Raw genomic sequence first — 72,089 nt, forward strand, 5'->3', positions numbered from 1 at the left:
TTCAAGATATTACCTATAACATATAATGTTATATATAAAACAGACAATTACACAAAGGCTGTATGCCAAAAGCCAGGTATGTGCTAACCAATAATCTATCCATAAGACAGTCAGCATACCTTACAATGGCAGCCTTCTGCACTATGAGACATTCAAATCCAGCCAGTAAGCCTCAAAGTTGTTTGATTTAAGTTGGATCGCTTGGGGGGACCTGTGCACCTAGATCATTATCATTAGGGTGACAAAAACTGTAAAAAAAATGTTTTGGATGCCAGCTTATTCTTCTTTCACTGCTTAGGAGGGCTGCATAAAATTTTCCGTTTTCTAATTGTCCTAATATTATATTCAATAACTTTTCTATACTGTTTTGTCATGTAAACTCATTTGCATAAACTTGAATATGGGAAAGACATGCAAATTAGCAGAATCTGCCTTGTTTTTCAGCTGAGGGTACTTTCATACTAGCAATTTTGTTTTCCAGTATTGTGTTCTGTCACAGGGACTCGATACCGGAAAAAAACTGATCAGTTTTATCCTAATGCATTCTGAATGGAGAGCATCAGGATGCATCAGTTCAGTCCCTCTTACGTTTTTTGGCCGGAGAAAATACCGCAGCATGCTGCAGTTTTCTCTCCGGCCAAATATCCTGAACACTTGCCGGAATGCCGGATCCGGCATTATTTTCCATTTAAATTAATTAATGCCGGATCTGGCCCCAAGTGTTCTGGAAAAACGGATCCAGTTTTGCGGTCTGCGCATGCGCAGACCTTTAAAAATGTGAAAAAGATAAATACCGGTTCAGTTTTTCCAGATGACAACCGGAAAGACGGATCCGGTATTGCAATGCATTTGGTATATCAAACCCCTTAATCAATATTTGGTGGAAACAGGTATATAGAACCCCATAATGAGTATTTTCTGGAAGCTGGTATATCAAACCCCTTAATCAATATTTGGTGGAAGCTGGTGTATCGCAGGCCTCAATATATATTTGGTGGAAGCCGGTATATCAATCCCCTCTATCAGTATTTTGTGGAAAAAGATATATAGAACCCCTTAATGCGTATTTTCTGGAAGCCAGTATATCAAAGCCTTTAATCAATATTTGGTGGAAGCCGGTATATCAATCCCTTCTATCAGTATTTTGTGGAAATGGGTATATAGAACCCCTCAATTAGTATTTGCTGGAAGCTGGTATATCAAACCACTTAATCAATATTTGGTGGAAGCCGGTGTATCGCAGTCCTCAATCAATATTGTGTGGAAGCGGGTGTATCACACCCCTCAATCAATATTTTGTGGAGGCCAGTGTATCACACCCCTCAATCAGTATTTTGTGGAAGCAGGCATATCAAACCCCTTAATCAGTATTTTGTGGAAGCAGATATATCGCACCCCTTAATCATTTTTTTTTGGGGGGCAACAGGTATATCACACCAGTTGCAATTAGTTATTCCAATAGCGTTTGTCCCTCTATCTAGCTGCGGTATCTCAGCAGAACCGTACACAACTGCTGCACAATACAAATGCACTATAATATACTTTCTATGTTAGAAAGTATATTATAAGTATATCACACCCCTCAGTATGTCACACCTATCGATAGCACACCTATACCAGTCCTTAAAAGGACTTTTGTGGCCCTATTAACTAGCGTTTGGTGTCCCTAAGGCCCCTTTCACACGAGCGAGTATTCCGCGCGGATGCGATGCGGGAGGTGAACGCATTGCACCCGCACTGAATACTGACCCATTCATTTCTATGGGGCTGTGCACACGAGCGGTGATTTTCACGCATCACTTTTGCGTTGCGTGAAAATCGCAGCATGCTCCTCTTTGTGCGTTTTTCACGTAACGCAGGCCCCATAGAAATGAATGGGGTTGCGTGAAAATCGCAAGCATCCGCAAGCAAGTGCGGATGCGGTGCGATTTTCACGCACGGTTGCTAGGAGACGATCGGGATGGAGACCCGAACCTTATTATTTTCCCTTATAACATGGTTATAAGGGAAAATAATAGCATTCTGAATACAGAATGCTAAGTAAAACAGGGCTAGAGGGGGTTAAAAAAAATAAAAAATCATTTAACTCACCTTAATCCACTTGCTCGCGATGCGGGCATCTCCGTCTGACTCTTTTACTGTATAGGACCTGTGGAGAGCATTAACTATAGTTTAAGGACCTGGGATGACGTCACTCCGGTCATCACATGGTACGTCACATGATCTTTTACCATGGTGATTCACCATGGTAAAAGATCATGTGACGTACCATGTGATGACCAGAGTGACGTCATCCCAGGTCCTTAAACTATAGTTAATGCTCTCCACAGGTCCTATACAGTAAAAGAGTCAGACAGAGATGCCCGGCATCGCGAGCAAGTGGATTAAGGTGAGTTAAATGATTTTTTATTTTTTTTAACCCCCTCCAGCCCTGTTTTACTTAGCATTCTGTATTCAGAATGCTATTATTTTCCCTTATAACCATGTTATAAGGGAAAATAATACTATTTACAGAACACCGATCCCATGCCCGAACTTCTGTGAAGAAGTTCGGGTTTGGGTACCAAACACGCGCGATTTTTCTTACGCGAGTGCAAAACGCATTACAATGTTTTGCACTCGCGCGGAAAAATCGCGGGTGTTCCCGCAACGCACCCGCACATTTTTCCGCAACGCCCGTGTGAAAGAGGCCTAACAGTCTGTCCCTGCTCCACACAGCAACCTCTCCCTACACTGACAAAAAACAGAATGTAAAATGGCTGCCAGATCAGGTTTATTTATAGGGTAGCGGGTGTGTTCCTGTGGTGAAACATCTCAATTGGCTGTCTTGTCCCACCTGATGGATGTGACATGGGTCAAAGTTCGGCACAATACAAAAGAATATGGCGTCAGCGGTTATCGCCATTTGTTTGCATGTTCGGTGAACCGCGAATGAGCAAAGTTCACCGCGAAACGACCGATGGGCGAACCACAAGGACATCTCTACATATAACTGCGACCGTGAATGGCAAATAATATTTTTTTTTTGCCACTAATACACGCCAAAAGGGCTATAATTTTCTCACTTCACCACACAACGGCTAATAAGACCCTTTTTTCCCCCCACTAATACACACCAAAAAGGGCTTTTATTTTCTCACTTCACCACACAACGGCTAACAAGGCCTTTTTCTTTTTCCCCACTAATACACACCAAAAAAGGCTTTAGAACATATATCTGCAGCCGTGAATGGCAAATAATATATATATTTTTTGCCACTTATACACGCCAAAAAGGGCTGTAATTTTCTCACTTCACCACACAACAGCTAATAAGCTCCTTTTTTACCTCCACTAATACACGCCAAAAAGGGCTTTAATTTTCTCACTTTAACACACAACAGCTAATAAGTCCTTTTTCTTTTTCCCCACTAATACACACCAAAAAAAGGCTTTAGAACATATAATTGCGCCAAATAAAAAAGAAAATTGCCACTAAGGCCTCCTGCACACGAACGTATTTTTTTGCGGTCCGCAAAACGGGGTTCCGTTTTCCCGTGATCCGTGACCGTTTTTTCGTCCGTGGGTCTTCCTTGATTTTTGGAGGATCCACGGACATGAAAAAAAAGTCGTTTTGGTGTCCGCCTGGCCGTGCGGAGCCAAACGGATCCGTCCTGAATTACAATGCAAGTCAATGGGGACGGATCCGTTTGACGTTGACACAATATGGTGCCATTTCAAACGGATCCGTCCCCATTGACTTTCAATGTAAAGTCTGGAGTCCCTTTTATACCATCGGATCGGAGTTTTCTCCAATCCGATGGTATATTTTAACTTAAAGCGTCCCCATCACCATGGGAACGCCTCTATGTTAGAATATACTGTCGGATATGAGTTAGATCGTGAAACCTCATTTCCGACAGTATATTCTAACACAGAGGCGTTCCCATGGTGATGGGGACGCTTCTAGTTAGAATATACTACAAACTGTGTACATGACTGCCCCCTGCTGCCTAGCAGCATCCGATCTCTTACAGGGGGCCGTGATCAGCACAATTAACCCCTCAGGTGCCGCACCTGAAGGGGTTAATTGTACTATCATATCCCCCTGTAAGAGATCAGGGCTGCCAGGCAGCAGGGGGCAGACCCCCCCCCCTCCCCAGTTTGAATATCATTGGTGGCCAGTGCGGCCCCCCCCCCCTTCCTCCCTCTATTGTAATAATTCGTTGGTGGCACAGTGTGCGCCCCCCCCCTTCCTCCCTCTATTGTAATAAATCGTTGGTGGCACAGTGTGCGCCCCCCATCGGCCCCCCCTCCCTCTATAGCATTAACAACATTGGTGGCCAGTGTGCGGCCTCCCATCTCCCCCCCCCCGATCATTGGTGGCAGCGGGTTACTAGCAATAGTACAATAGTAAAAGATTCATACTTACCTGGGAGCTGCGATGTCTGTGTCTGGCCGGGAGCTCCTCCTACTGGTAAGTGACAGTTAATTTAGCAATGCGCCACACAGACCTGTCACTTACCAGTAGGTGGAGCTCCCGGCCGGACACGAACATCGCAGCAGCAGCCAGCAGCAGGTAAGTATGAATCTTCTACTATTGTACTATTGCTAAGTAACCATGGCAACCAGGACTGTAGTAGCGTCCTGGTTGCCATGGTTACCGATCGGAGCCCCAGCGATTAAACTGGGACTCCGATCGGAACTCCGCTGCCACCAATGATGGGGAAGGGGGGGGGAGATGGGAGGCCGCACACTGGCCACCAATGTTGTTAATGCTATAGAGGGAGGGGGGGCCGATGGGGGGCGCACACTGTGCCACCAACGAATTATTACAATAGAGGGAGGGAGGGGGGGCGCACACTGTGCCACCAACGAATTATTACAATAGAGGGAGGGGGGGCCGCACTGGCCACCAACCTATTATTACAATAGAGGGGGGGGGGCCGCACTGGCCACCAATGATATTCAAACTGGGGAGGGGGGGTCTGCCCCCTGCTGCCTGGCAGCCCTGATCTCTTACAGGGGGATATGATAGTACAATTAACCCTTTCAGGTGCCGCACCTGAAGGGGTTAATTGTGCTGATCACGGCCCCCTGTAAGAGATCGGGTGCTGCCAGGCAGCAGGGGGCAGTCTTGTACACAATTTGTATTGTATTCTAACTAGAAGCGTCCCCATCACCATGGGAACGCTTCTGTGTTAGAATATACTGTCGGATCTGAGTTTTCACGAAGTGAAAACTTAGATCTGAAAAAGCTTTTATGCAGACGGATCTTTGGATCCGTCTGTATGAAAGTAACCTACGGCCACGGATCACGGACACGGATGCCAATCTTGTGTGCATCCGTGTTCTTTCACGGACCCATTGACTTGAATGGGTCCGTGAACCGTTGTCCGTCAAAAAAATAGGACAGGTCATATTTTTTTGACGGACAGGATACACGGATCACGGTCTCGGCTGCAAAACGGTGCATTTTCCGATTTTTCCATGGACCCATTGAAAGTCAATGTGTCCGCGAAAAAAAACGGAGAACTGCACAACGGCCACGGATGCACACAACGGTCGTGTGCAGGAGGCCTAATACATGCCAAAAAGGGCTGCAGTTTTCTCACTTTACCACACAACGACTAATAGGCTCTTTTTCTTTTTCCCCACTAATACATGCCAAAAAAAGACTTTAGAACATATAACTGCGGCCGTGAACTGCAAATAATATTTTTTTTTAAACTAATACACGGCAAAAAGGGCTGTCATTATCTCACTTCAACACACGATGGCTAAGAAGCCCCTTCCCCCCCCCCCCACTAATACACACCAAAAAGGGCTTTAATTTTCTCACTTCACCACACAACGGCTAATAAGACCTTTTTTTGCCACTAATACACGCCAAAAAGGGCTGTAATTTTCTCACTTCACCACACAACGACTAATAAGGCCCTTTTCTTTTTCCCCGCTAATACATGCCAAAAAAAGGCTGTAGAACATATAACTGCGGCCGTGAACGACAAATAATATATTTTTTTTTTGCCACTAATGCATGGCAAAAAGGGCTGTCATTTTCTCAATTCAACACACAACAGCTAATAAGCCCTTTTTTCCCACTAATACAAGCCAAAAAATGCTTTAGAACATATATCTGCACCGCACAAGGGCAAATAAGACATAGAAATATTTCCTTGTAATAAACCCTGTTAATGGCTATATCAAACAGCACTTGCACCCCAATAACAAGAACGGTTTGCTAGAATTATAGAGCTGTATAATGGCAATTTGGATCCCCAGTCAGTGCAGCAAGGTGTAATAGGATTGTTCCTATTACCCAGGCTGTAAAAACCACTATTGAACCCTTCTAATGCTCTTTTACTGAACTTCTATTGAGCAGAATATAAGTTTTAAAGTCTTTCCTAGCACTGTGGCTAGCGCCTGCTAACATCTCTCCCTACACTAAGTACACTGGAAAATGACTGAATGCAAGATGGCTGAGGCTATTTACAGTTGCAATAAAAAGTATGTGAACCCTTTGGAATGATATGGATTTCTGCACAAATTGGTCATAAAATGTGATCTGATCTTCATCTAAGTCACAACAATAGACAATCACAGTCTGCTTAAACTAATAACACACAAATAATTAAATGTTACCATGTTTTGATTGAACACACCATGTAAACATTCACAGTGCAGGTGGAAAAAGTATGTGAACCCTTGGATTTAATAACTGGTTGAACCTGCTTTGGCAGCAATAACTTGAACCAAACGTTTCCTGTAGTTGCAGATCAGACGTGCACAACGGTCAGGAGTAATTCTTGACCATTCCTCTTTACATAACTGTTTCAGTTCAGCAATATTCTTGGGATGTATGGTGTGAATCGCTTTCTTGAGGTCATGCCACAGGATCTTAATCGGGTTGAGGTCAGGACTCTGACTGGGCCACTCCAGAAGGCGTATTTTCTTCTGTTTAAGCCATTCTGTTGTTGATTTATTTATATGCTTTGGGTCGTTGTCCTGTTGCAACATCCATCTTCTGTTGAGCTTCAGCTGGTGGACAGATGGCCTTAAGTTCTCCTGCAAAATTGTCTTGATAAACGTGGGAATTTATTTTTTCTTCGATGATAGCAATCCGTCCAGGCCCTGATGCAGCAAAGCAGCCCCAAACCATGATGCCCCCACCACCATACTTCACAGTTGGGATGAGGTTTTGATGTTGGTGTGCTGTGCCTCTTTTTCTCCACACATAGTGTTGGGTGTTTCTTCCAAACAACTCAACTTTGCTTTCATCGGTCCACAGAATATTTTGCCAGTACTGCTGTGGAACATCCAGGTGCTCTTGTGCAAACTGTAAACGTGCAGCAATGTTTTTTTTGGATAGCAGTGGCTTCCTCTGTGGTATCCTCCCATGAAATCCATTCTTGTTTAGTGTTTTACGTATCGTAGATTCGCTAACAGGGATGCTAGCATATGCCAGAGACTTTTGTAAGTCTTTAGCTGACACTCTAGGATTCTTCTTCATCTAATTGAGCAGTCTGCGCTGTGCTCTTGCAGTCATCTTTACAGGACGGCCACTCCTAGGGAGAGTAGCAGCAGTGCTGAACTTTCTCCATTTATAGACAATTTGTCTTACCATGGACTGATGAACAGCAAGGCTTTTGGAGATACTTTTATAACGCTTTCCAGCTTTACGCAAGTCAACAATTCTTAATCGTCGGTCTTCTGAGAGCTCTTTTGTGCGAGGCATCATTAACATCAGGCAATGCTTCTTGTGAAAAGCAAAACCAGAACTGGTGTGTGTTTTTTATAGGGCAGGGCAGCTGTAACCAACACCTCCAATCTCATCTCATTGATTGGACTCCAGTTGACTGACACCTCACTCCAATTAGCTCTTGGAGATGTCATTAGCCTAGGGGTTCACATACTTTTTCCACCTGCACTGTGAATATTTACATGGTGTGTTCAATAAAAACATGGTAACATTAAATTCTTTGTGTGTTATTAGTTTAAGCAGACTGTGATTGTCTATTGTTTTGACTTAGATGAAGATCAGATCACATTTTATGACCAATTTGTGCAGAAATCCATATCATTCCAAAGGGTTCACATACTTTTTATTACAACTGTATAGGGCTGTGACATCACAGGACTGGCTGGCTGCTGATTGGCTACATGTATGGCATTGTGAGTGATCCCTCGTTTCCAGAGTTCTTTGCTCCATATCCTAACATGTGCAGCAGCCATTTTAGGAAAAACTTCTATTCGTTACCACAAAGCGTGAGGAAATTCGGAGCGAATCGAATAATTCCTGAAATATGGATCGAATTCCACTTCGTCAGCTTCGATTCGCTCATCTCTACTCTTTCTAAATACCTTGTCCTGTAAATTCTTGTAAAATCTTGACATAGGGGCCCCTAATATGGTAGATCTGTTGATCTCTGTAATGGGGACACCCCTTTGCTCGGTTTTCCTTACTTTGAGGGATATCTGGCTTTCACTGTGTTGAAGACCCATAACTGAGGTTCCACAGTTATTTTGCATATTACTGTTTCCCAGGGATCTTGGCAATTTGGATTGCTGTGATGAGACTCTTAAATAAGATCTCCACATTGTTTTTTTTAGCTGGTCTCCCTAAGATCAGCCATTGTATTGTTTGTCCAGTAGATTGCTACTGATTTGTGATGCAGAGTCCACACCACAAATTTGCACCGTGTGAATTCACCCTTTTGTTTTAGCTTCTTTTATCCACCCTGCATACAATATAACAGTGATATTTTATAAAGGCTTGTGCTGTATTTTTTTCTGTTTCTTTGTAAAAAGAAAATGACATATTTTAATTTCAGTTTTTTCTCTCCAAAAAATGGCCCAAAATGCGAGAAGATAGAAACAGCTATATGTCACAAAGTGGAATTCATCATGAGGGGAATTTTTAAGTCAGTTTTGCTTGAGTCTGCATTACCATTATTTGCACCAAGTTATTTGTTTGCTAAGTTTGGTGCAGCTTTAAATATGTCTACAGATGTTACTCCAATTTTTACTCCACCCTTCTGATGCAATAAACTTGCAATGTTTGATCGGGACTTTTTGATTTCTTAAATGTTTCCTATGCCTCATTAACATAGCTAACCATTTTTCAAAACAGGATAGAGTGGTGTAAAATCACAGAGTCTCAAATTTTCGCCCAAGTAAGACCAAAAAGTCGGAAAATTCCTCTTTTGAAGCCAGAATTCTAAAGTGCAGAGCTTTATACATCCTCCCCTTTATTTTTTATATCAACATGGCTATGTGAGATCTTGTTTTTTGTGAGACAAACTACAGTTATGTTAGGTGTTATTTTGCCATACACATTAAATTAGAATCAGAGCTGCTTATCCTGCCTCCTGATTAGAGATGAGCATATCAATTCTAAATTAACCAGATTTGTTCTTAATTTTACAAAAATTCTACTTGAAAACAAATTCATAGTTTAGGCAAAGTTTTAGACACAGAAGAAGACATCCATTTTAGTATCTTACAGGGACAGTGTTAGAGATAGGGAATAGTGTTGAGCTCGAATATTCGAAAAGCAAAGTTCGGCACTTCTAGAATTCGCGAATATTTAGAATATAGTGCTAAATATTCGTAATGCCGAATATATATATATTTTTTTTACACAGTACACATTAGGTGATCATCCCTCCCTTCTTCTAGCTTGTGGGCCAATGAGAAGGTTTTGTCACAGCTTAGCAACATCCCTAGCAACCAATAGAAAAGTTGCCTGCCCCTTACTATCCAAGTTGCACGTATTGTGAAAAAATATGTACATCATTAATTGCCGAAAATTCGCAAGCGCAAATATATTGGAGCACTCTATCTGCATATAAAGCTATTCTAATGTCCTGCCATGTCAACCATTTTCTCCAGTCTCAGGAAACTTATACCAGGTTGAAAAATGTAGCATAAGTGACCCACGCTGGTATTTTGCACGCATTACGCGAATAATACATTCCCGATTTTCTTAATTTAAGAATATAATCCCAAATTCTCAAATTCACGAATATAAGGGTGATTGTGTAATAAGTGCTTTTTTTAGCTTGCCAACAACAGCATATATTGTGACGCAGACACAGAGGTTGCGCAATTTAGCTGTTTTTTTTTTACACCTGATATAAATTTTCTAAAGTTACTAAGTGTGATTGCGGATTTTAATGCATCAAAAACATCAGCATATATCTTACCACAGACACAGAGGTTATACAATTGCACTTTTAAGTTTTGCAAATTTTCTTAATTTCATCAGCATTTCAAACCTGTGACTTCTGATTGCTTACCTCTTTCCGGACCTCTGCCATACATGTACAGCGGAAGTCTGGTCTTTAAAGATGGTGCCTGCTCATAAGTAACATAGTAACATAGTACATAAGGCCGAAAAAAGACATTTGTCCATCAAGTTCGGCCTGTCATCCTACAAGTTGATCCAGAGGAAGGCAAAAAAAACTGAGGTAAATGCCAATTTTCACCACTTTAGGGGAATAAAAAATTCCTTCCCGACTCTAATCAGGCAATCAGAATAACTCCCTGGATCAACGACCTCTCTCTAGTAGCTATAGCTTGTAACATTATTACACTCCAGAAATACATCCAGGCCCCTCTTGAATTCCTTTTTTTTACTCACTATCACCACTTCCTTAGGCAGAGTTCCATAGTCTCACTGCTCTTACCGTAAAGAATCCTCTTCTATGTTTGTGTACAAACCTTCTTTCCTCCAGACGCTGTCCCCTCATCACAGTCCTGGAGATAAATAAATGATGGGAGGGATCTCTGTACTGACCCCTGATATATTTATACATAGTAATTAGATCTCCCCTCAGTCGTCTTTTTTCTAAAGTGAATAACCCTAATTTTGATAATCTTTCAAAGTACTGTAGTTGCCCCATTCCAGTTATTGCATTATTCCTTCCCATATGCATAACTTTACATTTGTCAGTGTTAAACCTCATCTGCCACTTATCTGCCCAAGCCTCCAATCTATCCAGATCCTTTTGTAGTAGTATACTGTCCTCTTCAGTGTTAATTACTTTACACAGTTTAGTGTCATCTGCGAAAATTTATATTTTACTATGCAAGCCTTCTACAAGATCATTAATAAATATATTGAAGAGAATAGGGCCCAATACTGACCCCTGAGGTACCCCACTAGTGACAGTGACCCAATCTGAATGTGTACCGTTAATAACCAACCTCTGTTTTCTATCACTCAGCCAGTTACTTACCCACATACAGACATTTTCTCCCAGTCTGAGCATTCTCATTTTATATACTAACCTTTTATGTGGTACAGTGTCAAATGCTTTGGAGAAGTCCAGATATACGACATCTATCGATTCGCCGCTGTCAAGTCTAGAACTTACCTCCTAATAGAAACTGATTAAATTAGTTTGTCATGACCGATCCCTCATAAAGCCATGCTGATATGGCGTTATTTGTTTATTTCCGTTGAGATGCTCTAAGATAGCATCTCTTAGAAAACCTTCAAACAGTTTACCTATGACAGATGTTAAACTTACCGTCCTATAGTTTCCAGGCTCTGTTTTTGGACCCTTTTTGAATATTGGCACCACATTTGCTATGCGCCAATCCTGTGGGACATTCCCTATCAGTATAGAGTCCGCAAATATCAGAAATAAGGGTCTGGCTATGACATTACTTAATTCCTTTAGGATATGGGGGTGTATGCCATCTGGTCCTAGCGATTTGTCTATTTTAATCTTTTAAGTCGCTGTTGTACTTCTTCCTGGGTCAGACAGGACACTTTTAATGGAGAATTTATTTTTACATTCAGCATTTCATCTGAAAGTTTATTTTCCTCAGTGAATACATTGGAGAATTTTTTTTTAACAGCTTTGCTTTCTCCTCATCGCTCTCTGCGACTCCCCCCTCATTACTCTTTCAAGAGCCGACACCTTCAGATTTATACTTTTTAACATTTATATAATTGAAGAACATTTTAGGGTTAGTTTTACTCTCTTTGACAATTCATCTCTCGGTCTTTAGTTTGGCCGCTTTATTCGTTTTTTACATGTTCTAATTTTTTCCTTATAGCTTTTCAGTGCTTCCGTGCTACCCTCCTGTTTTAGTGATTTATATGCTTTCTTTTTGTCATTTATTGCTTTCTTTACAGTTCTATTTATCCACATTAGTTTTTTTTTTGTGGCCTCTCTTAGTTGGCTAAATTTAGCTTTTTTGAAGTTTGGTATTTTTGTTCCTCCCTGTAGAAACGCTCTTTTGAATGATAATTAGAAGGTTATTACTTTATGGTCACTATTTCCCAGGTGTCCCCCAACCTGCACGTCTGTTGTTCTGTCAGGCCTATTGGTAAATACTAAGTCCAGTATGGCCGTCCCTCTAGTCGGGTCCTGAACCAGATGGGAGAGGTAATTGTCTTTGGATATTGCCAAGAACCTGTTTCCTTTATGAGATATACAAGTTTCATTTTCTCAGCCTATATCTGGGTAGTTGAAATCCCCCATAATAACCACCTCATTATGGATTGCCGCCTTGTCTATCTCGTTTAGTAGTAGATTTTCTGTGGATTCTGGTATATTAGGTGGTTTATAGTAAACTCCTATTAGTAATTTATTATTGTTTTTAGCTCCATGTATCTCTACCCACAGTGACTGCACATGTTCATGTCCCTCACTTATATATTCCCGGAGTGTGGGCTTTAGACAGGACTTTACATAAAGGCAGACCCCCCTCTCCGGTTTAAGTGCAGCGGAAACCATAACTGCCAGGTTTCTGCTGTTCTACAAAGCATTTGGCCTGAGGGTAATGTCTGCGATCAGTGGTAATACTGATCTCAGACATTTAACCCCTCAGATGCGAAAACACAAAAACGGACATTTGCAGCATCTTGAAAGGGTTAAACAGGCTTCCTAATAAAATGTCTTAAAGACCCGTACCATATCATCCAAGTATGAAAATGTGGTTGGCTGTATTAGCACAAACAGCAGTAGCAGCACAATTAGCACCAACCATCCTGACCAGTAGTAGTAGCTGGCTACAATTCTTACTCTGTTCCAATAGACAGATTATTACCAGGACAAAGAGGATGACATTCTGGACTGGATGGCTCACTCATCATCTCAGTCACAGCAAGATGATGTTGATGTCACCTCTGAGTCTGACACTTTACCTTTGAGCTAGGGTTCAGTGCATTCCTCCTGCTCCTCCTTGTGGCCCCAGAAAAGTCTTTTATTTAAATTATCTCTGTCTTCATTGCCAACTCCTAGTGAGGTGCCGTCTTTTATCCTAAGAAGAGCCACCCCATGTACTATGGAAGTGGTCCAGACAGACACAGGACAGACTGGAACCCAGGCAAACAAACAGGAACCCAAACACAGGACATTGTTCAGACAGGATTTGGGATGAGCGAACCCGAACTGTATAGTTCGGGTTCGTACCGAATTTTGGGGTGTCCGTGACACGGACCTGAACCCGAACATTTTCGTAAAAGTCCGGGTTCGGGTTCGGTGTTCGGCGCTTTCTTGGCGCTTTTTGAAAGGCTGCAAAGCAGCCAATCAACAGGCGTCATACTACTTGGCCCAAGAGGCCATCACAGCCATGCCTACTATTGGCATGGCTGTGATTGGCCAGTGCACCATGTGACCCAGCCTCTATTTAAGCTGGAGTCACGTAGCGCCGCACGTCACTCTGCTATGATCAGTATAGGGAGAGGTTGCAGCTGCGACGTTAGGGCGAGATTAGGCAGATTAACTCCTCCAAAAGACTTCATTCTGTGATCGATCTGCAGCTGTGGATCATTGAAGTGCTATTATTGACTTGCTCACTTTTTTGAGGCTGCCCAGAGCGTTCTTAGATCACTTTTTTTCTGGGGTGATCGGCGGCCATTTTGTGACTTGTGGTGCGCCAGCACGAGCTATCACCAAGTGTATTTAACCATCGATAGTGTGGTTATTTTGTGCTATATCCTACATCAGCTGCAGGCTGAGCCTGTGTCACCGAAGTGCATTTAACCATCAACAGTCTCGTTATTTTTTGGCCATATGCTACATCAGCTGCAGGCTGAGCCTGTGTCACCCAAGTGCATTTAACCATCAACAGTCTGATTATTTTTTGGCCATATACTACATCAGCTGCAGGCTGAGCCTGTGTCACCCAAGTGTATTTAACCATCGATAGTGTGGTTATTTTGTGCTATATCCTACATCAGCTGCAGGCTGAGCCTGTGTCACCCAAGTGCATTTAACCATCAACAGTCTGATTATTTTTTGGCCATATACTACATCTGGTGCAGGCTGAGCCTGTGTCACCCAAGTGCATTTAACCATCAACAGTCTGATTATTTTTTGGCCATATACTACATCTGGTGCAGGCTGAGCCTGTGTCACCCAAGTGCATTTAACCATCAACAGTGTGGTTATTTTTTGGCCATATATTACATCAGGGGCAAGTTGAGCCTGTCACCCAGCGCCTAAAAAATAGACCTGACATTTCTATTCAACGAAATCTGTACTGTTTTAGCTGGTCAAGTTATTTGTATTGACCGTAAAAGCACACTTTTTTTTCTGGGTTGAAAAAGCATTCCCAAATTTCCCATTCTCAAAATAACTAGTTTCTGGTATTTGAGGCCTACTTGAAATCTATCCCAAAAAGAAAATCTTACATTGAAGGTATTGATAGTGTCATTCAGAAAAACCTAAGACACACGCTAGCGTGCTGATAGAAGTGTCATTCTGTGATTAAACCTATACCTGTCACACAGCGCAAAAAAAAACAGGTCTCACATCTCTATTCAACCAAATCTGCACTGTTTTTGCTGGTCAAGTTATTTGTAGTGACCGTAAAAGCAGACTTTTTGTTCTGGGTTGAAAAAGCATTCCCAAATTTCCCATTCTCAAAATAACTAGTTTCTGGTATTTGAGGCCTACTTGAAATCTATCCCAAAAAGAAAATCTTACATTGAAGGTATTGATAGTGTCATTCAGAAAAACCTAAGACACACGCTAGCGTACTGATAGAAGTGTCATTCTGTGATTAAACCTATACCAGTCACACAGCGCAAAAAAAAACAGGTCTCACATCTCTATTCAACCAAATCTGCACTGTTTTTGCTGGTCAAGTTATTTGTAGTGACCGTAAAAGCAGACTTTTTGTTCTGGGTTGAAAAAGCATTCCCAAATTTCCCATTCTCAAAATAACTAGTTTCTGGTATTTGAGGCCTACTTGAAATCAATCCCAAAAAGAAAATCTTACATTGAAGGTATTGATAGTGTCATTCAGAAAAACCTAAGACACACGCTAGCGTGCTGATAGAAGTGTCATTCTGTGATTAAACCTATACCTGTCACACAGCGCAAGAAAAAACAGGTCTCACATCTCTATTCAACCAAATCTGCACTGTTTTTGCTGGTCAAGTTATTTGTAGTGACCGTAAAAGCAGACTTTTTGTTCTGGGTTGAAAAAGCATTCCCAAATTTCCCATTCTCAAAATAACTAGTTTCTGGTATTTGAGGCCTACTTGAAATCTATCCCAAAAAGAAAATCTTACATTGAAGGTATTGATAGTGTCATTCAGAAAAACCTAAGACACACGCTAACGTGCTGATAGAAGTGTCATTCTGTGATTAAACCTATACCTGTCACACAGCGCAAAAAAAAACAGGTCTCACATCTCTATTCAACCAAATCTGCACTGTTTTTGCTGGTCAAGTTATTTGTAGTGACCGTAAAAGCAGACTTTTTGTTCTGGGTTGAAAAAGCATTCCCAAATTTGCCATTCTCAAAATAACTAGTTTCTGGTATTTGAGGCCTACTTGAAATCTATCCCAAAAAGAAAATCTTACATTGAAGGTATTGATAGTGTCATTCAGAAAAACCTAAGACACACGCTAGCGTGCTGATAGAAGTGTCATTCTGTGATTAAACCTATACCTGTCACACAGCGCAAAAAAAAACAGGTCTCACATCTCTATTTAACCAAATCTGCACTGTTTTAGCTGGTCAAGTTATTTGTAGTGACCGTAAAAGCAGACTTTTTGTTCTGGGTTGAAAAAGCATTCCCAAATTTGCCATTCTCAAAATTGTGGTGAACGGGAACAATGAGGAAAACATCTAATAAGGGACGTGGACGCGGACGTGGACATGGTCGTGGTGGTGTTAGTGGACCCTCTGGTGCTGGGAGAGGACGTGGCCGTTCTGCCACAGCCACACGTCCTAGTGAACCAACTACCTCAGGTCCCAGTAGCCAGCAGAATTTACAGCGATATTTGGTGGGGCCCAATGCCGTTCTAAGGATGGTAAGGCCTGAGCAGGTACAGGCATTAGTCAATTGGGTGGCCGACAGTGGATCCAGCACGTTCACATTATCTCCCACCCAGTCTTCTGCAGAAAGCGCACAGATGGCGCATGAAAACCAAGCCCATCGGTCTGTCACATCACCCCCATGCATATCAGAGAAACTGTCTGAGCCTCAAGTTATGCAGCAGTCTCTTATGCTGTTTGAAGACTCTGCTGCCAGGGTTTCCCAAGGGCATCCACCTAGCCCTTCCCCAGGGCTGGAAGAGATAGAATGCACTAACGCACAACCACTTATTTTTCCTGATGATGAGGACATGGGAATACCACCTCAGCACGTCTCTGATGATGACGAAACACAGGTGCCAACTGCTGCGTCTTTCTGCAGTGTGCAGACTGAACAGGAGGTCAGGGATCAAGACTGGGTGGAAGACGATGCAGGGGACGATGAGGTCCTAGACCCCACATGGAATGAAGGTCGTGCCACTGACTTTCACAGTTCGGAGGAAGAGACAGTGGTGAGACCGAGCCAACAGCGTAGCAAAAGAGGGAGCAGTGGGCAAAATCAGAACACCCGCCGCCAAGAGACTCCGCCTGCTACTGACCGCCGCCATCTGGGACCGAGCACCCCAAAGGCAGCTTCAAGGAGTTCCCTGGCATGGCACTTCTTCAAACAATGTGCTGACGACAAGACCCGAGTGGTTTGCACGCTGTGCCATCAGAGCCTGAAGCGAGGCATTAACGTTCTGAACCTTAGCACAACCTGCATGACCAGGCACCTGCATGCAAAGCATGAACTGCAGTGGAGTAAACACCTTAAAAACAAGGAAGTTATTTAGGCTCCCCCTGCTACCTCTTCTGCTGCTGCCGCCTCGGCCTCTTCTGCTGCTGCCGCCGCCTCGGCCTCTTCTGCTGCTGCTGCCGCCGCCTCGGCCTCTTCCTCCGCCTCTGGAGGAACGTTGGCACCTGCCGCCCAGCAAACATGGGATGTACCACCAACACCACCACCTGCGTCACCAAGCATCTCAACCATGTCACACGGCAGCGTTCAGCTCTCCATCTCACAAACATTTGAGAGAAAGCGTAAATTCCCACCTAGCCACCCTCGATCCCTGGCCCTGAATGCCAGCATTTCTAAACTACTGGCCTATGAAATGCTGTCATTTAGGCTGGTGGACACACACAGCTTCAAACAGCTCATGTCACTTGCTGTCCCACAGTATGTTGTTCCCAGCCGCCACTACTTCTCCAAGAGAGCCGTGCCTTCCCTGCACAAACAAGTGTCCGATAAAATCAAGTGTGCACTGCGCAACGCCATCTGTGGCAAGGTCCACCTAACCACAGATACGTGGACCAGTAAGCACGGCCAGGGACGCTATATCTCCCTAACTGCACACTGGGTAAATGTAGTGGCAGCTGGGCCCCAGGCGGAGAGCTGTTTGGCGCACGTCCTTCCGCCGCCACGGATAGCAGGGCAACATTCTTTGCCTCCTGTCTCCTCCTCCTCCTACTCAGCTTCCTCCTCCTCTTCTTCCACCTGCTCATCCAGTCAGCCACACACCTTCACCACCAACTTCAGCACAGCACGGGGTAAACGTCAGCAGGCCATTCTGAAACTCATATGTTTGGGGGACAGGCCCCACACCGCACAGGAGTTGTGGCGGGGTATAGAACAACAGACCGACAAGTGGTTGCTGCCGGTGAGCCTCAAGCCCGGCCTGGTGGTGTGCGATAATGGGCGAAATCTCGTTGCAGCTCTGGGACTAGCCGGTTTGACGCACATCCCTTGCCTGGCGCATGTGCTGAATTTGGTGGTGCAGAAGTTCATTCGCAACTACCCCGACATGTCAGAGCTGCTGCATAAAGTGCGGGCCGTCTGTTCGCGCTTCCGGCGTTCACACACTGCCGCTGCTCGCCTGTCTGCGCTACAGCGTAACTTCGGCCTTCCCGCTCACCGCCTCATATGCGACGTGCCCACCAGGTGGAACTCCACCTTGCATATGCTGGACAGACTGTGCGAGCAGCAGCAGGCCATAGTGGAGTTTCAGCTGCAGCACGCACGGGTCAGTCGCACTGTGGATCAGACCCACTTCACCACCAATGACTGGGCCTCCATGCGAGACCTGTGTGCCCTGTTGCGCTTTTTCAAATACTCCACCAACATGGCCAGTGGCGATGACGCCGTTATCAGCGTTACAATACCACTTCTATGTCTCCTTGAGAAAACACTTAGGGCGATGATGGAAGAGGAGGTGGCCCAGGAGGAAGAGGAGGAAGAGGGGTCATTTTTAGCACTTTCAGGCCAGTCTCTTCGAAGTGACTCAGAGGGAGGTTTTTTGCAACACCAGAGGCCAGGTACAAATGTGGCCAGACAGGGCCCACTACTGGAGGACGAGGAGGATGAGGATGAGGAGGAGGTGGAGGAGGATGAGGATGAAGCATGTTCACAGCGGGGTGGCACCCAAAGCAGCTCGGGCCCATCACTGGTGCGTGGCTGGGGGAAACACAGGACGATGACAATACGCCTCCCACAGAGGACAGCTTGTCCTTACCTCTGGGCAGCCTGGCACACATGAGCGACTACATGCTGCAGTGCCTGCGCAACGACAGCAGAGTTGCCCACATTTTAACGTGTGCGGACTACTGGGTTTCCACCCTGCTGGATCCCCAGTACAAAGACAATGTGCCCACCTTACTTCCTACACTGGAGTGTGATAGGAAGATGCGCGAGTACAAGCGCACGTTGGTAGACGCGCTACTGAGAGCATTCCCAAATGTCACAGGGGAACCAGTGGAAGCCCAAGGCGAAGACAGAGGAGGAGCAAGAGGTCGCCAACGCAGCTGTGTCACGCCCAGCTCCTCTGAGGGCAGGGTTAGCATGGCAGAGATGTGGAAAAGTTTTGTCAACACGCCACAGCTAAGTGCACCACCACCTGATACGGAACGCGTTAGCAGGAGGCAACATTTCACTAACATGGTGGAACAGTACCTGTGCACTCCCCTCCACGTACTGACTGATGGTTCGGCCCCATTCAACTTCTGGGTCTCCAAATTGTCCACGTGGCCAGAGCTAGCCTTTTATGCCTTGGAGGTGCTGGCCTGCCCGGCGGCCAGCGTTTTGTCTGAACGTGTATTCAGCACGGCAGGGGGCGTCATTACAGACAAACGCAGCCGCCTGTCTACAGCCAACGTGGACAAGCTGACGTTCATAAAAATGAACCAGGCATGGATCCCACAGGACCTGTCCATCCCTTGTGCAGATTAGATATTAACTACCTCCCCTTAACAATATATAATTCTACTCCAGGGCACTTCCTCATTCAATACTATTTTTAATTTCATTTTACCATTATATTGCGGGGCAACCCAAAGTTGAATGAACCTCTCCTCTGTCTGGGTGCCGGGGCCTAAATGTGTGACAGTGGCCTGTTCCAGTGGTGGGTGATGTAAAGCCTGATTCTCTGCTATGACATGAATACAGATTCTGCGCTGACTTAAGGCCAGATTCTCTGTTACGGGACCTCTCTCCTCTGCCTGGGTGCCTGGGCCTAAATGTGTGACAGTGGCCTGTTCCAGTGGTGGGTGACGTGAAGCCTGATTCTCTGCTATGACATGAAGACAGATTCTGCACTGACATAAGGCCAGATTCTCTGTTACGGGACCGCTCTCCTCTGTCTGGGTGCCGGGGCCTAAATGTGTGACAGTGGCCTGTTCCAGTGGTGGGTGACGTGAAGCCTGATTCTCTGCTATGACATGAAGACAGATTCTGCGCTGACATAAGGCCAGATTCTCTGTTACGGGACCGCTCTTCTCTGTCTGGGTGCCGGGGCCTAAATGTGTGACAGTGGCCTGTTCCAGTGGTGGGTGACGCGAAGCCTGATTCTCTGCTATGACATGAATACAGATTCTGCGCTGACATAAGGCCAGATTCTCTGTTACAGGACCTCTCTCCTCTGCCTGGGTGCCTGGGCCTAAATGTGTGACAGTGGCCTGTTCCAGTGGTGGGTGACGTGAAGCCTGATTCTCTGCTATGACATGAATACAGATTCTGCGCTGACATAAGGCCAGATTCTCTGTTACGGGACCTCTCTCCTCTGCCTGGGTGCCTGGGCCTAAATGTGTGACAGTGGCCTGTTCCAGTGGTGGGTGACGTGAAGCCTGATTCTCTGCTATGACATGAAGACAGATTCTGCGCTGACATAAGGCCAGATTCTCTGTTACGGGACCGCTCTCCTCTGTCTGGGTGCCGGGGCCTAAATGTGTGACAGTGGCCTGTTCCAGTGGTGGGTGACGTGAAGCCTGATTCTCTGCTATGACATGAAGACAGATTCTGCGCTGACATAAGGCCAGATTCTCTGTTACGGGACCGCTGTCCTCTGTCTGGGTGCCGGGGCCTAAATGTGTGACAGTGGCCTGTTCCAGTGGTGGGTGACGTGAAGCCTGATTCTCTGCTATGACATGAAGACTGATTCTGTGCTGACATGAAGCCAGATTCTCTGCTATGGGATGAAGAGACTGATTCTGTGCTGACATGAAGCCAGATTCTTTGCTATGGCATGAAGAGACTGATTCTCTGCTGACGTCAAGCCAGATTCTCTGCTATGGGACCTCTGTCCAATTGATATTTTTTTTATTTTTTTTATTTTTATTTTAATTCATTTCCCTATCCACATTTGTTTGCAGGGGATTTACCTACATGTTGCTGCCTTTTGCAGCCCTCTAGCTCTTTCCTGGGCTGTTTTACAGCCTTTTTAGTGCCCAAAAGTTTGGGTCCCCATTGACTTCAATGGGGTTCGGGACGAAGTTCGGTTCGGGTTCGGATCCCGAACCCGAACAGTTACGTTAAGTTCGGCCGAACTTCTCGAACCCGAACATCCAGGTGTTCGCTCAACTCTAGACAGGATATAACTGGAACCAGAAAAAAGACAGATGCCTGGACCCCATGCGGAACAGATGCATGGCAGTCAAAGACAGAGCTGTACAGACAGGCAGACAAGCAAATGCCTGGACCCAATGCGGAACGGATGCGTGGTGATCACAGGCAGAGCTGCCCAAACTGGCAGAGAAGCAGATGTCTGGACCCCATGTGGAACAGATGCATGGCGGTCGCAGTCAGAGCTACACACAGACTAGATGTCCTCCCTCCAGAGAACACAGGAGACTCTCCACAAAGGCATAGAACTAGACTAGCCTGGTCCACATGCAGAGTTAGTCCATGGACAAACAGACAGAGCTGCACACAAGACATAGAACCTCTAGCAGATGCCTGTTGCCCATGTGGAGTTAGTCCATGGGTGACCAGACAGAGCTAAACAGCAAGACATAGACATGAATGGAAAGAAACAAAGCAGGTACCAAGACAAGATGACCTTGATGTCTCACTAGGTGGCCACACAGATAGGGCAGATGTAATAACCCCAGGTCAGGTGCATAGCTTCTGCACCCAGTAAAGCTAGAGACAGACTGGCCCCCAAACCCACTGTTTACAAGATTATAAGGCAGGTTAATGAAATCATCTGACCACCTAGTAACCACACCCAGACCAGACTATTAACCTCACAAGAACCAAACAGGGAGGGAAGCATGCATCAACAGAGAACAGTACACACACTGGCTGCCATAACTACACGTCACCCTGGGCAACCAGCCTACACGGAATCCACCGCAGCTAGTACGCCAGAGCACTAACGTGAGCAACACCGTGAACCACACTGTGACAATTACACCATATTTCTTTACTGATCACATCCCTTATCTACTATATAGAAATGAGCCTGTGCTTGCCTTTCCATCCCAAAATAAAATTCATCAGCTCATCCGGACCTATCTTCAAATATTGTTTAATTTTAAATGCCTTAATAATTGTGCACAGCTGTTGCTTCCTGGAACCGGAATGAGATTACATACTCTGGACTTTTTGCATTTCCTTTTTTAGTTGAAATTTCTGATAGTACAATGTAACAAATCCTGCTGATTCTTGGACCCTACTATTTTCTTGGACCTACTTAATAGCCAAGGTTTGTAGCCTCTGTCTATCAATAGAAGTCAATAAAATTTTGCATTTTCATTATCTTAGGATTGGAAACAAGCACTTAATGCACAAGTATGCCCTCCTACTGGTATGCCACATACTATGTAATGTGGGTGACAGCTGTAAGATTAATATATTGTATTATTACTGCATATTGTTATATATAACATGTAAAAGCAATGAAAAATATTTTATTACAATTGTTTTTGTACTGTAATTTTTTTTTATTATCTTGAACTTAATTAAAAAAGTCTAACTTTTACTTTTCCTCTTTTTTCACTGATAGTGTATTACCATAGATATATATCTATATTCCAGTATATCTTGACGTGAAGTTTTAAGTTTGATAACATCCTTTCATAAAGAAAACATTGTAGTAAGCCATAGGCTGCACTGTTTCTGCCAACCCATATAGCAGGTAGAGTTTGAGTTCCAGCAGAGACCAGGAACAAGTAGAGGCATCCCACGAGTAGACAGTAGAATCAGGTTTTGATTATAAAAAAAAATATATATAGGCATACATTGCCTTTAAAATACGGAACCTAAAATGTTCTCAAAGAGGATCTATGTAGGCAGAGTGGTGTTCCTGGTGGAAAAGAGTGGGACCCATGATTTGCTACTAAAATGATAGAAGATATGCACACATTTGTACCAAATTTTATTTTCTTGGATTATTTAAAGAACACCATTCATATTAGAAAGGTAGGATACATTTACTATCGAGTGATGCTACTTGGGATGTGTCCCTACAAAGTCTGACACTGTCCAATCAGTGCTGGAAGTCTCATACCATGTAAAGTAACATCCCCTTGACAAGGAGAATGGCAACACCCAGTTGTCAATATATTCATAAATATTGAGGAATAACAGAGGAACAGAACAATAGAGAGTTATCAGAAAACATGCTCCAAAATTATTATTTCAAGGAATTCAAGTATTTCCAAGAACAGACATATCAGGAGAGGTCACAGGATCTCATTAACAGAGATAGAATCTGTAGCCTGTGAAGTTACACACAACTAAAGAACATTTAAAGGCAATGTGTCATCAGAAAATGACCCCCTTTTGAAATCATGTTTTTAAGGTAAACCTATTTAAAAAAAACTTTGGGTGTTTATGTTTAATTTTCCACATTTTGGTCTGTAAAGATCTCTCTACTGTAGTCATCTGGTTATCATTACGGGCAGGATTACAATAACAGATCACCTTAGTGTATAAATAATATAGGGCCTATCATTCACAATAGGTGATTGTCAAAGATTATCTACTACCTCCTGATTTCTGCACATGTCACAGAGCATGCCTACAAATCTCTCCCATAGAAGTCAACTAGGTCCTCTCCTGTCCATAACTCCTATGGCCCATGGTGGCTGTTGTAAAACATATATCTAAATGTTGTTAAGAAAAGTTCAGGCAAGATGGCAGTCCCCATAATCATGTTCAGAAATAGAATTTAAAAAAAATCTTCAATCAGAAAATAAAAACTGTTTTTGAAAAAAAAGGATATATGATGCTATCTGGTTTTAACTAGGAGATTTTTGTTGTTGCTGCACATTCCCTTTAAGTTATGAAAATGGCCTCAAAGTCACACTTCATTCAAAGAGGTTCTTTTCATAAAATAAAAAATGACCTAGGAAAGAAATTGCCTGAAAAGTATAGCATCAAATTTTAAAGAAAAGGGGAATGGAATATCTGTCAGATGAAATAGACTTGTCAGACTTCCTACTATTTTCTGAAATCATTTGAAGCATGAAATAAGGCGAACAATTTGAGAACACAGAAGTCTTTATAATGCGCCTGACCTTATTTGATAGTAGGTTATAACGTCTTTTGTGGAAGAAACACACTGCAGTGTTATCCATTCAAAATCTGAACAATCGTGGGCATAAGATTTGATTTACTGTTGTAAAGATGAATGTGCTCTTTCATGTAAGCAGTATTCTTAAGTTGCAAGATGCACATGTAACATGAATCTATGGCATGTAGCATGTATAACAGCACTACATAGCACACTTTGAACAGTGATTCAATAGCTAGATTTGATGATGAATAGCGGAATGAAGCAACTGAGGCAATTTCTATATCCTGGCATCAGCCTTACTGTCTAGGTATTGAACTGCTGGGTCTGTTTTATCCTCTTGTTTAACTCTTCCTTCACTCTTGGTCACTGGTCTTTTTTAACTAATTAACAGCCTTAGATCTTCCTTTCAGTCTTGATCCTCAACTCCTTGCTAACTAAAGATCACCTGTTTCCTACTTAGAATTCACCTGTCTCCTCAAACATCAAGCATTTTTTTCTGACAACAGCATACTATACCAGTGGCAGTTGTCTCCTCTCTCCTGATTGGACAGTTTTACCCTATAGGGGAGGAGTAATAAGCAACAATTAACAAGACTCAGAACTTCCATTGGCTATGTTAGGTTGTGATATGCTCAAAAGGCCAAGAGCTTCACTTCCTTCTTGGATTCACATCCCCACCTATCCCTTTGTTGAACTTGATGGACTTACTGTATGTCTTTTTTTCAACCGTATTAACTATGTAACTATGTAATAAGTACTGGGTATCCCAATATTATGCTTTTTCTCATTAGGTAGACCAGCAAGTATGCATGAGGAGTCTTGCAGTCCAGCCAATGCTGCTCTGCTTTTCTGGGAAACATATATGCAAATGTAAGTGTCTTACATTTGCTGGCATCGGTGTTATTTTCTTTTTCGAAGGAAAGCGAATTTGCATACCTTTGGGTTTCTGAAAAAGATATTCAAATTAGCTTTCCTTCTAAAAATGCAAAAGGCACTAAGGCTACTTTCATACTAGCGTTTCTCTTTTCCGATATTGAAATCTGTCATAGGATCTCAATAACGGAGAAAAACTTTTCCATTTTGTCCCTATTTATTGTCAATGGGAACAAAACGTAACTGAACAGAACGGAATGCTTCAAAATGCATTCCCTTTCATTTGGTTGCGTTCCCATACCAGAGAGAAAACCACAGCAACCTGTGGTTTTCTTTCAGTCATAGGATGCGAAGCAAAACAGATCTGGCATGACGCACAATACAAGTCAATGGGGAAGGATCAGTTTCCTCTGACACAATAGAAAACGGACGGATCCGTCATGAACACCATCAAAAGTCAATGGAGGATGGATCCGTCCTTGCTATGTCAAAGATAATACAACCGGATCCGTTCATAACAGATGCAGACGGTTGTATTATCAATAACGGAAGTGTTTTTGCTGATCCCTGCTGGATCCAGCAAAAACGCAAGTGTGAAAGTAGCCTAAGTCTGTCTGATGCCAGCAGATGTAAGATACAAAAATTTGCATATATGTTTCCCATAAAGGCAGAACAGCATTGGCTGGACTCAAATACTCCTGCATACTCCTTGGTCTCTCTAATGAGACAGAGCACTCCCAAGAGGACCCCAAGGCCAATCAGGTAACCAAGGCAATTTTCTCTTGAAACAATCAGTACTCTTGTCCTTATGGAAGTAGACCTGGCTTGCATATCTCATGGAATTACATGTGGGTCTCTCTTTCTGTCTCTGTTTTTCTAGGGCTCATGTATTCTCAAAATCTTTTCAGAAAGAATATTAGTCCTAGGTGACCTCAGACTGTTATATACCAATTTTCAGAGCAACTGGAGTATATTTGATTTGGGTCAAGTCTGACACAAATAACATTTTTTTTTTAAATCGCTGAATCGGAAAGAAATTTTAAGAAATGTACTCATCTCTATTGTATATCCAGCGGTCAGACAAGCAACTCAGTCATGGCAACTCAGCGTGAAACTGAAAGTAAGATACTTAGCAGCTAGGTTGAAACTTAATCTTATAGGACAAAAACTGTTGAAAACTTTTAATAATTACCTTTTGCCCCCCCCCCCAAAGGTGTTCACAGACTTTAAGATCTAGAAAAATAACGCTAATTTGATTTTACATGATTTGATTATAATCTCAATGTTGGTAACTGTTTCAGTGTGAATGGATTTATTTTGTTCAGAGAGTACAGTACAGTCTATGACTAAAATCTCCAGGATTCATGCACAACATTCCAATCAGATTTAATTAGAAGTTCAAAGCTTCTACCATAACATACGTAATTTCAGTACAATCACAATAGACATTTTGTACAGCAGCCAAAGATAAAGGGAATTCAGGGCTAACTCCTAACCTTATAGTCTACAACAAATTACACAAATTATTAACAACATAATCTGTCAGTTTCTGTACATGTTCCTTCTCTTCTAAATTCAGATTTGTGTTTGTCTAGATGGAAAATTATCTGAACTGATTAAAGAGAACTCTTTTTCTAGGTTTTGTAGATCTTACTGGTAAAAATTACAGGGGTAAACAATGTGCCTTTATTATTATTATTTTAGATGCAAAACACTATGAACAATATTCTAAATATTAGTCACACAAGGGTGTGTACCTACCAGAGACATACTCTGTATGTTGAAATTTCAAAACAACTTAAAAAAATATCAGAAATCATAATCACCTTAATCAATCTCCCACTGGGAGAATCACAATGGCTTCACCATTCCCCTGCTGCTCCAGTTTTGAGGCTTCCCAGAACTATCTCTGGTCTCTTACTTGCTGGTCCCTCCCGACATGTAAATGTGACCGCTCAGTCAATCACTGGATGAGGTGGATTACTGCTGCAGCCAGTGTTTAGGTCAGTATAGAGAAGCACTGGGACAGAAGTGGCAAGAGATTGGTGCCATTCTGCTTCATTTAAAAAAAATACTGATATGACAACCTGTTTAATTAGGAAAATAGAAAACAGAGATGAAAAATAATCCTGTCCTCCTAATTAAAAACTTTAATACTCTTGGAGTATAATGCGACTTAAAATATTTTTTTACCTATGCAACCCATTATAGTGCATTTGGAAAGTCTTGTGGCCCTTTCACTTTTTTCACACCTTATTATGTTACAGCCTTGTGCTAAAAGAAAAAACACAAGTTTTGCCCCACCAATCCCCCTTAATAAGAGAGTGAAAACAAAATTTTTGAAATGCTTGCAAATTTATTAAAAAGTAAACTAAAATTTTGCATGGACATACGTATTCAATTCAAAACTTTTGCTATGATGCTTGATATTTAGCTTTGGGGCCCCCATTTCTGTTGACCATCTTTGAGATGTTTCTATACCTTGATTGGAGTCCACATGTGGCAAATTCAATTGAGTGGACATGATTTGGAAAGAAACACCGCTGCCTAAATAAGGTCTCACAGTTGCCAATGCATACTGTATCAGAGCAATAAACAAGTGACAATGAGTAAAGAACTGCCTATAGAGCTCAGAGACATGATTGTGTGGAGGCACAGATCTGGAGAAGACAAGTACAAAAAATTCTGCTGCACTGAAAGTTCCCGAGAGCATACTAGTCTCCACAATTCTTGAATGGAAAAAGTTAGGAAAAGTCAGTACTCTTCATAGAGCTGGTCGACCCACTAAGCTAAGAGATGGACCTTGGTAAGAGAGGTAACTAAGAACCCAGTGGTCACTCTAAGTGCCAAGTATTCTGTATGGAATTGGGAGAAACTTCCAGAAGGTCAAGCATCACTGCAGCATTCCACCAATCTGGATAGTGCACCTTAATCAGTGTGAGGAGACTTATAGGCCATACATGCATATGTATGTCAATGCAATATTTTAGTTTTTCCTTTTCAACAAATTAACAAAGATTTCTAACATTCTGTGTTTATCTTCTCATTGAGTATTGAGTACAAAATGATGAGAAACAATTTTATTAAATTTTTTTATTTAGCACAAGGCCACAACATAACACAATTTAAAATATAATTATTATTTTTTTCCTGCGTACACTTATTGTGGCCGCACTCTTAGCGTCCGGTCACTGTTAGCGCATCGCACACCCCAACTTCGGACGGTTGATCAATGATTTTTATTTTTTATTTAATTTTCTTTCAAATTGTTTGCCCTTTTTTTAGTTATTATTTTTTTTGTCTGTTAGGTTTAGGGTAAGTTCGCGAACACCCGTGCCCCCCCCCCCCCCCACACACACACACCAAATAAAGTTTATCACGCACGCATGCACACACACACACACACACACACACACACACTCACCTAAGGCCTGCCGGATGTTCTCGGCCGAGGAGGCATACGCCCAGCTTGCCTCCGAGTCCGAGAGCCCCAGTAAAGATGAGGATGACCCCACTTTCCTTTTGTCATCCGCGTCATCCTCATCATCTAGCGATGATAATGAGCCCCCAAGGCGGTGGAGACGCTGCCAGGCGGAGCAAGGGGACCGCCATGCTAGGGACCCTGTGGCCCACACTAGTACGAGCAGCTCTGCGGCTCGTACTAGTTTTCTGGCCCACCAGTTAAGTCCACCGGAGCCCCCTGCTGGTGAACTTGTCTGGTATACCCCAGAGCGTTTTGAGCCCGTGATTCCTGATGTTGTAGGCCAACCAGGAATCCAGATTTTCACAGTGGGCTTCACTGAATACGACTACTAGTGTTTTTTTCAGTGACTGGACTCAGGTCAGTGCAGCCGAGATGAGGACGTTTTGGGGCCTCGTGCTGCACATGGGCCTAGTCAAGAAACCTAGTGTCAGGCATTACTGGAGTGGGGACGTCCTCTACCAGACCCCACTTTACAGTATGGCCATGATACGCTCCCGGTTTGAGGCCATCCGGAAATGCCTGCATTATTCAGATAATGCAGCATGTCCCCCCCCCAAGGTGATCCTGCCTATGACAGTCATCGATCACTTTGGGGCCAAATTTTTACAGGCCTATATACCTGGAAGGGAGGTCGCGGTTGATGAGTCTCTCATTGCTTTCAAGGGGAGACTCCTTTTCCGCCAGTATTTTCCCTCTAAGTGGGCAAGGTATGGCGTGAAGCTGTACAAACTTTGTGAGAGTACCTCAGGGTACACTTACAAGTTTTGTCTGTACGAGGGGCGAGATTCCCGTATTCAACCCCCAGAATGTCCCTCCACTCTGGGTGTTAGCGGGAAACTTGTGTGGGACCTTATGACCCACTGCTAGATAAGGGTTACCACCTGTACATGGATAACTTTTATACTAGTATCCCCTTGTTCCAGTCCCTCGCCGCCAGATCCATGTCTGCTTGTGGGACCATGCGGAAAAATCAACGCGGCCTCCCTACCCACCCCCTCCAGGTACCTATCCCCAGGGGTGAGACCTGTGCCCTTACCAGTGGAAACCTGTTGCTGGTCAGATATAAGGACAAGAGGGATGTCCTTGTACTGTCCACAATTCATGGTAACGGCATTACCCCTGTCCCTGTGCAAGGTACCGCGGCAACGGTCCTCAAGCCCGATTGTATCGTTGACTACAATCAGTATATGGGAGGAGTTTATCTCTCTGATCAAGTCCTCAAGCCATATAATGCCATGCACAAAACCCAGGCATGGTACGAAAAAGTTGCGGTCTACTTGGTACAGGTTGCCTTGTACAACTCTTTTGTGCTGTCCCGGAGCGCTGGCAACACAGGGACATTCCTTCAATTTTATGAGACAGTCCTCAAGGATCTGAACTTTTCTGACCAGGAAAGAGCAGGCCGGAGTACCTCGGGAACTGGAAGCGCCCGGATAGTCCATGGCCAACACTTTCCAGGTGTGGTCCCCCATACTGGAAAGAAGGGGCAGACCCAAAAAAGGTGCAGAGTGTGTCACAGGAGGGGGATACGGAAGGACACCACTACTCAATGTGACACGTGCCCCGATCATCCGGGTCTCTGCATTATTGGTTGCTTCAGGGAGTGCCACACTTCCATGGAGTACTAAATTTATATCCCAATTTAGCCACTGACAATCGGATAAAAAAAACTATGGTTCTCAGACTTGAGACACTAAAACTAAAAAAAAAATTTCCGAAAATATTATTTAGTAAAACTAAAAAAAATAAAAAAAATAGACATATTAGGTATCGCCACATCTGTAAGAATTTACTCTATAAAAATACCCCCTCAACCCCTCAGATGAACACGGTCAAAAAAATTAAATAAAAACGGTGCAAAAACAGGTATTTTTTTGTCACCTTACATCACAAAAATTGTAATAGCAAGCGATTAAAAAGTCATATGCCCCCCAAAATAGTGCCAATAAAAACGTCCTCTCATCCCGCAAAAAATGAGCTTCTACCTAAGATAATCAGCTAAAAACTAAAAAGAAATATTACTCTTAGACTATGGAGATACTAAAATGTATAATATAGTGAAAAACATAAATAAATTAATAAAAAGTAGACATATTAGGTATCGCCGCATCCGTAAGAATCTGCTCTATAAAAATACACCATGACCTAACGCCTCAGATAAACATGGTCAATTTTTTTTTATAAAAACGGTGCCAAAACAGCAATTTTTGGCCAAATTTTCCATTTTAATCCGTTTTTTTCCAGTAACAAAGCAAGGGTTAACAGCCAAACAAAGCTTAATATTTATTACCCTGATTCTGCAGTTTACAGAAACAACCCATATGTGGTCATAAACTGCTGTATGACCAAACAGCAGGGCTCAGAAGGAAAGGAACACCGTATGGTTTCTGGAAGACAGATTTTGATGCCCTTATTTTTGGCACCATGTCCCAGGTCATTTTTAGGTGGTTTCTATTATGTAAGCCTCACAAAGTGACTTCCGACCTGAACTAGTCCCTAAAAATTTGTTTTTTGAAAATTTTTAAAAAATTTCAAGATTTGCTTCTAAACTTCTAAGCCCTGTAACATCCCCGAAAACTAACAAAATGATCTAAATATGAAGTAGACATTTGGGGAATGTAAAGTAATAACTATTTTTGGAGGTATTACTATGTATTATAGAAGTAGAGAAACTGAAACTTTGAAATTTGCTAATTTTTACCAAATTTTTGTGAATTTGGTATTTTTTTATAAATAAAAAAGATTTTTTTTTTTACTTCATTTTACCAGTGTCATGAAGTACAATATGGGATAAAAAAACAACAACTCAGAATGGTCTGGATAAGTCAAAGCGTTTTAAAGTTATCACCACTTAAAATGACACTGGTCAGATTTGCAAAAAATGGCCTGGTTCTTAAGGTGAAATATGGCTGTGTCCTTAAAGGGAGTCTGTCACCAGCATTTCACTTTTTTAACCCTTCCCACAGCTCCCTAGCCTGCTTACAGTTAATAAAAACGTTACCTCTGGCATCAATCCTGGACTTATAGAACCCTCAAAAACGATCTTTATAAGATATGCAAATGAGGGCTCGCAAGTGCCCAGGGCGGCGTTACTCTCTTAGGTGCCCTGCTTGCTCAGCCTTCTCATTGCGTCCCCCCGCCCCTTCCTACCCTCTGTCCGCCCATCCTTTCCCTCTGACCGCCTTTGTTCTAACTTGTTATGCTGCCGATATCCCGCGCCGGCGCACTCATTCTTTTGCCTGGCACATGCGCACTGCGATGCCCATTCCTTGTACGGCATCACAGTAACTATTGCACATGCGCTGGCTAATGACGCCAATTTTCGCGTCGTTAGCCGGCGCATGCGCAATAGTTACTATGGGCACTTGCGAGCCCTCATTTGCATATCTTATAAAGATCGTTTTTGAGGGTTCTATAAGTCCAGGATTGATGCCAGAGGTAACGTTTTTATTAACTGTAAGCATGCTAGGGAGCTGTTGGAAGGGTTAAAAAAGTGAAATGCTGGTGACAGACTCCCTTTAAGGCGTTAAAGAAGCAGTCCTACAAAATGTTTTATTAACTGTCCCTTTAGTAATTTACATGGTGTATATTGTAGCAAAGATAGTCTTTCTACCAGTGGTTGTATTTGTAAGTTATACATTCACTTCTAATCCTCAGCTGTGTCAGATGACCAACATTGACTCTCCAACTGAGTCTGACACAACATCTCATGTATGGACAGGAAGACATTTTCTCTATTGGTTGTTATGAGACTGACATTGAGGCTGTCATAGGAACAAAAAGAAACTGACTTTCTGTCCACACATAAATTACTGTGTCATTTGAAGAGTGAGAGTGTCGGTCCCATGACACAGCTGAGGCACAGAAGGAAGCTAATAACTCAGAAATACAGCCATGGTAAAAAGTTTGCCTTAATTTTAATTTAAATCATGTACCTTTCTAACAAGCCACATAATAAACATTTTTGTGGGAGTGCTTCTTTAAGCAGACACAAGGAGCAGAGAAAATTAATCAGAATACTACAATCAAATGGTAAAGTCTGCGGGTTGGGCCATTTGTGGACATAAGATTGTTGACCGTTGTAATGGTAAGGGTACTAGGCCACTGTCAGAGAAATCTGCCAAATGCTGATCTGTTAAAGGAACAAGAGGTATAAAATCCAACATGTTCTTCCCCCATACAGAACGCACCAGCATTTCTCTAAAGTAAAAGGCCAGGATAATACCTTAGTTATGATTTTGCATATTCACCAAGTTTACCCCTAGAATTTGTGACTAAAGACTAATTGATCAATGTACCATTCAGGTTTCAACTTGAGCACAACCATTATTGAATAACCTATTGTGATGCATGTAGTGTTGAGAGAGCATGCTTGGCCGAATACCTATTCGGCTCGAGCATCGCTATGCTCGGCACATGGCGGTACTTGGCTGAGTACCGCATGTGCTCGAGCGCCATGCTCGAGTCTCCTACCCGCACATTTCGTGGCGGCTAAGCAGCAAAAAAACGTGCATCTAAGTACTGCCATCACTGTAATGCAAGTAGCCATGTTGGCTACTGGCATTACAGTGATTAGCTGGCCGGAATGAGTCATCGGATGCTATATAGCAACCAATGACAGGGGTTCGGCTCATTGCTAGTCAGGGAGAGCTGCGCTTAGGAAGGGACAGATAGTGTAGGGAGTTTGTGATCGCAATTTATAAAAAAAAAATTCTATAGAGGGTGTCTGCAATGACTTGTGACATCTGTTCAGCAATACCTTCTGTGTGTCAGGGGCAGAGATAGGAAGAATATTATTGAAAACAATTATCAGATCTGTGCTGCAATAGCGTGTGTGTGTCAGGGCCAAATATTGGGGAAAATATTAGCAGAACAAATTATATTTTTTCTATAATTTATCCACATTTTTCCTATAAACGGTCCCTGCAGTGAATTGTCACATCTGTGCTGCAATAGAGTCTGTGCGTCAGGCCCAGATATTGGGAAAAATATTAGTGACAACAAATATATTTTTTTCATAATTTATCCATAATTTTCCTATAAACAGTCCCTGCAGTGAATTTTCACATCTGTGCTGCAATATATTGGGAAAAATATTAGTGAAAACAATTATCTTTTTTCCATAATTTATCCACATTTTTCCTATAAACGGTCCCTGCAGTGACTTGTCACATCTGTGCTGCAATAGCGTGTGTGTGTCAGGCCCAGATATTGGGGAAAAATATAAGCGACAACAAATATATTTTTCCATAATTTATCCACATTTTTCCTATAAACGGTTCCTGCAGTGAATTGTCATATCTGTGCTGCAAAAATGTGTGTGTGTCAGGGCCAGATATTGAGAAAAATATTAGCGAAAACAATTATCTTTTTTCCATAATTTATCCACATTTTTCCTATAAACGGTCCCTGCAGTGAATTGTCACATCTGTGCTGCAATAGCGTGTGTGTTTCAGGCCTAGATATTCGGAAAAATATTAGCGAAAACAATTATCTTTTTTCCATAATTTATCCACATTTTTCCTATAAACGGTCCCTGCAGTGACTTGTCACATCTGTGCTGCAATAGCGTGTGTGTGTCAGGCCCAGATAATGGGGAAAAATATAAGCGACAACAAATATATTTTTCCATAATTTATCCACATTTTTCCTATAAACGGTCCCTGCAGTGAATTGTTATATCTGTGCTGCAATAGAGTCTGTGTGTCAGGCCCAGATATTGGGAAAAATATTAGTGACAACAAATATATTTTTTTCATAATGTATACATAATTTTCCTATAAAACAGTCCCTGCAGTGAATTGTCACATCTGGGCTGCAATAGCGCGTGTGTTTCAGGCCCAGATATTCGGAAAAATATTAGCGAAAGAAAATTATATTTTATCCATAATTTATCCACACTTTGCCTATAAATGGTGTCTGCAGTTAATTGTCACATCTGTGCTGCAATAGCATCTGTGTGTCAGGACAAGAGATAGTAAAAATATAAGTGAAATCTATTTTCCTTTTTCCATACTTTTACGTACTTTTTCCATATACTGTGCTTGCTGTGAACTGTGACATCCGTGCACACCTTGTGTGTCAAGCGTGTATATAACATTTAATATGAAGAAGGTGAGCATTAAGGGACAGGGAAGTGGGCGTGATGCTAATGGTGCACACAGAGGCCATGGCCTTAGGCGCTTTGAAACTGTGCCTGCTGCCAGAGCACAAGAAAAACAATAATTCAAGATACCTAGCTTCATGTCCCAGTTTGCAGGGCGGCGCAGGAGACCGCTCTTGAAGTTAGCCAAGTGCGAGCAGGTGGTCGGTTGGATTGCAGAAGATAGTGCTTCCAGTCAGTTAAGCACCACCCTGTCTTCCACCAAGTCCAGTCTCAGTAGCCAGGAGTCACACAATTCTCACCCTGATCCTCCTTTCCCCCACCATTTACAGTTTGGCCAAACAAGTGATCCCACACTCGGATATTCCGAGGACCTCTTTGCATCGCCATTAACTGATTTCGCCCTCTCGCCAAGCACGCTTAAAGAGGGACCTGAGATCTTGTTCCCCAATTCCCAACGTATTGAGCATCCAGAGTCACAAGAACATGACTCTGGGGAATGGCAATTAGTGTTTAATAAAGTGGATGATGATGAGACACAGTTGCCAATGACTCAAGCGCAATTGCTGTCTCAAGAGGTTGAGCAAGAAAATGACACACAGTTAACAGTTCACTGAGGTTGTGGTTAGGTCAACAAATCAGGAGGATGATCAGAGTGAGCAAGTGGAAGAGGAGGTGCTGGACGACGAGGTCACTGACCCAACCTGGGAAGGTGGCAACAAGCCGAGCAAGGAGAACAGTACAAAGGGGGAGGGATCTGCAGCACTGCAACAGGCTGGAAGAGGCAGTGGGTGGCAAAAGGTAGAAGGCAGGGACCACTGAACAGGCCCGCAACTGTTCCACGGAGCACCCCCTTACGTAAATCTCCCTTGCCAAGGGGTAGGTGTTCGGCAGCATGGCGCTTTTTTGAGGAAAGTGCGGACGACAAAAGAATAGTAGCTTGCAACCTGTGCCACACCAAAATGAGGCGGGGTGTGAACACTAGCAACCTCACCACCAGCATGATCCGTCACATGTCATCAAAGCACCCTAATAGGTGGGCTGAACACCTGGGTCCACAATCTGTGTCTGCAGGTCACATCACTGCCTCCTCTTTCCCTGTGTTACGTGCTGGACAATCCCCTGTCCAAGACACAGGCCCGGATGTCTCCTGCCCTGCACCTGGACCTTTGCAAGCACCATCAGCGACCACATCCACTCCCCTGTCCCAGCGCAGCATCCAAATGTGATTAACCCAGGCATTTGAACCCAAGGGCAAATACCCAGCCACCCACCCACAGGCCATAACACTAAATGAGCAGCTTTCCAAATTGCTGGCCGTGGAAATGTTGCAAATTAGGCTTGTGGACACTGAGGCCTTCCGTAGCCTGATGTTGGTGGCCGTCCCTCGTTATGCGGTCCCCAGTCGCCACTATTTTTCAAGGTGTGCCGTGCCAGCCTTACACCATCATGTGTCCCTTAACATCACACGTGCCCTGACCAACGCAGTTACTGGGAAGGTCCACTTAACCACGGACACATGGACAAGTGATTTCAGCCAGGGACGCTACATTTCCCTGACAGCACACTGGGTGAATGTTGTGGAGGCTGGGAGCGACTAGTACCCTGAGATGGCACAGGTGCTACTGACGCCAAGGATTGCAGGTCCCAATTCCATCAGCATTTCTGCCACCACCTACATTAGTGGCTCCAACCCCCACTTCTCCTCCTCAGCCTCCTCCTCCACTTCCACCTCTGAATTATCCTCTTACAGCACCAGTCAGCCATCAGTTGGTAGCTGGAAGCAGTGTAGCACTGCAGTGGGGAAGCGACAACAGACCGAGCTGAAGCTGATCTGCCTAGGTGACAAACAATACACTGCCGAAGAGCTGTGGTAGGGGATAAGAGACCAGACTGAGCTGTACAGACTGGTGGTCACTATGGACCTATTTACGTTCTTGGATCAAGTACTGTTTTTTTCTTTTTTTTTAAACTTCACTTTTATTCCATTATTTAAATATACATTATACTTTTAATCTTGTTTCATCCTATTGCTATACTAAAGACACATATTAAAACTTTCAGTGGTGCGGGCTGGCTCTATGTTCTTTATTTGTTATAGTATATATTTTTTGTGTTATAATTATAATTATGTATCACAGTTGCTGCTACCTTATTGATGTATGGGACTTCTTATTTGAATCCATTCTATTCATATGACATGAGGGTGGAGGGAGAAATGGGGAGGGGAGAGGGGGAAGGAGGAGAGATTGGGGGGATTGACCTGTTGGTTTGTATAATCTCTTAGGGAGGCGTAGATGAAAAGGGGCGTCACAGTCTATGTTTGATATCGTACCTCTGGTGTATTTCTAGTATATTCGGATCTATATTAAACCTATTCCCTAATGGTGGCAACTTTGTACCAGCGTCTTCAGGGGATAATGCAGGTACACCTGCATTATCCCCTGAAGACGCTGGTACACATCGAAACATGTCAGGATGCAGGGTGTGTGAGTGTTTATGTTTTAGACAGTGCGGTGTGGACTAAGCTCAAATATACGAGCAAATAAAGAAACTATCACAGTAGCGGCGTACCATAGGGACCTAGTAGCCAATATTACGTAATACTGAAGGCAGTGGCTACAAAGGGAAGGTGAGCTATGGAGAGAGGTGGATAGGAAGTGAGAAGAGGAGTACACCGAAAGTATAAGTAGAAGTTAAAATGTGGGGGGTTGAGTCAGCACAACCCGTATGTAGGTGCACATCACTATGGCGAAATACATATACAAACGGAAAATGCAAATGTGATCGCACTCTACATCCAGCACTCTGCCCTGCCTCCATGCTGGATGAGACATTGGTGTACATTTTGGCCAAAGCGTAATAAGCCACTCACCACGTCAAGGTCGCCTCATTTGAGTGGTCCCTAACACTAGTTCCTACCTGTTTATGGGCCATGACAGCCACACAAAGTCCAGGGAATGCAGGTCAGCATGCAAGCCAAGCACACTCTGCCTTTAACCCCGTCCGGTGCCATTACAGCTTTCATCGGATCCAGGGATGCAAGTACCAACATGCATGCTGAGCCCACCATATACTTCTCCTGGAGCCAAATGGCTACTGGTAGGTTCTATATAAGCAGACTCAGTTTTATACTGACTTTAAAACCAGCCTCCAGGACAGATTGACTGGTCAGGTGTGCATGACTCAAAGGAGATCGCCACGCCTCCAATATATACTACAAAGAAAAAATGTGGGGGGTTGAGTCAGCACAACCCGTATGTAGGTGCACATCACTATGGCGAAATACATATACAAATGGAAAATGCAAATGTTATTGCACTCTACATCCAGCACTCTGCCCTGCCTCCATGCTGGATGAGACATTGGTGTACATTTTGGCCAAAGAGTAATAAGCCACTCACCACGTCAAGGTCGCCTCATTTGAGTGGTCCCTAACACTAGTTCCTACCTGTTTATGGGCCATGACAGCCACAAACTGGCATCCCTGGATCCGATGAAAGCTGTAATGGCACCGGACGGGGTTAAAGGCAGAGTGTGTTTGGCTTGCATGCTGACCTGCATTCCCTGGACTTTGTGTGGCTGTCATGGCCCATAAACAGGTAGGAACTAGTGTTAGGGACCACTCAAATGAGGCGACCTTGACGTGGTGAGTGGCTTATTACGCTTTGGCCAAAATGTACACCAATGTCTCATCCAGCATGGAGGCAGGGCAGAGTGCTGGATGTAGAGTGCGATCACATTTGCATTTTCCGTTTGTATATGTATTTCGCCATAGTGATGTTCACCTACATACGGGTTGTGCTGACTCAACCCCCCACATTTTTTCTTTGTAGTATATATTAGAGGCGTGGCGATCTCCTTTGAGTCATGCACACCTGACCAGTCAATCTGTCCTGGAGGCTGGTTTTAAAGTCAGTATAAAACTGAGTCTGCTTATATAGAACCTACCAGTAGCCATTTGGCTCCAGGAGAAGTATATGGTGGGCTCAGCATGCATGTTGGTACCTGCATCCCTGGATCCGATGAAAGCTGTAATGGCACCGGACGGGGTTAAAGGCAGAGTGTGCTTGGTTTGCATGCTGACCTGCATTCCCTGGACTTTGTGTGGCTGTCATGGCCCATAAATAGGTAGGAACTAGTGTTAGGGACCACTCAAATGAGGCGACCTTGACGTGGTGAGTGGCTTATTACGCCTTGGCCAAAATGTACACCAATGTCTCATCCAGCATGGAGGCAGGGCAGAGTGCTGGATGTAGAGTGCGATCACATTTGCATTTTCCGTTTGTATAAGTAGAAGTTGCCACCATTAGGGAATAGGTTTAATATAGATCCGAATATACTAGAAATACACCAGAGGTACGATATCAAACATAGACTGTGACACCCCCTTTCATCTACGCCTCCCTAAGAGATTATACAAACCAACAGGTCAATCCCCCAATCTCTCCTCCCTCCCCCTCTCCCCTCCCCATTTCTCCCTCCACCCTCATGTCATATGCATAGAAGGGATTCAAATAAGAAGTCCCATACATCAATAAGGTAGCAGCAACTGTGATACATAATTATAATTATAACACAAAAAATATATACTATAACAAGTAAAGAACATAGAGCCAGCCCGCACCACTGAAAGTTTTAATATGTGTCTTTAGTATAGCAATAGGATGAAACAAGATTAAAAGTATAATGTATATTTAAATAATGGAATAAAAGTGAAGTTTTAAAAAAATGAAAAAAACAGTACTTGATCCAAGAACGTAAATAGGTCCATAGTGACCACCAGTCTGTAAAGTTAAAACGTTGACATGTACTGTGAGGTCAAAGGCCATTGAAAAAATGCAGACTGAGCTGTGGCTCTCGCCACTCAACCTGGAACCAAGCATGGTTGTGTCTGATAATGTCTGTAACTTGGTGGCGGCTTTGGAGCTGGGCAACCTTAGACACATCCCATGCCTTGCCCATGTATTCAACCTTGTGGTTCAGCGGTTTCTAATAACATACCCCAATTTGCCTGAGCTACTGGTGAAGGTGCGCTGCGTGTGTGCACATTTCCTCACCGACAGCTTCAGCTCACCGGCTGTTGTGCGACGTGAGCACACGCTGGAACTCCATGTTCCACATGTTGGCCAGGCTTTGTGAACAGCAGAGGACAGTTGTGGAATACCAGCTGCAACATGGTCGTCGCCTTTCCAGTCATCTTCCGCTATTCACAAATGAGGAGTGGGTATGGATGTCTGACCTCTGTGAGGTTTCACGCAACTTTGAGGAATCAACACAGATGGTGAGCGGCGATAACGCTATTATCAGCATAACCATCCCACTTCTGTGTCTACTCAAATGCTCACTGCTCACAATTAAGGACGACGCTTTGCATGTGGAAGAGGTGGAAATTGGGGAAGACATTACACAGGTTGATGATAGCCAGACCACACTCAGTTTGTCTTCTCAGCGCGAATTTCAGGCTGAAGAGGAGGAGGAGCAGGAAAGGGTTGTGTGACAGGGCGCCGGTGACGCAATCTTCCTGCGCTTCGCTGCTGGCATCCTGCCTCTCTCCCTGAGCAGCGACGCATGCTGCGTCCCCGTCTGCTGTCTGTGCGGTCGGCGTCCTCCGTTCCCCTGGCAACAGTATCAGGCTGAGCACCGAGCTGGCCACTCGGTGCTCGGCTTCTGTGTCTGAGCGGGTCATGTGAGGTTGGCCACGTCACATGACCTTAACCTTTCACTATTTATACAGGCAGCCTGCTGGCCACAGGTTGCCTGCGATTTTGGTCCTGTGCCTAACTGCTATTACTCTATGCTTCTGCTACTCTGGATTTTGACCCTTGGCTTTTGTTCCTGACCCGACCTTGCCTGGCCCTTGTGTACTGACGTGACCTCCAGGTTTGACCCTCGGCTTGTACTTTGACACATCCTTGCTATTCCTTGTGTACTGATGTTACATCCAGGTTTGACCCTCGGTTTATACTCTGACTCGTCCTTGCTGTTCCTTGTGTATTGACGTGACAACCTGGTTTGACCCTAGGTGTGTTTGTTACCGTCCTTGTTACCCCTGCTCGCCTACGTTAGTGTTGATCTCTGGCATTTCAGTATTGCTCCTGACACTTTATGTGACTTCGGATCCATCTGCAGGGTTCCCTCCTACTGCCTCTGCCTGGCTATATTCTGTCTCTGTTCGCTCTGCCCCTCTGCACTTATAGAGGTTAGGGACCGTCGCCCAGTTACACCCCGTCGCCTAGGACGGGTAGTGTAAGTAGGCAGGGACAGAGGCGTGGGTGGCAGCTAGTGGGTGCACTTTCTCTTCCCCACTCCCTAGTGCATGACAGGTTGCCTCCACTACAGAGGGTAGTATCCATGGAAGTTTAATTCCATCTGTTCAGCATGGGTGGGCAGAAGACAAGGAAGAGGATGAGGAGATTTGGAGTGATCCTCCTGACGACGACAGCAAAGTCTCACCTGTTGGTACTCTGGCACACATGGCTGACTTCATGTTAGGCTGCCTTTCCCACGACCCGCGCGTTATACGCATTTTAAACAACACGGATTACTGGTTGTTCACCCTTCTTGATCTCCGCTACGAAGAGAACTTCTAATCTCTCATTCATTCCTCTGGTGGAGAGGACTAGCAAAATGGTGCAATTCCAGTTCCTTATAGAAAAATTGCTCCAAAATTTTCCATCTGACAATGCTGGCGGCAGAGTCCGTACTTACTTGGCCAACCAAGGAGGGCAGACGAGGGGAACACACAGCAGTTCCAACAGAGGCAGGGCAACACTCTCCAAAGCCTGGGACAGTTTCATGACACCCTGCCAGCACCCTCACCGTGATGTGCGGCCTACTGCCACAAGGAAAGAAAATTTTTGGAAGATGGTGAAGGAGAACATAGTAGACCATGTCACCGTCCTCAATGATCCCTCAGTGCCTTACAACTACTGGGTGTCCAAGCTCGACGTGGCACGAACTGGCGCTCTATGCTTTAGAGGTGCTGGCCTGCCCTGCCGCCAGCGTTTTGTCTGAGCGTGTATTTAGTGTTGCTGGTGGCAATAAAACAGATAAGCGTATCCGCCTGTCAACTGAAAATGCTGACAGGTTGACTCATATAAAAATGAACAAGGCCTGGATTGAGCATGACTTCTCGACTCCACCAGAGGAATGCTGATGAACATAAAGGCACTTTACATGTGTTGTTTTTAATGTAGTTAATAGACTGTATTCCCATGCACCCCTTCCACCACAAACAAGGGTATATGGTTGAATCTTCCTTTTCTCATTCTCCTCTTCCGTCACATCAACATGCATTGCTTATTCATCACACATGCCCTCGCATATATGACCTTCGAATATAATGTTTTTAGAGGGTCCGCTCACCAGCAGGTCCTCACATCTAATTTTTAACAGGGTCTGCTCACCAGCAGGCCCTCACATCTAATTTTTTAGAGGGTCCGCTCACCTGCAGGCCCGCACCTAAAATCTTTTACAGGGTCAGCTCACCTACAGGCCCGCAACTCAAATATTTTACAGGGTCAGCTCACCTACAGGCCTGCAACTCAAATCTTTTACAGGGTCAGCTCACCTGCAGTCCCGCAAATCAAAACTTTTACAGGGTCAGCTCACCTGCAGGCCCGCAACTCAAATCTTTTACACTGTCAGCTCATTTGCAGGCCCGCAACTCAAATCTTTTACAGGGTCAGGTCACATGCAGGCCCTCGCATAGAATTTTTTAGAGGGTCAACTCAACTGCAGGCCCCTCGCATATAAGGCTTTACAGGGTCAGCTCACCCACAGGCACTCGCATATAATGTTTTACAGGGTCAGCTCACCCACAGGCACTCGCATATAATGTTTTACAGGGTCAGCTCACCAGCAGGCCCGCACCTAAAATCTTTTATAGGGTCAGCTCACCTGCAGGACTGCAACTCATGCTGCCTTGCTTTGAAGTAGTAGCCAAAGCCGTTTATCAGGCTCTCTCTCCGAAATCGAACAATGATTTCCTGTTACCGGTGGTCACCATGTTAGGCGTATAAAAGAACATCGAAAGTTGATAGGGGAGATATCAAAATGGATCGTGGATGTCACGGGGACATACGATCAGGCAGAAGTTATCTAGAGTCAACAAAGCGGCAGCAGGGCTTTTCCTGTATAATGTTTCCTCATCCAAAATACTGCAGTGACATTCCCTGTAATTTTTTTATAACTCATTCCAATAACAGGGCATCTTAAGAGTCCTGTATTGTTATTTTTCGTCACTACCTCCATAAGTGGGGACTGTGTGATTTGTGCGCCACTCGCTTGCCTTCCTTGGATGTGGTAGCCGTTTCTCAGGCTCCCTCTCCGGAATCAAACACCGATTCCCCGTTACCCATAGTTTACAATGGTTTTGAGCTGACAATTACATTGAAAATTTATAGGCCAGACATCCGAATGGATTGTCGCCGACACGGGGATGTGCCATCGGCCCCAGGTTAACTAGAGTCACTAAAGCGGCAGCAGGCCACAGCCCATAATATTTTAGATGGTCAGATCAGCAGGCCCTTGCTCCTAATGTTTTTGAGGGTCACCAGCAGGCCATCAATCATAATTTTTAAAGGGTGTGTATGATGCCCTTCTTTATGTGTAACTAAGGGTGTATTGGAGTGCCTCTTCCTTGTAATTTTTGGCAACACTTGCACTTTATATACAAGTAAATATTCAGGAGAATAATGTTTTCAGAGCAGAGGGTACCTGGTTTAATGCTCGGGTTCTCCCATTGACTTCTATTATACTCGGGTGCTCGGTCGAGCACTCGAATATCACGATGTGTTCAGCCTGAGCCCCGAGCACTATGGTGCTCGATCAACACTAGATGCATGGTATTCCAAAAGGGGTAACAAATCCACTGATCATAAACCTGTAATGATTAACCTCTGCAGCTAATATATATATATATATATATATATATCTATATTTATTTTTTCTAATTTTTTTGTTTTTATTTTGCTGACTATAGGTTACATACTCTCGAATAAAATACTCTACGGCCAAAAGCATTATTGCATTTGTAGATCCACAAGAATTTTAATATTCTTGATTAAACTGTGCATTGTGACGCCATAAACCTGTGCCAAATGGTGCTACAAATAAAACTGGTGTAACACGTCATATATGTTTGAGAAAGGCTGGGTTCACATCACTGTTTTGTTTTCTGTTCTTCTGATCTTTCAGAAGACCAGAAAAATAAAAAATAAAAATGTATACTTTATTTTGATCATCCATTGTGCTCATTTTGCATCCATATTTGAAGTAGTCTCCTTTCAGAGGCCGCTGACCCAGGCAGGTTAAGACACCATGCATGGCACCAATGGAGTACGCAAGGTGATCAGAGGGTAATCAGAGTTCAGTACAGGTAAAGTTCTAGCAATACAGTAAACAGGCAATAGGTCTGGGCAGACGGCAAAGAGTCAATGCAATGATTAGGCAGAGGTAAGGCACGAGAGCTCAAAACAATACAATAGCACATCTTTGCAGGACTAGACAAGCTAGGACGATTTTGCTCAGGCACCTTCCTATAGAGGAAGGCACTACATATACCCCAGGGAACACTGCAATCAGCTGGGGACAATTTATCCCATGCAGTAGTAGTAAGGAAGGACATGCACCCTCAGAGACTGAGCACCAGGAAGTAGACAGCATGGACCAACAAGATCACAATTTTTATGTTCTGTGTCAGAAAAAATGTGAACTATGACAATTTCAGGACTGTCAGGTACTAGATTTAATGAATTTTGCTGTGTGTATATGGGTCCTGGTGGGCCTAGAGCTTTTGAATGTTCTGCAGGTCAGGTATGTCAAATCCCATACCAGCATGCAGTTTTAGTGTAAATTGTTTATAGCTTGTACTGAGTATGCCTTATTGTATTTAAATTAAGATTTAACTTTTAATTTCATATATATAAAATAAATGAGACTGTGGAATCTAGTGAATTCCTGCCTAGTTAGGGAAAGAAGGATAGGTACTCTATTGATAGGGTAGGGCCTGCTGGGGAGACTGAAGGGAATATTTGCTACATGTAGAAAGTGGGTCTGGGTGGACCAGTAAACTTTCCCTGTATGCTAACCCTACTTGGCCTAGTCTGGTCAATGAAATAGCCTCACTGGCTGTAGTCGGAGCACTCGTCCTGAAAAGGACGACCCCCAGCCTCAGGAACCTCGGGCCTAGAGTAAGTGTCCCTATTCTCTTACCTCCCTAATTGGTGTGATCTGTGTCCTCCTCCGACGCGTTTCACCAGGTAAGCACCTGGCTCTTCAGGGAGAGAAAAGGAAAAAATTCGGGCGCCTGGAGCAGTGGCTATGCGCCTATTAGGATCAAGCGGCAGTGGCAATGTGGTAATGTAGTTCAGTCTTTTTATCTGCGTCTCGCTCCACCCCTAATCTAGTTGACCAATCGGTCAGGTTGTGGGCTGCGCGTTGTATAGTCGCCCTCCCTCCCAGTTACCTGTCAGATCGTGGCGGGGATACATACAGCTCGGTGCCGCTTACTTGCTTCGGCGGTCTCGCTGCTCTCCGCTGCTAGACGGAAGTGACATGGTGCTGGGGAGTGGCTAGTTGTCAAGGGGATCTCACGCCGCGTCCCCGGCCGGCTCCCTGTGTTGCAAAATGCTGGTTCGCGCTGACTAAGTGTCATCTTGGGCTAGATGAAATTGAGAAGAGGTCATTAGTAATGATGCATACAGACATTATATCGTCCCTAGCTGATCTCAATCTAGTGTTATATTTCTGGACATTATACTGTCTCCATTGGCATATTCTCCAGGGTAAATAAACCCTTGCATAGGAGAACATGTCAGAAGTGGATGGGTATATGTCAGACTACCATACAGGTGTCTATTCTAGATCATCAGAAATATATATTGTCTTTATATATTGCTGGACAGAGTAGTGAATATGGAGGTATATGGAGTTCATATGTGTGTGCACATACACGCGTACATGCATGTGGCAGGTGCCCAGGCACAAATACACGCATATACTCCATACATCATAGGAATGGTTTGTAGGAAAGGTATTCGTTTAGACCGTTTGGAGTAACTGATTTCATTTTATATATCCACCTCGTTTCTGCCCTCAAGATCATTTTATCCCAGTCTCCTCCCCTCCTGGGCTTGGGCACCTGTTGGATGCCTATGAATTTGAGGCAGTCAGAGTTTCCACCATGACAGAGGTTGATATGACGTGCCACTGACGTATCTTTGTTGTTTTCAATGTCATTGTGGTGTTCTCTAATCCGTCGCCTGAACTCTCTTTTTGTTTTCCCTACATAGTCAAGGGGGCAGGAGCACTGTGCCAGGTATACTACACCCGTAGTTAGACAGTTCACATAGTCACGTATGACATACTCTCTGCCTGTAAGTGAGCATGTGAAGGTCTTGAGCACCTGGCTACATGCCCTACATCTCCCACATTTGTAGGTACCCAGGGGTTTCCTTGACAGCCAGTTGCCAGGGTTGGTGGGAGGCTGGTAGTGGCTGTTGACTAGTCTGTCCTTGAGACTTCTTCCCTTTCTATAGGTGATCATAGGGTATGGCCCTATCATGTCCTCCAGATCTGGGTCCGTCCTAAGGATATCCCAATGCTTAGAGAGTATCCTCCTGACCTCCTGATGAGCGTCATCAAAGGTCCCTATGATACGAGTCATTTTTGAGGGTATGATAGGTTCCAGTCTGCTTTTCTTGGGTATGAGGAGCATGTCTCTATTCTCCGCGCATGCTGCCTCATAGGCTACCCTGAGTACTCCGTCTAGGTATCCTCTTTCCCTAAATCTATACCGTAGGTCCTTAGCTGCACTTTTAAATTTGCTCATGGTGGAGCAATTACGCCTCAGTCTTAGGTACTGGCCTTTAGGTATGCCCTTACGTAAAGCATAGGGATGGGAGCTCTCCCAGCGAAGTAGACTGTTAGTAGCTGTCTCTTTGCGATAGACAGAGGTAACTATGTTATTGTTTTGGCCTCGCTCAATGAGTACATCTAAGAATGGTAGAGAATCGTGACTAGATTCAGATGTAAACCTTAGGCCTAAGGCATTATCATTAATTATCTCAATAAACTCCGCAAAAGAGTCTTCAGTCCCTCTCCACAGTACAAAGACATCGTCAATGAACCTCAGCCATAGAACTATTGTGTCTTGCCACTTCTCCATTTTCTCTGAGCCAATGACATTGGCCTCCCACCAGCCCAGGAGCAAATTAGCGTAAGAAGGCGCACAGGAACTTCCCATCGCCGTGCCCCTAAGCTGGTGGTAGTGGCGGTTGTCAAAGACAAAACAGTTCTTAGTGAGGCTGAAGTTCAGAAGTTCCAGTACAAATTGGTTGTGTCTGGATCGTCTTTTATCTCTCATGGATAGATAGCTTTCCACTTTAGTGTAAATTGTGCCAGAATGCAATTCATCCACAAATCTGCATAGTTTTGAAATACTTTCATGTTATCAGCTACAGCATGACCTTACTAAATGCGACCTCACCCTTGTTGTAGTTATTGTACCCTGTCATTTGTCATTCTGATCACTCTGTGTACTACAGATGTCACCAATATAGATTAGTTATACAAACATATAATCAAGTATATGTTATAAATAGAGATGAGCGAATTGAAGATGACGAAGTGGAATTCGATACGAATTTCAGGAAAAATTCCATTTGCACCGCATCAGAATTTACTGACGCTTCGTGGTAACGAATCACATTTTTTCCTAACATGGCTGCTGCACATGTTTGGACATGGAGCAGAGAACTCTGGGAACGAGGGATCACCCACAATGCCATGCATGCAGCCAATCAGCAGCCAGACAGCCCTGTAATGTCACAGCCCTATAATTAGCCTCAGCCATCTTGGATTCAGCCATTTTCCAGTGTACTTAGTGCAGGGAGAGACGTCAGCAGGCGCTAGGGAAAGTGCTATGAAAGACTTGAAAAATTTAATTTTGCTGAATAGAAGTTCAGGGAAAGAGCATTAGAAGTGCAGGGAAAGGATAGGGAGGAATTCCACAGTACTGAAGCAGAACAGGGTTTAATAGTGGTGTTTACAGCCTGGGTAATAGGAACTATCCTATTACACCTTGCTGCACTGACTGGGAATCCAAATTGCCATTATACTGCTGATTTTAGGTTTGCAATAGATGATACCTCTGTAATTCCAGCAAACCGTTCTTTTTATTGGGGTGCAAGTGCTGTACGATACAGCCATTAACAGGGTGTATTACTAGGAAATATTTGTACGTCTTATTAGCCCTTGTGCGGTGCAGTTATATGTTCTAAAGCCTTTTTTTGGCATATATTAGTGGAAAAAAATAAGGGCTTATTTGCCGTTCAGCTGTGCAGTTATATGTTCTAAAGACTTTTTTGGCGTGTATTAGTGGCAAAAAAAGTATTATTTGCCGTTAAGTGGTGCAGTTATATGTTCTAAAGCCTTTTTTGGCGTGTATGTGGGGGAAAAAGGGCTTATTAGCCGCGGTTTGGTGAAGTGAGAAAATTACAGCCCTTTTTGATGTGTTTTTGTGGCAAAAAAAAGTATTATTTGCCGTTCAGCGGTGCAGTTATATGTTCTAAAGCCTTTTTTGGCATATATTAGTGGCAAAAAAAGGGCTTATTAGCCGTTTTGTGGCAAAGTGACAAAATGACAGCCCTTTTTGACGTGTATTAGTGTAAAAAAAAGTAGTATTTGCCGTTCAGCGGTGCAGTTATATGTTGTAAAGCCTTTTTGGCGTGTATAAGTGGGGGAAAAAGGGCTTATTAGCCATTGTGTGGTGAAGTGATAAAATTATAGCCCTTTTTGGCATGTATTAGCAGGGAAAAAAAAGTATTTGCCGTTCAGCTGTGCAGTCATATGTTCTAAAGCCTTTTTTGTAATGTATTAGTGGCAGCCTGAGCTCCGAGTGTCAGCTAGCAGTCATGTCTTGAACAGCAACCCAGAGGTTCTTGAATGGTTGATTCAGTCATCTACTTCATTTCAAGTGACATCAGACATCCCCAGCCAAGAGTCGCTAGGTTCGTCAGACACAACCCTTAGTTGGCATGGCCCGGAAGCAGGCCTTGTGCCCTCACCTGTCCTCAACCTGCTTCTGTCCTTTTCTGTTCCGTCAGCCAGAAAAGTATTATATGCTGTGGGCTCAGCTCCACTATATAGCGAGGATGAGCTACTAGAGGACAGTCAGCAGCTACTTCCCAGCAAACATCTTGAGACACATCCGCCGCTTCTTCCGGTAGGTGGGCAAATAGTGATGAGGAGAGTGACGTGGGAGCTGGTGTTGCGAGTGGTCAGGCTCCTGGCTCAGAGAAAGTTGCAAAAGACATCGGTGACGTGCAGACAGTACTCGATGATGATGTAGCTGATCGCAATTGGGAGCCGGGTGATGAAGGGGCTTCATCATCATCGTGAAAAGAGGGTGGCAGCTTCCGCATGAGGCAGCAAGTCGCTAGCGTGGCCGGGAGTCAGCAGGGTGGCAGCAGTAGGAGGTCAGGAGTCAAACGTGCCCAGGATAGACCACCTGCTTTGCAGGAGCTTACCTGCCCAGAAAGTAGTGGAGCAGGGGTTCACGGAGGCAGCGGCAGTAGCAGTCAGTCAGTGCGGAATGTAAAATCACCTACTCGGTGGTGTGGCAGGTTTTTGTTAAGCCGCCGGAGGAAGTGACCATGGCCATTTGCCGATTCTGTGAGCAGAAGGTAAAGTGTGGCCAGGGTGCCAAGGTTGGCACCACGGCCCTGCGTCAACATATGCAGAGTCACCATGAAGTGGCCTGGGAAAACCATGGCTCCAATGTGGTGGTCCAGTCTGTCGCAGCAACCGCTGCGTCACCCAATGGCACGCACCCGATTTCAGGCAGTCAAGGCTCCGCCACCTCAGCCGAAGGAAGCTGTCTGTCCTTCCCATCATCTACCGATCCTGATGCTCCTGCTCCTCACCCACCTAATCCTCGTCAGTCATTCCGTCAGCAATCGATCACTGAAGCGATTGCCAATAGACAACAGTATGCATGCACTCATCCAACAGCGCAGAAGCTGAACATGCTCCTGGCCAAGTTGCTTGTGCTGCAGTCCCTCCCTTTCCAAGTGGTGAACTCTGAACTAGTGATGGACGAGTATCTGCCGGGATGGTTCGCGAACGCGATCAAATGTTCGTGAACCACAAGTTTGCGGTTAAATGGCAGGCGAACCTGAAAAACCTTCAGCTCATATAGTCCTGATCAAAAGTTTAAGACCACTTGAAAAATTGCAAAAAATCATATTTATCATGGCTGGATCTTAACAAGGTTCCAAGTAGAGCTTCAACATGCAACAAGAAGAAATGGGAGTGAGACAAAACATTTTTTGAGCATTCAATTTAATGAAAACAACGAATAAACTGAAACAGGCTGTTTTTCAGCGGATCAAAAGTTTAGGACCACACCTCCAAAAAAAAACTAAACCCCCCCAAAACAGAAATCCAACTTCCAAACATGAACTCAGTAATGAGTAGCTCCGCCGTTATTGTTGATCACCTCAAAAATTTGTTTCGGCATGCTTGATGCAAGCGTTTCCATGAGGTGAGTGGGAACATTTCTCCAAGTGGTGAAGATGGCCGCACGAAGGCCATTTACTGTCTGGAACTGTTGTCCATTTTTGTAAACTTCCCTTGCCATCCATCCCCAAAGGTTCTCAATTGGATTTAGATCAGGGGAACACGCTGGATGGGCCAAAAGAGTGATGTTATTCTCCTGGAAGAAGTCCCTTGTCCTGCGGGCATTGTGTACTGTAGCGTTGTCCTGTTGAAAAACCCAGTCGCTACCACACAGATGAGGGCCCTCAGTCATGAGGAATGCTCTCTGCAACATCTGGACATAGCCAGCGGCTGTTTGACGCCCCTGCACTTCCTGAAGCTCCATTGTTCCACTGAAGGAAAAAGCACCCCAGACCATTATGGCGCCCCGTCTACTGTGGCGCGTAGAAAACATCTCAGGTGGGATCTGCTTGTCATGCCATTAACATTGGAAACCATCAGGACCATCAAGGTTACATTTTTTCTCATTAGAGAATAAAACTTTCTTCCACCTTTGAATGTCCCATGTTTGGTGCTCTCTTGCAAAGTCCAAACGAGCAGTTCTGTGGCGTTCAAGGAGACGTTTTTTGTTTTTGAAGCCCTTCAGTCTCAGATGCCGTCTGATGGTTATGGGGCTGCAGTCAGCACCTGTAAGGGCCTTAATTTTGGTCCAGGATCGTCCAGTGTCTTGACGGACAGCCAATTGGATCCTCCGGCTCAGTGCTGATGAATTTTTTTGGGGTCTTCCACTTGACTTTTTTGTTCCATAACCCTCAGGATCATTTAAGAAATTCCAAATGACTGTCTTACTGCGTCCCACCTCAGCAGCGATAGCGCACTGTGAGACCCTGCTTATGCAGTTCAACAACCCGACCACGTTCAAAAAGGGAGAGTTTGATTGCCTTTGCCATCACAACATGTGACTACCTGACAGAAAATGACAATGAATCCACATCTTTGCACAGATTTGGCCTTTTAAAGGCATGTGGTCCTAAAATTTGGATCAGCTGAAAAACAGCCTGTTTCAGTTTAATCGTTATTTTCAATTAATTGAATCCTCAAAAAATGTTTTATCTCACTCTCATTTCTTCTTGTTGCATGTTGAAGCTCTACTTGGAACCTTGTTAAGATCCAACAGAGTAAAATATGTTTTTTTGCCATTTTTCAAGTGGTCTTAAACTTTTGATCAGGACTGAATTTGCAGCCAAGAAATAATTATTAAAAGTGCACAAATAGCCCCACAACATTGACAGTGACATACCAGATGTATTATTCAAATTTGCAATCTCCATTCATTATTTTTTTCAATGCGAAATATCAGCAATATAATTTTCGCGTACGCGCATACGCAAATGAAATATACAAATGCACTATAAAGAAAATATATTCGTATATAACACCCTGCTTCAATCAGTTTTTTTGGTGGGCGACTGGTATATCACACCAGTATAAATTATTTGTTCCAATAACACTTGTCCCTCTATATACCTGCAGTATCGCAGCGGAACCGCACACAACTGCCGCACAATACAAATGCACTTTAATATACTTTCTAACATAGAAAGTATATTATAACATTGTACACGGAAGGCAATCCATTAGAATATGTATAAAGATAAAATGTAACCTTTAATAATGTTACTATGAGGGTCTATTCACACGTCCGTAAGTGTTTTGCGGATCCGCAAAACACGGACACTGGCAATGTAGATTCCGCAATTTGCGGACCGCATATCGCCGCCACTATAATTGAAAATGTCTAATCTTGTCTGCAATTGCGGACAAGAGTAGGACATGTTCTATTTTTTTGCGGAAACGGAAGCACGGATGCGGAAGTGCGGATCCGCAAATGCGGATGCGGATCCGCAAATGCTGTTGCGGACAGCACATTCCGGCCCCATTGAAAATTAATGTGGCTGCACCCGTTTCGCAAAATTGCAGAACAGATGCGGACCCATTTTGCGGACGTGTGAATGGAAAAGATATCCCTGAAATTGAAAATAAATTAAATAATTAAAGTTAAGCAAAAAGCATAGATGTGGTAGGCAATAACAAGTGCTCGGCGGCACTAAATCAGGTGCTTGGCGGCACCAAATCAGAAACCATATGTCCTACCACAATCCGGGGGGTTCCAGTGCACATCCATGCATATATCCCTGGGCTAGATGATGATGTAGTATTGAAGGACAGGGTGGGCAAATAACTGTTCCTGATATTGCCCTAAGAGGGGGGTGCTATTCTGGCCCTGATAGCCTAACCACAGACCACCCGCCCTGATAAGAGTGACCCCGTCCGGAACCTTACCCTATATAACAATGGCCCTAGTAAGCCCCTAGGCCCCTGACTTCCAGGTAATCACTATATAGATCTATGTGTGTTTGACTCATTATAAAAGTATATTATAAGTATATCGCACCCCTCTGTGTATCACACCTATCGATAGCACACCTATACCAGTCCTTAAAATGACTTTTGTGGCCCTATTAGCTAGCGTTTGGTGTCCCTAACAGCCTGTCCCTGCTCCACACAGCAACCTCTCCCTACACTGGCAAAACACTGAATGTAAAATGGCAGCCAGATCAGGTTTATTTATAAGGTAGGGGGTATGTCCATGTGCTGAAACGTCTCAATTGGCTGTCCTGTACCACCTGATGGATGTGTCAAGGGTCAAAGTTCTTCACAATGTAAAAGAATATGACGGGCACGAATATCTCCATATGTTCGCATGTTCAGCGAATCGCAAACACGCAAAGTTCGCCGCAAAACGACCGCCGGGCGAACCGCAAGGTCATATCTACTCTGCACCTTTCAGAAAACTGATAGCTTGTGCCAAACCAAGGTGGAGAGTCCCAAGCCATCATTTCTTTGCCAAAAAGGCGGTTCCAGCCCTGCACAAATATGTAGAACTGAAGGTGTGCCAGTCCTTGAGACTGTCGCTGTCTGCCAAAGTGCACGGCAGCGCCGACGTGTGGATCTGTAACTACGATCAAGGACAATATATGTCCTTTACGGCCTACTGGGTAAATGTAGTTCCTGCCCAGCCAAACCAGCAACTTGGCCAAGTAATTGCGCTTCCGCCTCCACGTTCTCACTCTGTTGGTCCTGCGACAATGTCTGCCTCCTCATCCTCCATTGTGTCCTCAGCCTCCACTGCAGAGACAATTCATAGTGCTCCTTGAGCATACCACATGTGCAGGTTATGGCGGTGTCATGCTGTTCTAAACCTCACTTGCCTAAGCGAACTGCGTCATACACGGGAGGAACTGCTCCATGTCCTTCATCAAGAAATCAAATCCTGGCTTTCTCCTCAACAACTCAAAATCGTAACCATGGTGACCGACAACGGGAAAAACATGGTGTTGGCGCTGCGTCAAGGAGGGCTGAGCTATGCGCCCTGCATGGCACATGTGTTCAATCTGGTTGTCAAGCGGTTCCTGAAGTCTTCAACCCATGTGCAAGACATCCTGAAAATGTCCAGAAAACTTTGCATGCACTTCAGCCACTCGTACACTGCCAAGCACACCCTCCTTGAGCTGCAGCAGCAAAACGACACCCCCCAACATAGGCTTATATGTAACGTTTCCACCCGTTGGAATTCCACCCTCCATATGTTGGACCGACTATATGAACAGAGAAAGGCCATAAACGATTTCTTGATTATCCAAGTGGACTGGAGTACTACCCTATGTAACTTCGATATCAGCCAGTAGCAGCTCATGCATGACATCTGCTGTTTGCTCAGACCCTTTGCGGATGCTACGTTATTTGTCAGTCGCTAGGACTATGGGATGAACAACTTTATTCCACTGCATCATATCCTGGAACAGATGCTGGTACATCTGGCTGGCCAGGGACTGGAGATGCTGCGCCTACATCTCACGGCCACATGAGCCCTGTGGTGGCTGAACTGGAGGAGAAGGAGGACATCGGAGCACAAGCAATGTGTAGCGAAATGGGTGGTTTTTCTACACAAGTGACAGGAGAGGAGGAGCAGCCAGAGGAGCCAGAGGGAGATGAGGAAGACAAGGCAAATGAACCATGCACACCGTTGTAGTATGCAGTGGATATGGAGGCAGGGAGTCCGTCCAAGTCACTTGCGCAAATGGCCCACTGCATGCTCACTTGGCTGGGTAGTGTGAGGTAGTGTCCAGGGGTAACACTTACAGATTTCTTCTCAGACCATGTATTTTCATAATCAAACTGTGCTTTTTTGCGAGACAAGCATCAACAGAACCAGTACAAAATAAAATCCTGCCCGTCTGGGCTCTACCTAAACACGGTAACTGAAGCCCTCAACTACAGGTTGCAATTCATACCTGGGATCAGGCCCGGCTTTCCCAGCCAAACAGTTCTCCAGCCCCCAAGGCTGTACAAATACGATTCCCTTTGGGGGATTGTGGCCCAGCAGTCTTCCCGACTCTGGCCTTGTGACCCTTGTACCGCAGCCATCACTGCGTCCTCCAAATTACAGGCCGTCACTTAGCCTCATGGTCCCCTACCCGGCTAAGACCACTCCAAACCTCTGCAGGTCTCTGGTCCCAGATAACACACTCCCCTGACAGTCTGGGCTGGGCTCTTATCCCAGACTGATTGTGGCACCTCGTGTTGCCTCAGACCTGATGATTGACGGGGAAGACATGGAAACTTCTGCCATAAATCTCCTCTAGCAGCCATCATGAGGCCTGTCAATGCCTCACATACCACCCCCCCCCCTTTGTTCAAGCCCGGAGGGGTGAACACTAGCATCAAATCAAGATGCTCTTGAGAGGGTATCAACCTGGCCTACAGTCTTCCCCTTATTCTGCCAGACCCAGGAGAACAGCGCTTGGTTTGTCACCAACATGAGTTTATTAAAGAACAGATAAGACCTACAGGATTTTCTTGCCCATCTCATGACGAGGTACTATCTTTCCCGAGCGAGGATGAAGCGTTTTCGCACCCGTGACCTCTCTCTTTTCTTTTTCTTTTTCTCTCCACATCTGGCATTCGGCCTCTGGAACTTCTCTCAGAAGATGTTTTTATACAATCGGCAGGCTTTCTTTTTAGATTCTCTGGCTTCCTCACATGCTCCTCATTTCCTTTCTTGGCCTGCCGCAGCTCTTGACTGAACTGTTCCCAGTAGCGTCCCGATCCTTCCTCTTTTGTCTTGCGGGGCTCCTTCTGAAGAGCATGCTAGTCCCCGCTTGCTTCTTTTACAGGTCTCCCCTTCACATCTTCCTTCTTTCCAGCAGTGGTTTCCCCCACTTTGGGGGCAGTTTCAGAGACCTGTGCTTCTTTAGTGGTTTTTCCCACTACGATAGATGCTCCTTCGGTCTCTGCAGCACCTGAGGACTTCACGTCCTCCATCACCTCGACCTTAACTTCTTCAGCCTTTGTTTTCTTGGACCCGACATCATATACTTGCCCTCTTAAGTCCTTCTCCTCTTTCTCATTGAGGAAGGAGGCATCGGGGACTTCACCAGACTCGCTGACTTCTGGCCTTTTCTCCAGAGGCTCACTCAGGACACCGTTCTCCTTTTTTGGGGGCAGGAATTCAGGAGAGCCAGTCCATAGTAGTAGACAGGATCCGCATACTGGCCGTCCATCTCGTATTTCTTCCCTAGCAGGCTGCTGGCTACTTGGAAGGCCTTGTAGGCGGAGGGGATGTATTTTGTGACCATGTCCTGGCTACACACTGCCATGAGTCTGCTTCTTCAAGGGCTCTAACCAAGGAGAGGGCTTTGGTTTCCTTCTCCCGAACATCAGCCTCCACTCAGTCATGTTCTTCGGCATATCGGGCCGAGATGTATTTCTCGGTCAAACTTCTGTTTCTTCTTAGTTTTTCGCGCCAGCTTGTTGGAAGCGCCCCACTCTTGGGCCTCCGGTTCCAGCGGCTCTTCGCTCTGTTTTGCTGCAACAGCAGATGTAGGAGTTCCACCCAGGGACTCTTCAAGCCCATTGTCGATGTCTACTGTAGCCCTTTATGTCTTTCTGGAGTCTTTTCTCTTCTCCTGGACATCAGGCCGTAGACCCTTTAATTCCCTCATCTTTTCCGGAGTCTCCTCCTTTTACCCCTCTGCAGCCTTCTTCGGTGACTCTGTGCAGACGGCTAGTCCCATCTGTATCTTATCTAGGGACCGGGTGGAGAGAGAGAAATCGTCTTCCTGATTGCAGCTGTACCGACATGTCAAGTCACCTACAACTGCCTGGGTATGGGTCTCAGACACTAGGCTGATGTTTTCCACCTCAACTCTTGTCACATCTGGTATAACTATCATCCGGTCGCTACCAGTAACCATCTCAATTTCGCAAGACCTCAACATGGTAGCTTGCCTCTTTGAGTTGCTAACGGTCACAGCACATACATCACCTATACTGCTTGTGTCCTTATTAATCCTGACCGCTAGGGGCACCGATGAGCTGATACCCACCTGGGACACCTCCCCAGCAACCATAGAACCACATGGAGACCGCATATCCACCTCTGGTATGTGTAGTACACTCTCTAATATTGCCACACCTTCCTGTCCGTTCGCCGTATTGGGTTCCCCCAGCTGTATTTTCTCAACATTTATCAACACCACTGTCTTTTTTATAATTTTCTTTCTAGGGGGTGCTATTCCCCTGACCAATATCCTGCAACAGTAAAGGCATGTGAATACCATCAAATTTTTCATAAGACGTCGCCTTTTCATTATGCACTTTATCAGCACCATTGTTTCTAATGGCCACTTCACTTAAAGGGTTAGGTGACAGTTCTGCAGGAGTCTCATTACTGACTGCAGAAGTGTTTCCACTTCCCCACAAATTATGGAACAACAGGAAATCACGGCCCAACATTCAATCATACATGAGCGTATTTATGCCAGCAAGTCCATCAGTCCCAGCTGTCACCGTAGTCTCACACCCAGTGAGAACTAACTGAGAGTCCTTATTAACCGCATGTCTGTCCAGCACATTTATCACTTTACTACTCTCAGGCTTTACTTTTGTGCTACCTCTTACCCTGGCTAGCATGGAATTAGTGTTGATCGAGCACCAAAGTGCTCGTGTGCTCTGGACGAACACATCGTCACAAGGTCATAAATTGATGGAAACACCACCGAAATGGTTCAGGAACAGCATGGAGAGGATGTCTTGATGCATCTTGGACTCCCAGGTCGCTGCTAGGAACCATGTTGTCCGAGTAGTGTGCCACTTTTACAAACTGATAATAATACGCACAAAACCGAAAAAGAAAACAATTTTAGAGGAAAAATTGTTAAGAAACATTCTTTCCTGTATATTTACTTGTGCAGTATGCCAGTCCTTCAGGGTGAGCGAGTGTGAGGTCACAGGGGTCAATTAACAGACGAGGGTTACTCTTAGTACTCACAGTTTGTAGTATACCCTGGGCAGGCGTACAGTCAGTGATGAAGAGGCTGGCAAGTAGATCCTCTGGGGCACTCTCTAGATATAGGGACCAGGCCAGGTGATAGGTGAGGTGCCCTGGGTGTTGAAGGTTTAGCATGCCTGTGGCAAGATCCCTTACAGTTCGTGACGCCAGTGCCGGTAACGGTGGCACACCGATTGTTACGAGGAATAATGGAGGTACACACGATTGCAGTGAACTAGAATTCTTCTTTACTGAACAGTTCAAACTATGTACAAACTCCAAACAGTTCCATATGAAGAATATTTAGTAGCAGGCAGGCTTTACCCAGGTGGCAGGTAGAATCCTAGCAAGATAACTCTGGGGGGATTAAACTCACAGATCAGGCTGTACTTTCTGCAGAATCCTGTCTGGCTTTCTCCAAGGCCCGTATGCCTAATAGCTGGCTTTATCCTTGGGTAAGGAAACCTCCTCTGGTATCAATTCTCTTGCTGACAATAAACTTCTGCCCCTCAGCTTTCCACTTGGCTGTATAGGATTAGCACTGCTCTGTACTCTGCAGGGTGCAGGACGACTCCGGAGGAAACTCCTCTCCTGGATTAACCTCTTAGCTTCACTAACTCAGGACTTCAGGCAGGCTAGACTGAACTGCTTAGCCTCCTGGACTAGACTGAACTTCCCTTTCCTGTCTGGGCCTAACTATGTATACTAGGGGGTTCCCTAGCTCCCTCTACAGCTCAGGAGGGGAAACTACACCCCTAGCAGGCCTGGTACACAGGGAATAATATGGAAATATGCAGTCATACAATACAAAATACCATAAGCAATCTCCCACAGGAGGTGGGAAACAACATGACCCAATTGACCTTTAGTAGTGCCCACCTTTACGTAGTGGGACACTACATACAGCACTGCTTTGAGGTTGCCCGACCTCGGCGCAACACAGGGGGCCCGCCCAGCTGGAAACTGTGACCTGAAAGACAAAAAATGCAAAGCAGGCATATACAACAATCACTACATTTGCAATGAAATTAACAGGCAGCTCCACTGGCAAAGGACAAGTGCGGTGAAAAGGGGCGTCGTTCTCTTCATAAGTTGGCAAATGGAACGGGGGCGCTGACCTGGTACAGCGTATCAGGAGTAACCAGGATAGTCCATAGTGATAAAAATGCCATAGTAACCAAAGTTCCTGGAGGTTCAAAAGAAAAACATGAGTCCGTACCCGGGTCTTGTAGATGGTTAAACAGGAGTTTCTCGAGGGGGGTTACTCTGGTCAACAACGTAGTCTCCGAATCTCACAGGTGGGTGCCCCTTAGTAGGCCGCGTGGACCTCCTTACTGGCAGAGACTCTTCTTGCCTTGGCTCAGGGGGGCCAGAGGGATCCACAGGCTCTGGAGCCCTTTCAGGTACACTCTGGGACAGGTCATCATGAGGTCGAGGACTAGCAGGAGCTGGAGCCGTTACCGCAAAGTTCAACCAGGGTGTGAGGAACCAATGAAGTGGCTCCTTGTCATGTAACAGGTTCTCAACAGCCTGCATAGGATCAACAGGTTGGGCTGACGACTCTGGCTCAGGAGACTCTGACTCAACGTCCCCTCCTTCTATGCAGGGCTTTAAACGATTCCTGTGTACGATCTGGGAGCCTTTACATTACCTGGAAATTTGATAAACGTGGGTCTCAGCATTAGGAATAGCAGTTATGACGTAGGGAGTCCTCTCCCACTTACTGTCCAGCTTGCTGGTTCGGTGGTTATTCCTCAACCACACCACGTCTCCTATGGCAAGAGGTTCCGCATGAGCAGCCAGGTCATAGTCTCTCTGCTGCCGCTCTCGGGCACTTTCCATGCGCTCCTGAACAATCTCTTTGGCATTAAGAAGACGTCTTTGATGCTCCACCACCCAATCAGTCTTTGAAGACATCGGGTACTTGCACGTCCAGGGAGTGGTCGGCAGGCAGCCTCCCTTGACGGCCGAACATCAAATAGAAAGGCGTGTACCGGGTGGAGCGGTGAATTGTATTGTTGTACGTGTACATAAGCTGTGGCAGAAGAGTAGGCCAATCACCCCTTGTCTCAGGGGGTACTGCTCTCAACATTTCAATGAGAGTTTGATTCATTTTTTCACAGAGTCCGTTACCTTGCGGATGATAGGCTGTGGTCCGGACCTTCTGGCAATTGTGTAGCAGGCACAACTCCTGGAACAATTGTGATTCAAAAGCAGACCCCTGGTCGTGAGGATTCTCTCTGGGCAGCCGTAGGACAGGAGGAAATGCTTCCAGAACGTTTCCGCCAGTCTTGGCTGTCAGGTCCTTCACGGGCACTGCTACAACAAACTTAGTGAAATGATCAATAATGGTCATGGCATAAGTACACTGCTCAAAAAAATAAAGGGAACACTTAAAGGGACACTGACAGGCGAAATCAGCATATATAGTTAGATATATCACATTACAGGTCTTATAGAGTCTTTTAAAAGCATATAACTATCCCCCCTGTCCACCTTATAAAGAGCGAAATATAAAGTTTTATAACCTGCATCTGCGGTCAGCAATCTGCCCAAGGGGCGGCGTTTCATGTGAAAATGCGCCCAGCCAGCCTTCCCAACTGCCGTTCTTAAGCCCCGCCCAGCTCATCATTATTCACTTCGTTGGGCGGGGCTAGAACTCTCCCCAGTCCCGATCCTGCGCCTGCGCAATTCAATCCTCCGGGCATCGTTCATGCCCAATCTTCTGCGCCTGCGCCCCGCCGTGCCGTCGGACGCACTATAATTAACCCCTTATATGATGTGAGTGAGCAGCGCTCTGAAGCGCTGCTCTGAACAGTGCATGGCTGAGGCTGCAGCTGCCTCAGCCATGCACTGTTCAGAGCAGCGCTTCAGAGCGCTGCTCACTCACATGATATAAGGGGTTAATTATAGTGCGTCCGACGGCACGGCAGGGCGCAGGCGCAGAAGATTGGGCATGAACGATGCCGGGAGGATTGAATTGCGCAGGCGCAGGATCGGGACTGGGGAGAGTTCTAGCCCCGCCCAGCGAAGTGAATAATGATGAGCTGGGCGGGGCTTAAGAACGGCAGTTGGGAAGGCTGGCTGGGCGCATTTTCACATGAAACGCCGCCCCTTGGGCAGATTGCTGACCGCAGATGCAGGTTATAAAACATTATATTTCGCTCTTTATAAGGTGGACAGGGGGGATAGTTATATGCTTTTAAAAGACTCTATAAGACCTGTAATGTGATATATCTAACTATATATGCTGATTTCGCCTGTCAGTGTCCCTTTAAACAACACAATGTAACTCCAAGTCAATCACACTTCTGTGAAATCAAACTGTCCACTTAGGAAGCAACACTGAGTGACAATCAATTTCACATGCTGTTGTGCAAATGGGATAGACAACAGGTGGAAATTATAGGCAATTAGCAAGACACCCCCAATAAAGGAGTGGTTCTGCAGGTGGTGACCACAGATCACTTCTCAGTTCCTATGCTTCCTGGCTGATGTTTTGGTCACTTTTGAATGCTGGCGGTGCTTTCACTCTAGTGGTAGCATGAGACAGAGTCTACAACCCACACAAGTGGCTCAGGTAGTGCAGCACATCCAGGATGGCACATCAATGCGAGCTGTGGCAAGAAGGTTTGCTGTGTCTGTCAGCGTAGTGTCCAGAGCATGGAGGCGCTACCAGGAGACAGGCCAGTACATCGGGAGACGTGGAGGAGGCCGTAGGAGGGCAACAACCCAGCAGCAGGACCGCTACCTCCGCCTTTGTGCAAGGAGGAACAGGAGGAGCACTGCCAGAGCCCTGCAAAATGACCTCCAGCAGGCCACAGATGTGCATGTGTCTGCTCAAACGGTCAGAAACAGACTCCATGAGGGTGATATTAGGGCCCGACGTCCACAGGTGGGGGTTGGGCTTACAGCCCAACACCGTGCAGGACGTTTGGCATTTTCCAGAGAACACCAATATTGGCAAATTCGCCACTGGCGCCCTGTGCTCTTCACAGATGAAAGCAGGTTCACACTGAGCACATGTGACAGACGTGACAGAGTCTTGAGACGCTGTGGAGAACGTTCTGCTGCCTGCAACATCCTCCAGCATTACCGGTTTGGCATTGAGTCAGTAATGGTGTGGGGTGGCATTTCTTTGGAGGGCCACACAGCCCTCCATGTGCTTGCCAGAGGTAGCCTGACTGCCATTAGGTACCGAGATGAGATCCTCAGACCCCTTGTGAGACCATATGCTGGTGCGGTTGGCCCTGGGTTCCTCCTAATGCAAGACAATGCTAGACCTCATGTGGCTGGAGTATGTCAGCAGCTCCTGCAAGACGAAGGCATTGATGCTATGGACTGGCCCGCCCGTTCCCCAGACCTGAATCCAATTGAGCACATCTGGGACATCATGTCTCGCTCTATCCACCAACGTCACGTTGCACCACAGACTGTCCAGGAGTTGGCAGATGCTTTAGTCCAGGTCTGGGAAGAGATCCCTCAGGAGACCGTCCGCCACCTCATCAGGAGCATGCACAGGCGTTGTAGGGAGGTCATACAGGCACATGGAAGCCACACACACTACAGAGCCTCATTTTGACTTGTTTTAAAGGGTTTCTGTCACCCCATTAAACCGTTTTTTTTTTTTCTTTACTAATAATCCCTATAGTGCGATCTCATGATACATAAGCAAATTAATAATTTTGGTTCAGTAGAATTTGCTAAAAATCGATTTTTAAAATATGCTAATTACCTTGCTACCAGCAAGTAGGGCGGCTACTTGCTGGTAGCAGCCGCATCCTCCGATGGTAATGACGCCCCCTCGGCATGCTGATTGACAGGGCCAGGGAAGGGAATCGTTCTCTGCTGGCGCTGTTAGAATTTGAAATCTCGCGCCTGCGCCGTACCTGTCTTCAATCGGCGCAGGCGCACTGAGAGGCGGCCGCTCGCTCGACCGCTCCATCCTCAATGCGCCTGCGTCGATGACGTCATCAAGTACACCCGGAAGAGAAGACGCCGGCTTCGCTGGAAGGAGGTGGAGAGTCTGGTGACGTCGCTGGATGCTCGAATCAGGTAAGTATGTACATAATAAGCATGCTGCCACAAAAACCACCAACGAAATGGGAATAAATAATTTTATAAAAATGACATTTATTAACACTATACCACCAACGATTATTAATAATAAATCTATTCCGGGTGTACTTGATGACGTCATCGACGCAGGCGCATTGAGGATAAAGCGTCGAGAGAGCGGCCGCCTCTCAGTGCGCCTGCGCCGATTGAAGACAGGTACGGCGCAGGCGCGAGATTTCAAATTCTAACAGCGCCAGCAGAGAACGATTCCCTTCCCTGGCCCTGTCAATCAGCATGCCGAGGGGGCGTCATTACCATCGGAGGATGCGGCTGCTACCAGCAAGTAGCCGCCCTACTTGCTGGTAGCAAGGTAATTAGCATATTTTAAAAATCAATTTTTAGCAAATTCTACTGAACCAAAATAATTAATTTGCTTATGTATCATGAGATCGCACTATAGGGATTATTAGTAAAGAAAAAAAATAAAACGGTTTAATGGGGTGACAGAAACCCTTTAAGGACATTACATCAAAGTTGGATCAGCCTGTAGTGTGTTTTTCCACTTTAATTTTGAAGGTGACTCCAAATCCAGACCTCCATGGGTTGAAAAATTTTAATTCCATTTTTATTTTTGTGTGATTTTGTTGTCAGCACATTCAACTATGTAAAGAACAAAGTATTTCAGAAGAATATTTAATTAATTCAGATCTAGGATGTGTTATTTTTGTGTTCCCTTTATTTTTTTGAGCAGTGTATAACCTGAGCGACTTGGCTCCAACTTCACATGATCAATGGCAACAAGCTCCAGGGGAGTTTTACTCACGATAGGATGGAGAGGCGCTCTCTGGTCATGGCGCTCACCTCTCCCGACGGCACAGGCGTACTGCCTGTGCCGTCGGGAGAGGTGAGCGCCATGACCGCACCATTTCTCAATGTCTTCCCTCATCCCAATCCAATAGAACCTTCTGCGAACGGTGGCCTCAGTTTTCTGCATGCCGAAGTGCCCTGACCGGTTATGATACATCTCCAATACAAGACCGGTGTCTCGACGGGGTATGAGGATCTGGTACACTCTATCACAGGACACCGGATCTAGGCTCCTTCTTAGCAACAGGCCTTTTTGAAGGAAGTGTTTGTGGCGATGTCTCCACAATTTCAATAGTTCTGGGTCTGCACTCTTCCTGCGGACTCTTTCAGGAGTTAATCCACTAGTAAGAAAGTCGAGCAGTTCACCGAGGACTCTACTCTCTGACTGGAGCTTAATCCACCTTTCTTGTTCGCCTCTGGACCCAGGATTGTTCGGTGGAGAGGGATCAGCAGCTGAGTTATTTTCAGTGTAAACACTATCTTGCTGAGCAAACTTGTTGTAAAATGCCGGCATTTCCACTTCTTCTCAGGCATCCTTTGGTTCCTCTGATGCTTCTGTAGTGGGAAACCGAGACAGGTATATTTCTGTTAAAACTTTTACTTTATTAATCAGAAAAACAAAAGGAAGGGGAGCTAACCTATATTAAAATTCTAGGACACCATCCACTCAGTATAGGGTCGATGTACGGACCTATAAACCGCCAATGCGGTAATTACGACTGCGGATGGGGTCACCAGAAGTGCCGCAGGCTGGTGCTGTGCTGCAGGTTAAAGTAGTTCCTTGGGTCAAGGATTTCGAATGGGTCAAGGATTTGACCTTATTCGTGAGGAAACTTAAATGGAAAAAATTCTTTGCTACACATAATCAACAACAATGCAATGAATTGGGTGTGGACATAAATGATCTGCCGGATATCCAACTACTGGCATCCCTCATGGAAGAAGGGAGTAGGGAGATGGGTGAGGGTCCATTCACGGACCTCAAATTGTCCTCTACTAAAAACCCGCCTCTTAGTGATGGCACACCACCTGATATCTTTCTTAAGGTCGTCACAGACCAACTGAGAAAGCTCGACACATTGAAGGGGACTGAGTCCAATCTCCGGAAAAGGGAGATTGAGGCCCTAATCTCATTGGAACGCGACAACTCCCTTGTCATTAAACCTTCGGACAAGGGAGGGAATATTGTCGTAATGAACTGTGACCAATATAAGACCATGTGTTTGAACATTCTCAGTGACAAATCATGTTATCGTGTGCTGGAATCAAATCCCACTGAGATGTTCAGGAGGCAATTGAAGGACCTCTTGGACACAGCACACGACCATGCTCTTATCAGTAGGTCTGAATTTGAGTTTTTGTTTCCCAAATATCCCCAGACCCCCTGTTTCTATGGGTTACCCAAGGTGCACAAGGGACTTACCCCTCTAAAGGGACGTCCCATTGTGTCAGGGACTGGGAGTTTGACACATCCAATCAGTACATACGTGGATAGGATTTTACGACCATTCGCGGTGTCCCTATCCTCGTATGTACGTGATTCTATGGATGTAATCAAAAAATTGGAAGGAATACATCTTGGTGAGAACGTTATGCTGGCCAGCCTGGATGTTGAGGCCCTATACAGCTCGATACCCCACGACAGGGGGTGTGGAGTTGTGGCCTCATTTCTTAGTCAACGCGGCACCCACTGCTGGCAGCATAACGAGTTTATCCTTGAACTAATGCAATTTATCCTTGAACACAACTGTTTTACTTTTGACTACCGCATGTACCACCAGCTCAGGGGAGTGGCGATGGGGAGCCCCTGTGCTCCGACCTTCGCCAATCTCTACCTGGGCTGGTGGGAACGTGAAGTTGTGTTCGCGGATAATCAAAGTGTCATGGTCTTACCTGCTTGCTGCTCTCCTTCGTTTGACATGTGCTGGCGGCCATCTTGGGTCCTGGGTTTCTTGTAGCCTTCCACCCTGCGGCTCCTCCTTCCCCTGGGAGGAGCTGGATGCCTAGCTCATATATATAGGAGGTCTGTGGCTTCAGTTCCTTGCTTGGTCCTCTTGTGTTCACATGCTTCTAAGACTGCTGCTGCTTCTGGTTCCTGATCCTGGCTTCGTCTGACTACCCTGCTGGTTCCTGATCCTGGCTTCGTCTGACTACCCTGCTGGTTCCTGATCCTGGCTTCGTCTGACTACCCTGCTGGTTCCTGATCCTGGCTTCGTCTGACTACCCTTCTGGTTCCTGACCTCTGGCTTCGCAAAGACTCTGCTCGGTTTCACCATCCGTTTGGACTTTTGCTTTACAGCTTTATTTTCAATAAAGCCTTCTTTTTTCACTTATCTCTTGTTGTACGTCTGGTTCATGGTTCCGTGACATTAGGACCAAGCCATGAATTCTGACGGTACAGGGCCATCCTCGCTACCCACGCTGGTTGCCAGACTTGATCAGCAGGATCACCTGTTGGGTCGGTTCGCTGTGGCGTTGCAAACCCTGCTTGAACGCACGGCTCATTTCGCTCCCGTTGCCGATGGGTCGGTTGTCGCTCCTGGGCTCGCTCCTACTGCCGCTCCGGTTGTTGCGCCAGAGTCTACCCCGACACCTGTTGTTGCGCCTGCGGTGTTTCGGGGTATGACCGGTTCTGCCCCTCTTCCACAGCGCTTTGGGGGAGAGCCAACTCAGTGCCGAGGTTTCCTTAACCAGGTGGGCATTTATTTCGAGTTGCTGCCACATGCCTTTCCTACTGAGAGATCAAAGGTGGGCTTCTTGATCTCGCTGCTCTCGGACAAGGCCTTGGCCTGGGCCAGCCCTTTATGGGAGAACAACAATCCGGTGGTTGCCGAGTTTTCCGGTTTTGTTGCTTCTCTTCGGAAGGTATTCGATGTGCCGGCTCGTGCTGCCTCTGCTGCGAAGCTCCTTATGTCCATCAGACAGGGTTCACGATCCGTAGCTGAATACGCCATTGAGTTTCGTACCCTGGCAGCAGAGGTGGGCTGGAATAATGAGGCTCTGGTCGCTGCTTTCTCTCATGGTCTCTCGGATGCCTTGAAGGATGAGGTTGCAGCTAAGGACCTACCAGTTGAGCTCGAGTCTCTTATTTCTTTCCTGATTTTGATTGACACCAGACTCAGGGAGAGACCTTCCTTTAAGGAGAACCTGCGGAGGTCTTCTAACAGATTGGTGCCTACGTTTGCTGTCCCACCCGTGCCTCCCTCTCCTCCCACGCCTCCTGGGGATGACTTGTCTGGGGGTGAACCCATGCAGCTGGGGTTTGCTCGCCTGTCCGAGGGGGAGAGGGCACTCCGGAGACGCGAGGGCCGATGCATGTACTGTGGTCTCGGTGGGCATTTTCGGTTGGCATGTCCGAACCGTCCGGGAAACGCTCGTACCCTGAGATCCTGTCGGGGGCAGATCTTGGGTGGAGTCTCCTCGTCCCCGGTTTCCCGTGTTGACAAACCACTGATCACTGTTGTCCTCTCCTGGGTCGGGGGCTCGGTGACGACCCAGGCGTTGGTGGACTCTGGTGCTGGTGGTTTGTTCATTGATAGTGTGTTCGCTGCCGCCAATTCCATTCCTCTGCAGGCTCGAGGTTCCCCACTGGCTCTTGAGGCGATAGACGGCAGACCCCTTCTGCCACCACACGTGACTCATGAGACCCTTCCAGTGGGGATAGCCATTGGTGCCGTTCACAGAGAGTCGGTCTGCCTCCAGGTTATTTCGTCTCCACACTACTCGGTGGTCTTGGGGTACCCCTGGCTCCAGAAGCATAATCCGACTTTCGATTGGAGATCGGTCGAGATCCTCTCGTGGTCACCGCAGTGTGGGGCTAGTTGCATCCATGGGCCTGTCAAGTTGCTGTGTACTTCCTCGGACTCTCTGTTGCCTCCTGAATACGAGGAGTACCGGGATGTATTCGATAAGGTGCGCGCGGTTGCCCTACCTCCGCACCGCCCATACGATTGTGCCATAGAGTTACAATCTGGTGCCGTTCCTCCTCGTGGCAAAGTCTATCCACTGTCGGTAGCGGAGAATGAGGCCATGGAGGAGTACGTGAGGGAGGCGCTTTCACGCGGACACATTCGCAAATCTTCGTCCCCGGCAGGGGCTGGATTTTTCTTTGTGAAAAAGAAGGGCGGTGAGTTGAGGCCTTGCATCGATTACAGGGGTCTCAATCGCATCACGATCAAGAACGCTTACCCGATACCCTTGATTTCCGAGCTGTTCGATCGCCTTAAAGGGGCCACGGTCTTTACCAAACTCGACCTGAGGGCGGCATATAACCTGGTAAGGATCAAGGCGGGCGATGAGTGGAAGACCGCGTTTAACACCAGGACCGGTCATTACGAATCCTTGGTTATGCCCTTTGGGTTGTGCAATGCGCCCGCAGTCTTTCAGGAATTCATCAACGATGTTTTCCGTGACCTGTTGCAGCAGTGTGTGGTAGTCTATTTGGATGACATCTTGGTATATTCTGAATCCATGGAGGCCCACATTCTGGATGTCAGACGAGTGTTGCAACGGTTACGAGAGAACAAGCTGTTCGGTAAGCTTGAGAAATGCGAATTTCACCGATCCCAGGTAACCTTCTTAGGTTACATCATTTCCGCTGAGGGGTTCTCCATGGATCCTGAGAAGGTTTCGGCTGTCTTACAGTGGCCCCAGCCCAGTGGTCTTCGTTCCCTGCAGCGCTTTTTGGGCTTCGCCAATTATTATCGGAAGTTCATCAGGGACTTTTCCATGCTGGCCAAGCCTCTCACGGATCTGACCAGGAAGGGCAGTAATTCCCAGGTCTGGCCGCTCGAGGCCATCCGAGCTTTTGAGGCCCTAAAGTCCGCCTTTGTGTCGGCTCCGATTCTGTCGCATCCCAACCCTGGGTTGCCCTTTGTCCTCGAGGTGGACGCGTCTGAGACGGGAGTAGGCGCCCTTCTGTCTCAGCGTAGAACACCAGAGGGTCCTCTGCTTCCTTGTGGGTTTTACTCCCGGAAACTGTCTTCCGCGGAGTGCAACTATCAGATTGGTGACAGGGAGTTATTGGCCATCGTGCAGGCCCTTAAAGAATGGAGGCACTTGCTCGAGGGTTCGGTGGTTCCGGTTCTCATCCTGACGGACCACAAGAATCTGACCTACCTTTCTGAGGCCAAGAGATTGACACCACGTCAGGCCAGATGGGCTCTGTTCTTGTCACGTTTTAATTACGTGGTCTCCTACCTACCCGGTTCCAAGAACATCAGGGCGGATGCCTTATCACGGCAGTACTCCGAGCTGTCCAGGGAGGAGTCGATTCCGACTTCGGTCATACCTCCGAATCAGATCCTGGCCGCCATTCGCACCAGCCTGACCTCTCCCCTGGGTGAGCAGATTTTGGCGGCTCAATCTGGTGCTCCCTCTGGGAGACCCAACGGCAGATGTTTTGTGCCTGAGGAGTTGCGCACTCGGTTGTTGCGAACCTACCATAACTCCAAGACCGCGGGGCATCCTGGAAAGAATCAGCTGTCCTGGGCTGTTTCACGTCTGTTCTGGTGGCCTTCCCTACGTTCCGACATCGCCGCATATGTAGCGGCATGCTCCGTTTGTGCCCAGAGTAAGTCCCCTCGGCACCTTCCGTTGGGCCTTCTGCAACCCATAGCCACCGGGGAGCGCCCATGGTCACACCTGGGGATGGATTTCATTGTGGACCTCCCTGCATCCCGAGGCCATACGGTCATTCTCATGATTGTGGATCGGTTTTCCAAAATGTGCCACTGTGTTCCTCTCAAGAAGTTACCCTCTGCACAAGAGTTGGCCACGATTTTTGCCAGGGAGGTCTTCCGGTTGCACGGTTTGCCTAAGGAGATTGTGTCGGATCGGGGGAGTCAGTTTGTGTCCAGGTTCTGGCGCGCCTTTTGCTCCCAGTTGGGGATTCATCTCTCCTTCTCCTCGGCCTACCACCCTCAGTCCAATGGGGCCGCAGAACGATCCAATCAGGCCTTGGAGCAATTCCTTCGTTGCTATGTCTCCGATCACCAAGACAATTGGGTTGACCTCCTGCCTTGGGCTGAGTTTGCCAGGAACACGGCGGTGAACTCTTCCTCTGGGACGTCTCCCTTCATGGCCAATTATGGGTTCCAACCTGCCGTGTTACCGGAAGTATTCTCTCCCCAGGATATTCCGGCTGTGGAGGATCACCTTTCCGTCCTACGTGCTTCTTGGGTACAGATCCAGAAGTCCCTTGAGGTCTCTGCGCAGCGCCAGAGATTCCAGGCTGATCGCAGACGAGCGCCTGCTCCTTCCTACCAGGTCGGAGACCGTGTATGGTTGTCCACCCGCAACCTCAACCTTCGAGTGCCCACTCCCAAGCTGGCGCCTCGCTTTGTTGGTCCCTTCCGAGTGCTTCGCAGGGTAAACCCGGTAGCCTATGCCCTTGCGCTTCCTCCTGGCATGCGGATCTCCAACGTGTTTCATGTCTCCCTGTTGAAGCCACTGGTGTGTAATCGTTTCACTTCCTCGGTTCCTCGGCCTCGTCCGGTCCAAGTGGGCAATCGTGAGGAATATGAGGTGAGCAATATCCTGGACTCACGCCTGGTCCGCGGTCGGTTGCAGTTTTTGGTCCATTGGCGTGGTTATGGTCCAGAGGAGCGTTCCTGGGTTCCCTCCGCAGATGTCCATGCTCCTGCCTTGCTCCGAGCCTTCCACGCACGCTTCCCTCAGAAACCGTTTTGTGCTCCGCGGAGGAGGGGCCCTTGAGGGGGAGGTACTGTCATGGTCTTACCTGCTTGCTGCTCTCCTTCGTTTGACATGTGCTGGCGGCCATCTTGGGTCCTGGGTTTCTTGTAGCCTTCCACCCTGCGGCTCCTCCTTCCCCTGGGAGGAGCTGGATGCCTAGCTCATATATATAGGAGGTCTGTGGCTTCAGTTCCTTGCTTGGTCCTCTTGTGTTCACATGCTTCTAAGACTGCTGCTGCTTCTGGTTCCTGATCCTGGCTTCGTCTGACTACCCTGCTGGTTCCTGATCCTGGCTTCGTCTGACTACCCTGCTGGTTCCTGATCCTGGCTTCGTCTGACTACCCTGCTGGTTCCTGATCCTGGCTTCGTCTGACTACCCTTCTGGTTCCTGACCTCTGGCTTCGCAAAGACTCTGCTCGGTTTCACCATCCGTTTGGACTTTTGCTTTACAGCTTTATTTTCAATAAAGCCTTCTTTTTTCACTTATCTCTTGTTGTACGTCTGGTTCATGGTTCCGTGACACAAAGATGGGCTGACCACATTAATTTGTGGTTACGCTTCATCGATGATGTATTGATTTTATGGTCTGGGAGTGTTGAGGACTTTAATCGGTTTGTTTCAGACCTGAACATTAATACTATGGGATTATTCTTTACATCAGAGATCCAAGAATCTCAAATCAACTTTCTGGATCTGACTATCTTCAGGGACAGGATGGGCAATATTGGCACACGACTGTTTCGCAAGGAGACTGCGACAAACAGCCTCCTTAGTTGGGACAGCTGCCACCCCCTGCCCCTGAAGAGGGGAATTCCAAAAGGGCAATACCTTCGGGTAAGGCGCAACTGCTCCAGCATGTCGGATTTCAGAACGGCATCCAGGGATTTACGAACCAGATTTAGGAGTAGGGGATACCCACAACAGGTACTAACTAAGGCGTACCAGCATTCGCTGGCACAAAACCGGGATGCCCTCCTTACCCCGAGGACGGGATCGGCTGGAATGGACCAGTTGCGAATCACAACACAGTGCGTGATCTGCTTAAGACCTATTGGGGTATTCTTAAATCAGACCCAGATATTGGGGATATGATAGGCGATGTACCTTTAATTACGTACAGACGTGGACGTAGTTTGAGGGATCGCCTGGTCCACAGCTTCTTTCAGGGCCCGACCACATCCACATGGCTAAGTACCAGCCTTAAAGGGACCTTCCGCTGTGGCAGTTGCGTGGCTTGCCCTGCAATTCAGACTGGCGCCACATTTATTTGTGGCGTCACGGAACAGAGATTTACGATCAGATCATTTGTTAATTGCAAAACAAGAGGCCTGGTATATTTGGCCACTTGTATTTGCGGAAAACAATATGTGGGTAAAACCACAAGAGAATTCCGTAGAAGAGTAGCAGAACATCTAAATGACATCCGCAAAGGGGCGGATACCCCGATTGCTAGACATATATCGACCATGCACAATGGTGATGTGGATGTCATCAAATTTCAGGCTGTGGAGGTGGTCAGAAGATCACCAAGAGGAGGCGACTTTGATAGGCGTTTATTACAAAAAGAGACACAATGGATTTACCGCCTGTGTACGCTCCAGCCCCAGGGACTCAATGAGTATAATTCCTTTGTGTGCTTTCTCTAGATCCCTGGAGGGGAGGTGCAACAGGGGAATATTATGGGTAATGACACACCGCCCATGATCCATGTGTCCCAGTGGGACTGACTAGTAATGATCCCATGTTAACAGATCACCTAGTCCACTGACGGGCCAGGAGACACTAGGGGCAGAATAGTGGAATTATTGGTTTTGAATACTTATACCACGCACTGCCCCTTTTATGTATGAAGGGATCATTATGTACATCAGCCCTATCACAGCATCGCCATCTAGTAAAAAATGCTGCTGGGTCTTCTTTTATCCTACTGTATTGTCTCCACCACTACTGATTGATGTCCTTAATTAATGAAACAAAACAAATAAATAATAATAAAAATATAATAAAATATAATGC

The sequence above is a fragment of the Bufo bufo genome, chromosome 5 (assembly GCF_905171765.1).
Source record: "Bufo bufo chromosome 5, aBufBuf1.1, whole genome shotgun sequence".
NCBI lineage: Eukaryota > Metazoa > Chordata > Amphibia > Anura > Bufonidae > Bufo > Bufo bufo.